The 63,057-nt window shown below is 44.9% G+C and overlaps 1 protein-coding gene across 2 annotated transcripts; it reads left to right on the top strand.

Moving 5' to 3' along the window:
- Positions 1-2,487: 2,487 nt before the first annotated feature.
- On the top strand, positions 2,488-36,552 carry DCP2 (decapping mRNA 2). 2 transcript variants are annotated; one of them, XM_044291196.1, is made up of 11 exons: positions 2,488-2,692; positions 8,674-8,825; positions 13,438-13,565; positions 14,998-15,096; positions 19,895-20,047; positions 20,265-20,377; positions 22,062-22,169; positions 24,975-25,041; positions 26,143-26,262; positions 26,471-26,522; positions 34,799-36,552. In XM_044291196.1, exons 1-11 carry the CDS (start codon positions 2,640-2,642, stop codon positions 34,954-34,956), a joined length of 1,203 nt encoding a protein of 400 aa, XP_044147131.1. In that variant the 5' UTR covers positions 2,488-2,639; the 3' UTR covers positions 34,957-36,552. The 2 variants fall into 2 exon arrangements, with proteins under 2 accessions (XP_044147131.1, XP_044147134.1); XM_044291199.1 differs by lacking the exon at positions 26,143-26,262.
- The last annotated feature ends 26,505 nt before the right edge of the window (positions 36,553-63,057 follow it).

Here is a 63,057-nt window from a genome sequence, read left to right as displayed (position 1 = left end):
AAAGTGATTTGTAGTACGCAAACCATGGATGTGCAAAATACGGATACCATCTGTGTGCATTCCGCAGTTTTCTCACTCCCATCACTAGAACTGGCTACCGTATTCTTCTCTGCAAAATGGACAAGAATAGGACATGTTCTATAACTTGTAGAACAGCAACACGGATTTAGTGTCACCCACGTGCTATTGTTTCTTTTTTCATAGTCCATGTGCGATCTGCAAAAAATGCGTTACGGACACGGAATAAATATAAAGTCACGCGCGTGAGGCCTATAGCAGAAAGGCGAAGGTGAAGTACTGCCCTGGGGGGCTAGGTTCACCCTTGGTGCTCAAAGAACCTAGTCAGCATAGAAACAGAATGTAGGAATTTCTTAATAAACACACATCAGATTGCTGTAAGACGGAGGTCCTTGCACCTGCCCTAAGTTCAAGGCAGAGTTTTCCCCACCAGTGTGCTGCTGCTTGGACTATGGGAAAGACTATCTAGGGTCAGTTCACATATCTAGTAATTTTTTTCTTGAGTAAATTTGAATGAAATCTGTGTAAACATTGAGCTGAAGATTGTATACATTGGGGCTCATTTATCAAGACCGGCATACAGAAGTGATATGTGCCTCAGGAGGATGTCTTTAATTCACGACAAGGTGCACGCCTCATCATAAATGAAGTGCATACTCCGGCAGTCCGTGCGCCCAGACAAAATATACGCCAGCCTTGGTCACACCCAGCCCCCTTTTTGGAACGTGGCGAGGGCAGCTGTGCCTAAATATAGGTGCAATGAGATTTAAAAAAAAACTCAGTTTGTGACTTTTTTTCCCACCAGTTTCTCATATAGAGGGTCAGAATAAATGACCCCCATTGCAATGAATGAAATCCGTTTTAGAGAGATACTGTGGCCAGTAGGTGGCAGCACTACACAGAGATGCTGCCTTTTGCTGAGCCCTGCAGTATATGCCCTGCTGCTATCAAGTATGAAGACATGGGAGGAGGAAGGAAATGTAAAGCAGCCCCCCTACATTTGGAAGTGGCTGCATGAGGGCCTCCTATGGACCTTCTGCTTTTGGTGATTGACTATAGGGGGATGTCAGGGATCCCTGGAATCTGCTGTCGCTGAAATTATGTTTCTCTCTCTGCCCCTCTCCTCCTCTCCACAGCCTGTGCCACCATGGTCTTCCCCTTACCTCCCTTGTGGTGACTACCCTTTGTCCCCCCCCCCCCCCCAGAGCCCCGGCAGGCAGTGTTTCCCAATACCCCTTTCTATTCCTTCTTTCTGACCCTTCCCCCAGAGACCAGACCCTTTATTTGCCCCTACCACCTCACAGAGCACAGCCACTTCATGTCTCCCACAAAGACCCTGCCAAACTAGGTCATTGTGGGTTACCATCTTATACTGAACTATGGGCTGACTGCAGCATTTACACTGGACTATGGGCTGACTGCGGCGTTTACAGTGGACTGTGAGCTGACCGCAGCGTTTACACTGGACTGTGGTCCGACTGCAGTGTTTACAGTGGACTGTGGGCTGACTGCGGCGTTTACAGTGGACTGTGGGCTGACTGCGGCATTTACAGTGGACTGACTGTGGCGTTTACAGTGGACTGTGGGCTGACTGCGGCGTTTACAGTGAACTGTGGGCTGACTGCGGCGTTTACAGTGGACTGTGGGCTGACTGCGGCGTTTATAGTGGACTGTGGGCTGACTGCGGCGTTTATAGTGGACTGTGGGCTGACTGTGGCGTTTACAGTGGACTGTGGGCTGACTGCGGCGTTTACACTGAACTGTGGGCTTACTGCGGCATTTACACTGAACTGTGAACTGACGGAGGCGTTTACACCGAACTGTGATCTGATTGCGGCGTTTACAGTGGACTGTGAACTGACTGAGGCATTTACACTGAACTGTGGGCTTACGGCATTTACACTGAACTGTGAACTGACTGTGGCGTTTACACCAGACCGTGGACTAAGTTAGACCTATTGCAGGAGGAGTTAAAGGAGTGTGGCAGCAGACAAGTGCCCCTCCGCCCCCAGCAACTTAAAAAAAATTAAATAATGAGGGGCCCCGACAATTTTGTTGGGCCCAGAGTTCACATCTTTGTTATTTGGATCAGTTATTGTGAGCCAAACTCCGTGATGAGGCCTACTTAGAGGTAAGGTGTAACGTACAGATCTGCACCTGTTCTGTTTTTGACTCACTATAACTGACTACATGTACACCACCTGTAAGAATAACCGACTCTTATCACCTATATTTCGCCTGAAATCGCCTCCAATCCAATCTAATTTATAAACTATCCCAACGACTCCGCCTAGAAGCTCCTCATCCAATCCGTTTACGACTTGTTGCCAAGGGCAGCGACGGGATTTACCGAATGCTGAATTCCTATTGGTGCCACACTTCCCCTTACGTCATCAGGGAGGGCGGGGAGAACATGGCCGTGTTCCGTCGCTGATTGGCGCAGCGCTTCCCGCTGACTGGTGACGCGGTGCGCCCGGCGGCGGAGGTGACGCACTGGGGCTGGTGTCGGAGCTCTAGCTATTATTGTTGTTGTTTCGGTTCTTCCTCTGGCCCCGCCCCTCGTCTCCCGCTGTTTTCAGGCTCCTGGACCGCGCTGTCTCCGGGATGTGCCTGTGTCCAACATGGAAAGCAAGCGAGTGGAGGTTCCCGATGGAGTCCTGGACGACTTGTGCAGGTAACGGCGTGCTCCCCTCTGCCTGTGGTACTACAAGTCTCAGCATAGACCGGCGTCCTGCAGGCCTCAGCCCAGGACGTGTCCGGGTGGTGCGGATGTTAGGGCTGCTCCTCCACACTGCTGGGGGTCATAGCCTTCCAGCCAGTGACACTTTTTCTGACAACTGCGCTATTTTTTGAAATTGTCAGAAAAAATAAATAAACTTTTCATCCAAGTGTGATTGACTTTTTCTGTGATGAAAAAAAAGGCTGCTGATTCTGATGCCCCCTTGTTCTAGAGACTATTCGGGGTCTCGGTCTGACACCCCCAGTAATAACAAGACTTCATTACCGGGGGTGTCAGATCGAGCCCCCCAAAAGTCTCTAAAACAAGGGGGCATCAGAATCCCTGTCATACAACACGTGCCTGTCACTGGGGGACATTTATCAAAACTGCTGTAAAGCACTGGCTTAGTCGTCTGTAGCAACCAATCGGATTCTGCCTTTCATTTTTCAGAGCACCTTTGGAAAATGAAAGGTGGAATCTGATTGGTTGCCACAGCTTTACAGCAGTTTTGATATATCTTCCCCACTGAGCCTTCCTCATGTATACTGATGTAATAAAAATTTGTGTCCCTAGATGGCGTATGTCAGCAACAGGCAACTTGGAAGCCATGCACCTTGTGGTGGCAGGAGGCTTCCCAATGTAGTTCCACCCTTAGGGCTCATTCAGCACGGAAACACGGTCCTGAACGGACTACATCACAGTGATCTATGATAGTCAGTCTCTGATCACTGGTCTATTGTACTGTGCTCCCATCATCCTGTCCGTACTCTGCAGTGGCCCCGCCATCAGATAGGAACCATGTCAGTAAGGGTCAGGGGAGTTGCAGTGAGCACATGGACCGTGTTTCCTGCGCTCTAGCACTTGCATGCTAAAGCGCCTTGGAGACGACCACATAGTCCTGCTCCACCAATAAGTCTGCAGTTTGCTTGAGAACTGTACAGGGTGCGGCGTGTGTGTGTGTGTGTGTGTGTGTGTGTGTGTTTATTTTTATTTTTTTATGACTCCGGTACTTTTCTATTTTTCTATCCTGAGGACAGGACATCAATGTGTGATTGGTGGGGCTCTGACACCCCGACTACACAGCTCTGTCCTGCAGAGCTGCTCACATTGAAGTGAATGGGATCAGTGCGGCAGTAACCAGCTCTATCTACTACGCAGTGGAGGAACAGCTGACTGCGACTAATGTTTGCGATCAGCGGTAATTCCGATCGCGGGCATATAACCCCTTAGATGCTGTGGTGAAATGTGACCGTTACATCTGAGAGTGATAAAAACCGGAAGCAGAGACTGGGGAAAGTGTCCTATGCTAATACCGTAGGAGCCTGTATTAGTCTTGCAGGCTCATTGGGGGTCATTTATCAAACTAGTGTAAAGTAGAACTGGCTTAGTTGCCCATAACAAACAGTCCGATTCCACCTTTTGTTTTGGACAGCTCCTTTGGAAAATGGTTGCTATTGGCAACTAAGCCAGTTCTACATTACACAAGTTTGATAAATGACCCCCATCATTTGTATATCACAGGTGAGCTATAGCAAATTTTGTATACAATAATAGAGCAAATTCCATTGTTCAATACAAGTTGCAAACTGATGATTGTAAGTTGTGGTCCACTTGGGGACCTAAAAAAAAAATGTAAAAAGTTTTGAAAAATACGAAAATTCAAATCGCCCCCCTTTCCCCAAAATAAATGAACAACTAAAAAAAATAACCATGGACACCACCGCGTACGGTAAATAGCGTAACGAGCAAAAATATAAAAAGGTCTGATTCACTTATTTTTTTTTTTTTATCACTTTCCAAAAAATAGAATCAAAAGTGATATAAAAAGTCATACACATGCCATAGATGTAGACATAACATTCAGTATGCTTGGCATCAACATGATGCCAAGCACATAGTTGCTGCAGTTGTGACCTGTTACCCTTATGGAATGTCACTGGGTCAGCTACGTCCAGTTATTGGCTGCAGTGGTCACATGCCGCTCATCAACAGGAGCTGCAGAGATGGCTGGGGAGCAATAGGGCCGGAACCCATTGGAGGGTCAGCCACTCTCTCAAGTCTTTTTAAGTCCTCGTTAACCCCTTTATGGGGGTTGGGTGAGATAACAATATTGATGGCACTACTTTACTATAGGCCATTATTATCAGATTGGTGGGTGTCTGACTCTCTGCTGTTTGAAGGAGCTGCAGTGCTCATTGGAGTGCTGTGGCCTGTACACCAGGACACCATATACTTAGTAGCAGCTGTTCTGTGTACTGCATTGTATTCCCATTCATTTGGCTTCACGTGCCGCTTGTGTACATGTCACTACTGTGCCCAGTAATTGGTTGCAGCAGAACACATTACCCCATCTTTGCTAGAAGTTTACATGCTGGGACTGAAGCATGGTAGGCCCATGAAAACGGAACCAATGGTTCTTGAGTAGGTAAGTATGCTTCACTTGACTAGTCCCATTGGTTGGTGGGGTATTTTAAAAACAATCTATGAATCTGATCAACCTCTTTAAAGGGGTTGTCCATTTTTTACTATTGATAAACTATTCTCAGGATAGATCATCAATATCAGATAGGTGGGGGTCCGACTCCTGGCACCCCCGCCGATCAGCCTTTTGAAGAGAAGGCAGTGCTCATACGAGCACCTGTTTACCTGCTCGGTGCAGCAAAAGCCCTGGTGAGCAGTGTAATTACAAGTATGGTGTCCCTGTGACGAATACTACGCCTTATGCCCGCTTGACGTCACCTACGTCGAGCTCACGAGATGTGGTATGGTCAGGGGTTACCAAAAGCGTGACGTTACGCCCTCCAGAGGAGCAGCTAAGGTCAGCTTGGTACAGTTTACACAGACACCTCTTGTCCACGGCAACAAGCCGAGAGAGCTTTTTCACTGCCGCAGTGAAAATAGCACTTTCTCACCCCGGGAAATCTGCCACCAGCTTCTCAAAACGCGGATGTGGGGATTCGTGATCGAGATAAAAGATAGCACAAGATTAAATTATATATTTAATCGCCTTAGGGGCACACTAGACAGTACACTATACACAGAGAATATATACAGTGGTCTGAGGTTACAGATACAGGGGATATAGGTACAACAGAATTAAGCAGAGCAAAAGTCAGTTACCGGGTGGATGAAAGTTTCTTTGGGTCATAATTGTGGAATAGTCCTTTGCTGCAGTGACATGGGGGCAGTGAGGTCAGCTGGTTCATGGTCTCTCCAAACACATTGGCACGATATGACCCCCTTCAGAAAAGACACGGCCGCTTGCTGGCACAAACCTTGTAACCTGTAGCCGGCCCCTCATCTCCTGGCCTTTTGGGAGTGGTCCCCCCTCCCTGCTAATCCTGGCAGCTCAAGGACCCACAAAACCCTTTAGGGTTCTTGGCTCCAGAACAGAATGTCGTAGGGAGGTGGTTCCGGGCCCAATTGATCCACCTGGGTTCCGGCTACAACTAGAGTCCAAACATGGTGCCTCTATGTGGTTTCTGTGGGGAGTTATGTATATCTCCCTTCCCTGGCATCCCACCATCAAACTAAGACCATGGGCATGTTAATTGTGGCCACCGGGACACGTGAATCAAATGACAATGCATATTCCTCACAGTCCCCATTCACCTCTATGGGACAGCTCTGTAGTATTCATTTGAACAGACAGAGCTGTCCCATAGAAGTGAAAGGGGACGCCATACTTCTCCCCACTGCTGTTGCTGCGCTGATCAGGTAAACGGAGCACAGAAGGCAGTGCCCATTTGTGGAATATGGATTATTATTTACTGTCAGCCATGTTCCCACAGCAACCATCTGCTGAAAGGTAGCAGAGGTAGTGAGCTCCACAGGGGGGCCCTGCTTCAAAGCCCAGCCAACTGGGAGAGAACTTCTTGCAGGCCACCTTTTGTTTACATTTCTCACCTCCAGCCAGAAACTCGGCTAATGGAACAGGAAAAACTTCCCTGCATGGGGTCTAGGCCATTACCCAGTTCAATGAACATTATCAGACATCCTGGAACTGGCGGTTCATAAGGAATTGTGAATCGCCCGTCCATCACAGGCATAAACCAGATACCTATTTGTGTCTCTGTGGCCACGATGAACAGGCCAGTGGTCATAGCTTGGCGGTGGGATGCCAGGGAGGGGGGGGGGGGGGGGGGATACACATATCTCCCCACAGAAACCAAATAACAGTACCATGCTTGGACTCTATTTGTAGCCGGAACCCAAGCGGGTCTGTTGGTCCCAGAACCATCTCCCTGTGACCTTCTGGTCTGGATCTATGAGCCCTAAAGGGTTTTGTGGGTCATTAAGTTGCCACGATCAGCAGGGAGGGGGGGACACTTCCCAGAGGCTGGAAGAGAAGGGGCCGGCTACAGTTTAAAAGGCTTGTTCCAGCATCTCTATCACGAATCCCCACGTTCGTGTTTCGGCATAGTTATACACTACCGCGGGTTGGTTTCTTACCCTATATAATCCTGTTAGCGCACTGAGCTTATATTAAACAAGAAACTGGTGGCAGTATACCCAGGCTGAACGTGCTGTTTCACTGGGCCAGTGAAAAGGCTGTCTCAGTTTGTTGCCTCTCTGTGCCCTCGTGGACAGGAGGTGTCTGTGTAAACTGCACCAAGCGGATCTTACGTACTCCCAGGAGGGTGTAACGTCACGTCTTGGTAGCCAGTGACCATACCGTATCTCGCTGGCTCTACATATTTGATGTCTGACGTCAGTCGAAGTACGGTATTCGTCACAGCTCATATGAGTGATGCCTTCTCTTCAAAATGCTGATTGGCCCGGGAGTCTAACCCCCTCCAATCTGATATTGATGACCTATCCTGAGGATAGGTCATCAGTAGCAAAAAGCAGACAACCCCCTTTAAATCTCTGGTTTTGATGCATCCTGTTTTATTATTGCATTTACTTTCTTTTTCCCCCTCATTAAATTGTATATTTTTATGTCTGTTATTACAGTTTTCACACTGGTTGTCCCCAACTTCCCCAGACTCCTGAATGGCAAGTTTGCTTTGTTAGCCTGACTTTGCAGTTGTTGAGTTTGTTGAAGCTAAAAATGGGTATAAGAAAGAATGTGAAGAACTTTTAAAGAGCATCTGTCAGCAGATGTGTCCCTATGACACTGGCTGACCGGTTACATGTGCACTTGGCAGCTGAAGATATCTGTGTTGGTCCCATGTTCATATGTGCCCGCATTGCTGAGAAAAGTTATGTTTTGTTATATGCAAATTAGCCTTTAGGAGCAACGGGGGCGTTGTCATTACACATAGAGGCTCTGCTTTCTCTGCAACTGCCACACCTCCTGCATTTTGATTGACATGGCGAGGTAGTGAAAATGTCTTCACACCTGGCCCTGTCAAAGTGCAGAGGGTGGCAGTTGCAGAGAGAGCAGAGCCTCTAGGTGTAACGGCAACGCCCCTGTTGCTCCTAGAGGCTCATTTGCATATATTAAAACATATTTTTTCTCAGAGATGCGGGCACATATGACCATAGAACCAACACAGATGCCTTCAGCTGCTAAGCACACATGTAACGGGTCGGCCAGTGTCATAGGTATAAATCTGCTGATAGATGCTCTTTAATATTGGGGTATGTGCAGTGCACATGACAGATTTTCCATGCAGAATTTGGCAGATATTCCACACCAACCCCAGGGTGTATTCCATTTCCCATCATCTTCAATGGGAACCCGTGCCATTGTTCAGGCATAGATTTGAAATCTATGTCATGCAAAATACAGAATTCTTGCAGGCCCCAGGAGAATGAGCCCCCACTGAATGCGGCTAACCATACATGTGGATCCATGTCATGTACAGTTCTGCAATGGTTTTTACTGTCAAAAATATCTTCTGTGTGAATGTACTCTTAGGGGATATTGTTCTTTGGATGTGACATTTTAATCCACCATTTATACCATTAATGACCTATTTCTTTTACAGCCGATTTATCTTACACATTCCCAGTGAGGAACGCGATAACGCCATCAGAGTATGCTTCCAGATTGAACTGGCCCACTGGTTTTACTTGGACTTCTGCATGCAGAACTTTCCAGGCCTGCCTCAGTGTGGGATAAGGGACTTTGCTAAAGCAGATATCCTTTTTCATTGTATGCTCCTTGATCTAGTACAGGGATGGCCAACCCGCGGCCCTCCAGCTGTTGCAAATCTACAATTCCCAGCATGCCTGCACAGCCGACGGCTATTAGGGCATGCTGGGATTTGTAGTTTTGCAACGGCTGGAGGGCCGCGGCTTGAGCCTCCCTGATTTAGTACATCCATTCCTTGTCATTCACTGACCAAAGGAACGTTATGAAGGAAATAGTAAAACTACGTCTTTATTGAAACTTGATTAAAATGTGAACAGGAGGGAAAACTCTTACCTAATATAAAAACCTCCCAAATGACAAACATATGTCCACACCAATACAGGCGGCATATAACACGGCACCAGCTGGTCTAATGCGACTGCGCAAGACCCAGCCTGCCCCGTCACTCAGGTATGCACACAAGTCAATTTGGGAAACCACGTAAGTGGAACCAACTACAACTGTGTGTTGGTCCACGAATACATCCCACAACAGTATGACACTGTCATTTGGGAGGTTGTTATATTGGGTAAGCGTTTTCCCTCCTGTTCACATTTTAATCAAATTTCAATAAGGCTCCATTCTCACGTGCGCAATTCTATCCTGCATTTTGCGGAACAGAATTGCGGACCCATTTATTTCTATGGGGCCACACTTATGTGCTGTCCAGATCCAGAATTGCGGGTCTGCAATTCTGTTCCTGAGAAAAAATAGAACATGTCCTATTCTTGTCCGCAATTGAGGACAAGATTAGGCATTTTCTATTATAGTGCCGGCGATGTGCGGTCCCCAAAATGCGGAACACACATTGCCGGTGTCCGAAAAACCCCCACATATGGAGGTGTGAGTGGACCCTAAAAACGTAGTTTTACTGTTTCCTTCACAATGTTCCTTTGGTCAGTGAATGATATTTGAAAAGGGTGGAACGTAAACCACTAATTATTTGTCAGTGAATTCATCCATTTCTTGTGCCTAGAACGTCCCTTGTGGACAATCAGAGTCACTGTGCTGCATCGTATCTTGACGTCAAAGGGGGACAGACACCATAAAGTTTGAATAGTAAAAAAATGTTTACAGGAAAAACCACAACAGAAACGGTTCAGCATAATCTGCGAGTATTGCTTCTATAGCCACATCTGGCGATACAGTAATGTAGAATTACATACCAGTCATTCATATGAATAGCTGACAGTGTAATGCATGGGTGGGCAGGTTCACTAGTGCTGAGCCACTCAGATTAAATGACCCCTCATGTGGCTGACGCTCTCTTTATGGCATCCATGTGTCTTAAAGGGGTTGTCTGAGTTATTTATTTTGAATTCTTTCTATGTTTCTAACTGGGCAAATGTAACAGCTTTCCAATTCACTCACCTTATCTCCAGTGGCTGGTTTCTCAGATTTCACTGAGGGTCACATGACCTGTGATGTCAGCTTCTCTCCCTGCTCTGATAATGTTCCTGCACAAGCCTGAGAGATCTGTACAAGAGTGGTCACTGTGCTGGCCACGCCCCCCTGCACTGCCAGCTGCTGCTTATTGCTCTCTCCCAGGATTCTTAACCCCTTCAGCTGCACAGACTCAGGGCTGAAGTGTTTACTGTGTAGCTGCAGGCAGTGAGGAGACGAATGCTGGGCACAGGAATTGAAAGAGAGGTTCTGCAGAGCATTACAGGTAGGGAGAAGATCCTGTGTGTATCAGCAGTGTCATTGTACAGCTAGGACTTGTAGTTCTACACATACAACCTGCTGCCGAGTCTCCCAGCAGGCAGACATGTCACTCAGGGCAGCACTTGTATTCACTCCCTTAGCAGTGTCATTATACAGCTGGGACTTGTAGTTCTACATATACAACCTGCTGCTGAGTCTCCCAGCAGGCAGACATGTCACTCAGGGCAGCACTTGTATTCACTCCCTTAGCAGTGTCATTATACAGCTGGGATTTGTAGTTCTGTACATACAACCTGCTGCTGAGTCTCCCAGCAGGCAGACATGTCACTCAGGGCAGCACTTGTATTCACTCTCTTAGCAGTGTCATTATACAGCTGGGACTTGTAGTTCTGTACATACAACCTGCTGCTGAGTCTCCCAGCAGGCAGACATGTCACTCAGGGCAGCACTTGTATTCACTCCCTTAGCAGTGTCATTATACAGCTGGGACTTGTAGTTCTACATATACAACATGCTGCTGAGTCTCCCAGCAGACAGACATGGAACTCAGCAGGCAGTTCTTGTAGCCACTCCCTTAGCAGAGCTGGGGGAGGGGCAGAGATTGTTTTTATTGCAAGTAAACAAAGGGCCAGAAGAGAACCAGGGAAATTAGGAAATAGATAGTTTTTTGCCTAAAACTTGCTTGGCTTATTTATGTATCGCTGACCACCAGATTTACAGTGCTATATCTTTTTTTTTTTTCCTTAACTCGGACAACCCCTTTAAGTAGGCCTTACAGATAGGGGTTGTCGTTATGAGACAACCCCTTTTTAAGCCTTTAGTGACCAGCCTGTTTTGGGCCTTACTGACCAAGCCTTTTTCTTCCTTTTTTTTCATCGTAGCTTTCCAAGAGCTATAACTTTTATTTTTCCGTCTATATAGCTTTATGAGGGCTTGTTTTTTGCAGGACAAGTTGTAGTTTTAAATGGCACCATTTTGGGGTACACATAACTTATTAACTCTTTCTGGGAGGGAGATGGGGGGGAGAAACAGCAATACTGCCACTTAGTTTTTACATTATAAATTTGACAGCGTTTATTTTTTTGTATAAATAAGGATACTTTCGCACTAGTGTTTTTTTTTTCTTTTCCAGCATTGAGTTCCCTCCTAGGGGCTCTATACCGGAAAAGAACTGATCAGTTTTATCCCCATGCATTCTGAATGGAGAGCAATTCGTTCAGGATGTCTTCAGTTCAGTCATTTTGACTGTTCAGGACGGAGATAATCTGCAGCATGCTGCAGTTTTGTCTCTTGCCCAAAAAACTGAACACATGCTGGATCTGGAATTTTTTATATAGGAATGTATTTATGCCGGCATTCAAAATACTGGAATGCCGGATCCGTCCTTCTGGTCTGCACGTGCACAGACCGAAAATAAAAAAAAAATTACACTGGAAAGACGGATCCAGCATTTCAATGCATTTGTAAGATGGATCAGGATCCTGATCAGTCTTAAAATGCCACCAGTTGGCATTCGTTTTGACGGATCCGGCAGGCAGTTCCAGCAACGGAACTGCCTGCCGGACTCCTCTGCCGCAAGTGTGAAAGTACCCTAACATAATATCTTTAATCTCTGGGTCAGTACGATTACAGTGATACCAAATACTTATATATTTATATATAATTATATGTTTTTTTTTTTCCCGTTTTACAACTTTTTTGCAATAAACCCCTATTTTATTTTATTTTTAAAAGGAAAAAAATGTTTTTGCATTGCCACTTCCCAAGACCCCTAACTTTTTTTCATTTTTTTTTCTTTATATGGAGTTGTGTGAGGGCTTGATTTTTGCAGGTCGACTTGTATTTTTTATTGGTATCATTTTGAAGTAAATGGCGCTTTTTGATCGCTTTTTATTAAGTTTTTTCGGTGGCAGCTAAGAATAACATACACCTTATTGATTGATTTTAAAATGCAATGCATTATCCCTATAGTGCATTGCATTTTAATGTGAGTGCTATTCTTACATATTCCAGGCGGCTGCGACAGAGACACTCATCGGCACCCCGTTCTCGCATTTGCGGGTGCCGATGGAAGACAGAGGGAGTCCGCTTCCTCTGTCAGCACTGTACACGCATACAGGACTCATCTCTGGTTAATTTGCATATGTATCAAATAATTTTTTTATATATTTTTTTTACACAATAAAAGCACACCATGCTATGGGGACTGGGTGTTGCGGATGTGCTAGTGGCCATCTAGCAGCCCATGTCCTCAGCTCTATACACAAAACCCCAGTTACAGGTTCCCTTCCCTTTAAACAGCCCGGATCGGCACTCCTGCCGGTCTGGGCTGTTAGAGCAGGGCTGCGGCTCTTATGTGAGAGCCGGGTCCCCGCTGCACGTAAAAAAGCGCTGGCCCAGCCTAAGACCCCTTACTAACCGCCGTAAAAAGGCGTATGGGTGTTCACTAAGGGGTTAAAGGGGTTGTCTGGGATTGTGATACCGATGGCCCGTCCTCAGGATAAGTCATCAATATCTGACTCCTAGAACCTCTGCTCATCAGCTGTTTGAAGAGTGTCGCGGCCTCCTCATTTCGCACCCAGTGCAGTGCCGTACGTTGTATAGTGCACTGCTTGGTATTGCAGCCCACTTGAATGGGACTGAGTGGCACCTAGGCTATGTGACTGGTGAACAAGATGTCATTTATGTAAGAAAAGGCCACTAACTCTTACCACCAATTGGCAGGGGTGGGGAGATTCAGATGAGGAGGTTGGTTCAGTGTCGGCAGCGGCTTGAAGGTAACTCCATCCTCTTGTGTCACCTGTAGAAATTATATCATCTATCTTCTGGATGGACACTCGTAATAACTTCAGTGACGGGCACAGTACTGCACTCCTTTAGCCTGACCACCGCTATATTTTGTAGTATTATCGTCTCAATGACTTTCCCGTATTCTCCTTTACAATCCTTGCACTTTTCCAGCATTGCCCGTTTTTACTTCCCAATGGTGAAGATGTACAAAGGGTCTTGGATGAATGGAAGGAATATAAGATGGGAGTACCCACCTATGGTGCCATTATTCTGGATGAGTCACTTGAAAATGTAAGTGATAAGTACTGGCAGGGATATTTAAAGGGATTCTGTCAGCAAGATTACACATATAGACCTGATTACGTTACTGGAGGTCTCCTATAGCATGTCAGAAATATACCAGTATGTAACTCATGAAAGCTATATTAAAAAAACAAATATACAAATAACCTGTGCCCGAGGTGCTGTCCTGTCAGTGGCCATTCCGAGTGAGCCTAGCACCTCCCCTCATCCTCAAGTCCCCTCCTAGCTCTTCCGACTTAATTCTGAGGCCGCACTGTAATCTCGTGCGCGCGTTTACTTGTCGCTGCGCATGCGCCAGCTTTATGCACACTTTATTTCCATGAGGCTGTTGCCAGCACAGTGATGTGAGACCGTACGGGCTCTTAGGTGACAAGTAAACACGCATGCGCAAGATTACAGCGCGGCCTCGGAATGATATCGGAGGAGCTAGGAGAGGACTTGAGTAATCCGCATGCAGAATCCATGTACAGACACTGTGCGGGCACCCCTTTATAAGTGGATACTTTCAAGGTGTGTATTTTTATTTTTTTAATGAACGTTCACAAAACCCAATAATAATGAATATTGCAAAAACATTAAAAATCGGTGTCCCTACAGATTTATAAAAAAATTTATTCAATTACCGTACACTTTAAGGCCATGTTTACATGTAGTGTATTTCAAGCGGACCTTTCATGTTTTTTTAAATTCTAGATAAATACCTCAAGGCCTCATGCACACGACCATTGTGTGCATCCGTGGCCGTTGTGCTGTTTTCCTTTTTTTTTTAACGGACCCATTGACTTTCAATGGGTTTGTAGAAAAAATCGGAAAATGCACCGTTTGGCAGCCGCATCCGTGATCTGTGTTTTCTGGCCATGAAAAAAATGACCTGTCCTATTTTTTTTTTCACGGCGAACGGTTCACGGACCCATTCAAGTCAATGGGTCCGTGAAAAATCACGGATGCACACAAGATTGTCATCCGTGTCCGTTTTTTCCTATCATTTCAATGGCAAACTTGACTTAGATTTATTTTTCATGTCCGTGGATCCTCCAAAAAACAAGGAAGACCCACGGACGAAAAAAACGGTCACGGACCTATGGACCCCGTTTTCTGCGGACCTTAAAAAAAAACGGTCGTGTGCATGAGGGTCTCCTTCTCCCGGGCTGTGCAGCGATCCAATGACAGCGGAGAGAGCGTCACAGCCAGGGAGAAGGTTTCTGAGAAAACCTGGCGTCTCCTCCTCCTTGTACTGCTGCTCAGTATTAACACATTGAGCGGGGGGCACAGTGGAGCATAGGAGCCATATAAAAAATATTTAAAAAAAAACAGGCAGGGTGGTAGCATCAGCGCGGTGTACCGCACAAGTAAAGGTATTTATCTAAAAAAGAAAAACATGAAAAGTCCGCTTTAACTCCCTTTTTATTTATTTTTTCAGGTGCTTCTTGTCCAAGGTTATTTAGCAAAATCTGGTTGGGGTTTTCCAAAGGGAAAAGTGAATAAAGAAGAAGCCCCTCATGACTGCGCTGCAAGAGAGGTGAAGCATTATTCATCCTCATTACCTTATTTCTATTGCCCTCCTTTTTTTCTTTTTTGGGGGGGGGGGGGGTTCTTTTTTTTTGGGGGGGGGGGGGGGTCCTGTAAAGTTGACGCTCCCTCAGGAGCTGAGCAGGAACCACAGAATACTCCAATCATGGACATATAAAGAGGACCTTTCATGGGTCCAGACATTATGTAGGGCACTGTGCAGGGATGTAATATTGCTTACTAGTTTGTCTGGATATTGCCTGCAGTTTTCCCGGCTGGTATGCTAATGAATAGCATCGGTACAGAGGGGAGGAGACTGCCCTGTTTCTCAATGGGTGTGTCCTTCTACCTGGCTGTAGTGCGGTCCCATCGCAGCGGAGAGCGTCACAGCCAGAGAGAAAAAAAAAACCTTGCCTTTTCCGTGGCTGTGACGCTCTCCGCTGTGATTGGACCACGGCACAGCCAGGGAGACACGTGCGGTATCGAGCAGGCACAGAAGCTATGGTCATTTGATCATTGACAAGCTCGGCTGTCGCCAAGAACCGGATTCCTGCCGATTCCACCAGCATTAGGGAAAACTCTGATGCTGGCAGACTAACCTCATAGATGCATCCAAGGGGTTTGCAGAGGGGAAGGTTTTCCTCTCGCCCTATCGGCTCCCCGCTATGCCACTGCTATGGCAGCCTTGGAGCCTGTCAGCTATGGAGGCCTTCGAAGCCCAGCCAACTGTCAGTATAAAACTTACAGTTCTGTGTAGTACAATACAGCATTTTTATTCCATGTTGCATGCACAGTAGATGCACAAAAACACAGCTCTTCAGCGAACACATACCATACACACATCTCTGCCACATCATTATCTAATATATAAAACTGAGTGTATGTGTATGCCCGCTAACGGAATCTACACCGTCGCATTTACAATCGCGAAGTTTGGCACACTTGTGTCTGGGAAGATTTTAGACCGGGTCTCAGCTCTCTAGGACGTACTGTTCCTGAGATATTCCCCAAAAATGTATTGGCCAAAAGAAGCCTGGTCACATGACCCTTATCAGCCAATAGAGGCTCGCAGGCCATTAGTTTCCACATACACACAGTTTTACTCCAGGTTTCCATAACAACCCAACTAGGGCTGCAACGATTAATCGATGTAATCGATTATATTCGATAACTGGATTCGTTGTCGACGAATCCAGTTATCGAATAATCGCCGATTCGTTGCTATTCGGGCGGGCGGGCGCTGCATCTTTATTTTACCTTTTTACAATGACGCTCCCGCTCCTGTAACAGCCAGGCAGAGCGGACGGCGGCGTAACGTCACTCAATCACGTGACGCGCCTGCTCCGCCTCCTTCATTCATGAAGTGGGCGGAGCAGGCGCGTCACGTGATTGAGTGACGTTACGCCGCCGTCCGCTCTGCCTGGCTGTTACAGGAGCGGGAGCGTCATTATAAAAAGGTAAAATAAAGATGCAAGCGCCGGGGCTGTTAGGGGGAAGGGGGGTCTGTGTATAGCACTGCTATGGGGAGGGGGGAGGATCTGTCTATAGCACTGCTATGGGGAGGAGGGGGGGTCTGTGTATGGCACTGCTATGGGAAGGGGGGTCTGTGCACTGTTATGAGGAAAGGGATCTGTGCACTGTTATGCCCATAACAGTGCACATATCCCCCTCTCCATAACTACGCCGTCCACAGATCCCCCATAATAGCGTCGTCCACAGATCCCCCATAAACGCCGTCCACAGATCCCCCATAATAGTGTCGTCCACAGATCCCCCATAATAGTGTCGTCCACAGATCCCCCATAAACGCCGTCCACAGATCCCCCATAAGTGTCGTCCACAGATCCCCCCCATAAGTGTCGTCCACAGATCCCCCCAATAAGTGTCGTCCACAGATCCCCCCCATAAGTGTCGTCCACAGATCCCCCCATAAGTGTCGTCCACAGATCCCCCCATAAGTGTCGTCCACAGATCCCCCCATAAGTGTCGTCCACCAGATCCCCCCATAAGTGTCGTCCACAGATCCCCCCATAAGTGTCGTCCACAGATCCCCCCATAAGGGTCGTCCAACAGATCCCCCCATAAGTGTCGTCCACAGATCCCCCCATAAGTGTCGTCCACAGATCCCCCCATAAGTGTCGTCCACAGATCCCCGTGTCGTCCACAGATCCCCCCATAAGTGTCGTCCACAGATCCCCCATAAGTGTCGTCCACAGATCCCCCCATAAGTGCGTCCACAGATCCCCCCATAAGTGTCGTCCACAGATCCCCCATAAGTGTCGTCCACAGATCCCCCATAAGTGTCGTCCACAGATCCCCCATAAGTTCCGTCCACAGATCCCCCATAAGTGTCGTCCACAGATCCCCCCATAAGTGTCGTCCACAGATCCCCATAAGTGGTTCCCCCCATAAGTGTCGTCCACAGATCCCCCATAAGTGTCGTCCACAGATTCCCCCCATAAGTGTCGTCCACAGATCCCCCCATAAGTGTCGTCCACAGATCCCCCCATAAGTGTCGTCCACAGATCCCCCCATAAGTGTCGTCCACAGATCCCCCCATAAGTGTCGTCCACAGATCCCCCATAAGTGTCGTCCACAGATCCCCCATAAGTGTCGTCCACAGATCCCCCATAAGTGTCGTCCACAGATCCCCCCATAAGTGTCGTCCACAGATCCCCCATAAGTGTCGTCCACAGATCCCCCATAAGTGTCGTCCACAATTTGTTTTAATATGGCCTTTGAACATAATTTTTCAAGTAAGATCATATAAACCTCTGTTTTGTAATTTTGTCGTTTTTCCCGATTAATCGATTAATCGTAGAAATTAATCGGCAACTAATCGATTATTCAAATAATCGTTAGCTGCAGCCCTAAACCCAACCATTTTTCTTCACTGCTGTAGGTCAGCTTTAAAGGGGCAGGGTGCTGTGGATGACACTATTAAAGGGAACCTGTCACCGGGATTTTGTGTATAGAGCTGAGGACATGGGTTGCTAGATGGCCGCTAGAACATCCGCAATACCCAGTCCCCATAGCTCTGTGTGCTTTTATTGTGTAAAAAAACAGATTTGATACATATGCAAATTAACCTGAGATGAGTCCTGTCCCTGACTCATCTCACATACAGGACTCATCTCAGGTTAATTTGCATATGTATCAAATCTTATTTTTTTCAACAATAACAGCACACAGAGCTACGGGGACTGGGTATTGCGGATGTGCTAGCGGCCATCTAGCAACCCATGTCCTCAGCTCTATACACAAAATCCAGGTGACCGGTTCCCTTTAAGGAGGCAGAGTGCTGTGGAGGTCACAGTTTAGGGCCACCCTCAAAAGACGGACTTACCCTGCCCCCAGGTCCCACTAAGCCACACCCTCGATCTTGTTAGACCACGCCCCTCCCACTCCGCAGCCAACGGGGATTGAAAAAAAATTAAGGTAAAAATCAGCTACTGTCTGAAAGTGAGCTGTTCAAAAGGATATCCCTGTGTCTGTCCAGGCCCTGTGCCGGACGGAGGACAGGGAGTCTGAAAGCCGAACTGTCCGGCCTAAAACAGGACCTCTGGCCACACTAGTGGCAGGCTGCTGTGGAGGTCAGTGTTAAGGGGCAGATTGCTGTTAAGGGGACTGGGTGTTGTGGAAGTCACTTTTAAAGAGATGGGGTAATGTGGCGGTCACTTTTAAAGGGGCGGGCTGCTGTGGAGGTCACTTTTAAGGGGACACCATCTTCTGTGGAGGTCACCATCTTCTAACTGCATAGGTGATGTCGCATGCAGCAGCCAGCACCTGCCTGCTTCATACACGGTGGGTGCTGGCTGTGTAATACAGCAGAAAACCGGCCGCAATGATGGGGAGTAGGGTGGGCCGTTCGCTCCTAGGTAAAAAGGGTGCAAAGGAGCAAGTCCTGCTTCGCAGCACCGTATAAGACAAATTAATCCAGCTCAAACCAGGGTCTGCTCCAAGGGAATCCTGTCTTGTCTGCGATGTGTCTGGTCAGTCAGCGATGCATCTTTCGGCAGTAGGCCCAAAGATCTCATCTTCTGTGCAACCGCCTTTGGGGAGTTGCACACGTGCAGAGCGCCATTTTGTGATATCAAAAGCTTTACTGGGAATCCCCACCAATAGCAAATTTGCTTCTCTCTTAGTAGTCTTGTTATGGGAGCGAATTCCCTTCTTTTAGCCAAAGTTGCCGCTGACAGGTCAGGGAACACTGCTGTGCCTGTAAATAGGTCTGAAGGTTGGGAGTTCTTCCTTAGAGCGCTCAGAAAAGCTTCTTTAACATGAAAAAAATGAACCCGTAGTCCATCGCTAGTAGTAGGGTCTAATTCTGCTGGCTTGGGGATCCGATGGATTCTGTCTATAGTCATGTCCAACTCCGACAGGCCTGGTACGGCATCCCTAAGGAGGTTTTTAAGAACGGAGCCTAGTTCATCTGCACCCACCGATTGAGGCGCCCCTCTAAGGCGTATATTATTGCGCCGATTACGGTCTTCCATGTCGTGCAGTTTGGCTGCTAGCTTTCCAACCTCCTCCTTGAGGGCTTCGTTCGCGTCTATTAGTGAGTAGTGGGAAGCAGTCGGTTCCGCCATCTTGCCTTCTAGGTGAGATGTGTATTTAAAGATATATGCAGCGACTCCAGCATGCTTATCAGTCAGTCTTCTGTGAGCATATGAGGGCCTCCGGATGTCTGTGTTGGTTCTGCAATAGTCCCCACCGGGGAGGAAGCTGGAGAGACCGAGCAAGATGGTGATGGCATCAGCTTCGGGCTCCCACTCGGACCTAATGCTCATTTGTTAATTAACTTTCAGGTACTTGAAGAGACTGGCTTTGATATAAAAAATCGTATGTGCAATAATGATTACATTGAGCTGAAGATCAATGATCAGTTAGCCCGCCTTTATATCATTCCTGGCGTTCCAAAGGACACAAAGTTTAATCCAAAAACAAGAAAAGAAATCAGAGTAAGTATACCTACCTCTCAGTGTTCGCTTATATTATTAACTTCCCATCCCTCATGAAGGTATATATCCTGTGTCATGTAGGAGGAAGAATGTCCTCCTACATGATCTCTCATTCTTCATTTCTTTTATTATTAGTCTGCTGGATGGGAAATGTATTAGTTAAACTAAATATCAAATGCAACATCTCATGTTTTTTTTTTTTTTTTTTATGTCTTAGAACATTGAGTGGTTTCCCATTGAAAACCTGCCCTGCCATAAAAATGATATGACACCCAAGTCAAAACTAGGACTGGCTCCAAATAAGTTTTTCATGGTCATACCTTTTATAAGGTAAGTAAAGTGACAAAGAAATACAATGATAAAGAGTGTTTATGACCTGCCAGAAGAGGACTGTAGATGACACTGCCACGGATCTTGAGAACGAGGGGTCATGTGCATTGTTCTCAGTGGAGAGGTGGCAGTGCATAGTCTCCCATTTAAAGCATGAATACATCCTCCTACATGTCTCTGTCCTTCATGATTGGAGGTAGTGTTCAGATGTTTGTTTATGGTTCCAAATATAAATTTATTAGGTTATCCCACCATTACATGTCATTAGATGCCATATTAATTTTATTGATCGTAAAAAACATAAAGCATATTATCCATTTACATTCTGTTAAAAAAATGATTCAGTGAAGAGTTATGACAATTACTTATGCAATGTGGCGCCACCTGGTGGCCACAGTGAATAGCAATGGGCACGTCCATCTGCTGCTGGTCACACATGCTCGCTCACTTTCTCAGCCAGGTCACTCCATGGTCGTTCTATGTTCACTACAGTGCAGTCAATGGAAATAGCTTACTGCAGAGAAGAAAGCTGCTTCTGTTAGCTCTCCTGCAGTGCGCAGAGGATCCTGTGCAGAGACCTGGCTGTGGAAGAGTGATTGAGCACGTGTGACCAGTATTGAGGAAACCACTCTGGTCTCTGCTAATGCTGGGAGTCTCTCCTCTCCATACATGTGTCGCAGTAACCTAGCGCAGCAATATCAACAAAGACTTCTTGATTCATATGGAACATTGCTTATTGTAGACGATTCCACCTGTATCCAATTGAACAGACAATACATGCATGGGTTCCTGTGTGGTTCATGGAAAACATGTCCAAGAGGGTTTGCCTGAAATATTGCTGCCACTTGTGGGCCTGTGCCAGACTCTCCTTATACAGAGTTCCTGTTGCCCAACTATTTTTTTATTTTTTTTTGCTTCTTGTGGGACTATCTTGGTCTTGAACCACACTGTATGTATTGTCTATATTGTTCAAATGGACACTTTTGGAGTTTTCTACAAGAAGAAATGTTGTATGCGAGTCATATCTTTTTACTAGATGTTTATTTTTTAACAGCATGTAAATGGAAGATATGCTTCATTTTTCATAATCTACAAAATTAATATGACAGGTAATGGTGGGACAACCCATTTTAATATACACAAGAGTGTTTACTAGAGATGAGCAAATCGATTAATTTATTAGAGTGAGGGGGTGTCCCCACTGCTTGATTGACAGGGCCAGACCCGGAAGTGCAGCAGTGCACTTACAGTTGCTGCTCCGATTGGCCCTGTCAGTGAGGCTGCGGAGGGGAACTCTGATCGAATCGGTTCATATGAATCGATTAGTTCCTCTCTACTCTTTACCTAATTTAAACTGGCCGTACACATTAGATAATTGTTGGTTTGTCCTCCTGATAATTGAGGGCTGACCAAATGTCTGCCAACATCTGCTGTTGAGAATAAAACAAGGATCGTCAAGTTGGCTTTTAGCATGCCAGTCTTTTCTTCCACCTGAGAAAAGCAGCAACCGATACGTCTGGCAGTCACTTCTCCCCTACTGCCTATGGCAGTAAACATGCACACTGAGCACAGTGCAAATCAAGACATTTTAGGTAAGAAAAATTAGGTTTCTGTTCTAGTGACTACTTTTATTCTTGAAATGATGATCTTCATTATTGGTATTCTTTCTGCCTCTTATTCTTAGACCATTGCGGGATTGGCTTCAGAAGAGAGTGGGCGACTCCTCAGATAGTGATAATGGATTGCCCTCTGCTGGAAGTACACCATCAAAACCTACTGGAGAGAAATCCAGGTAAGATGGCATTCCTGCATGGACTATAGAGAATGCAATCAATCTAGTTCTACAATTTACTGATTGAGTACAAACAAGTTTACTAGCATTCCATACATTATAGGAGGTGTGCAAGAATGGTGTGGGGATGGGGGGGGGGGGGGGGGGGTCAAACACTCCCACTTGGCTGGACCTGTAAAGGTAAGCTTACTTTCCTTCTTCTCCCAGCCTGCGATGCTTCACTGGGCTCCCTCATTGCAAACATCCAGTTTGACGACGCCTGCCTCATATCACTGGCTGTGGTGGTCACCGGATCCCCTTGCATCATGTGATCATTTGCCATGATATTGAAGGGAGCTGGTCACCGCCATGGCCAGTGATTGGCTGCAGACGGCTTTAAACTGCATGTTTTCAGCAAGAAAGCACTGCAGGCCGGGAGGAGAGGATGCAGAAAGCCAGTGCCTTTGCAGGACCAGCCAAATTGGGGGCGGGTGACGCCCCCCCCTATTCTTGCACAACCCCTTTAAACTGAGAGCCAAAACTGAGCCAGACAGATCCGTCCTGACACACAATGTAGGTCAATGGGGACGGATCTATTTTATCGGACACAATAGAAAACTGATCCGTCTCCCATTGACTTTCAATGGAGTTCATGACAGATCCATCTTGGCTATGTTACAGATAATACAAACAGATCCGTTCATGACGGATGCAGGCGGTTGTATTATTGTAACGGGTCCGTTTTTGCAGGACGCATCCGCCCAAAACGCAAGTGTGAAAGAAGCCTTAATCTTCTCTTTATGGACAAAATGTCTTTACTGAGTCCTGTATACATCATAGCCATACAGATACCACTACCCTATTGATTCTGTAGGGAACGTGGAAGCCCGCCACCTTGCAGCTCCAGTTCTGTAAATGTGTGTAATGAAACCTCTGTTTAATCCACTCAAACAAGATGGCCACTATGCAGATTATATGATGACGCAGAAAATTTGTCACAGGAAATCAGGTATCAGGTCTATATAAAGGGATATGAATTATTTTTGGAGATTTAAGCAGGTTATCCCATGATAGATGTAAAAAAATAAAATAAAATCTGACATCAAATAGTACATGGCAGTCTCTTTCTAACAAAGCTAGAACCAGCCCTGTACCTCACATGGAACCACAGGTCTCCCCATTGATTGCTGCTATTGCTAGATTTATTTCAGGCTGACAGCTCAGGGGCTGGGTCCTCTCTCAGGGAACATGTCCTTTCTGCTGCAGCTTTTTCCCTGTAACTGCCCCAGCTTCTAAGAGAAGATATGGTGGTGACTGATGAAGACTTAAACTGAGCGCGTGCGACCCTCTCAGTGAGGTGGACAGGGAAATGAGGTATTGAACAAACCGCAGTTGGTGCTATACAGATGCATTTTATTGAAGAGCTCAGTGGTCAAGTGTTACTTTGAAAAATGTAGAATATTTTTCGTGGCACAACTCCTTTTAAAGGGGTTATCCCATAATTAATGTAGAAAATGAAAATCATCCATAATATAGTACATGACAATACCTTTCTAACACCAGCCCTGTACCTCCCATGGGTGCAGAGATCTCCCCATTCAATGCTCCAATTGCCTTGCTAGATTTGTCAGGCTGGCGGCTCAGGGTCTTTTCTGGGGGGCGCTATACAGATACATTTTACTGAATAGCTTAGTGGCAATACTAACATTTTTATTACATGGAATTACAAAAGTATTCCGATCCAGGTGCTTTTTGACAACCCTTTTAGGCTACTTTCACACTAGCGTTCGGGCGGATCCGTTCTGAACGGATCCGCTCATAATAATGCAGACGGAGGCTCCGTTCAGAACGGATCCGTCTGCATTATATTAGCAAAAAAAAGCTAAGTGTGAAAATAGCCTGGGACGGATCCGTCCAGACTTTCAATGTAAAGTCAATGGGGGACGGATCCGCTTGAAGATTGAGCCACATTGTGACATCTTCAAACGGATCCGTCCCCATTGACTTACATTGTAAGTCTGGACGGATCCGCACGCCTCCGCACGGCCAGGCGGACACCCGAACGCTGCAAGCAACGTTCAGCTGTCCGCCTGTCCGTGCGGAGGCTGAACGCCGCCAGACTGATGCAGTCTGAGCGGATCCGCTCCATTCAGACTGCATCAGGGCTGGACGGCTGCGTTCGGGTCCGCTCGTGAGCCCCTTCAAACGGAGCTCACGAGCGGACACCCGAACGCTAGTGTGAAAGTAGCCTAACTTATGCTATATTGTGGAACTGAGCTCCTTTCCCATATTCATCTACCTTTAGTCAAAGGGATTCTCAAAGATTTTAAAAAATTTGGCGGGGAGCAGGGGGGCTGTGTAAAACTCAGAAATACTCCATTTTAAAATTTCTTGCTGGTCCTGTGCTGCCACTTCAATCCCCATTGGGACTGTAGTGATCACGCCACATTCACTGTTCCTGTGAACACTTCGCTGGCACGAATGGCAAAGTCAAGTCCAGCGACATTCCTAGCGGTAGCACAGGATATTTCAAACGTGTTTTACCATTTTATTTTACACAGTCCCATGTCCCATATTAAATGAATGGCACAACATAGAGCCATAAGAATAGACGCTCCAGAATTATTACATGGGGGGTGCAAGTAGTTACTAAAAGCGACAAAACGGATAAATCTCCCCTTCAGTCTCTTAGGTCTATACTAATTAATGGCTTTGTCCAAAGCAGTAAATAATGTCACGTGTAGATACCATGATGTATGTAATGCCAGGGCCTGTCTAGTGCAATTCATGTGCTCACTGATCTTTTTAACACTTGCTTCCTTGTAGACCCAGGATGCGCTGTATACCTCAGTTTTCGGAGCTTTCTCCAGGAGAGCAGTTGACAAAGCCTAAGGTACAGTAATAACCACAGTCATCTATTGTGCATTGACTTGTATATTTTAATATTGATTATTGTGTGTGTGCCTCCGGCAGTCCATGCGCCTGATAGAAATCTCTGCCAGGTCGTAGCTGGCGTTCGTTTAAGTCATCATTTACTCCAGTTTCTAGCATCACCCATGCTATGTCTCCTTTTCGTAAACGGGTGAGGGTGGTGTAAAAACACGAGGTGAGACTAAATTTAGTTGCAACTGTGTTTACGACAGAAAAAAAAAGGCATAGAGGATGATAAATCCTCCCCAATGTTCTTTTGAATGGTCCAACCCTTTTAAACATAGGCCATCACCGTCTGATCAATGGGGCCTGACAACCCAACGTTCTGCAGTAGCGCCATCAGTTGTGTGGTGGATGGAGCTGGTTACTGCAGCGCTCCTCCCACTGAAGTGAATGGTAGCAGTGCTGCAGTAACTATCTCTGTCCACTGCACAAGGGATGGAGCTTTGTAGTTCTGGAGCTACTGCAGAACAGCAGACTAGGGGATGGACGGACCCTCGCTGATCAGATATTGATGGCCTATTCTGAGGATACGCCATGACTTATAAATGGTTGCCTCCCTTTGACATATATGTTAGTAAAAAAAAAAAAGATACAAAAACACATAACGCCACGTTCTTGTATCCAGCAAAGTCCGGTTAAAAAAAAAAAGTACACTTTATTTTATTTTATTTTTATTTACAATGGAACTCTATGGTGAACGGATGCCACAGTATGGCATCATTTTAACTTGTACGTTTTTTTTGTATTCGTTAAACAGATGGGGAAAAACGCAATGTGAACCCAGTGTTCATTTCCCCTGCAGCGCCACCATAGGGAAAATGACGCATTGCACAGTTTCTGTAAAAATCAGTGTGCTGTTAGTGTAATGCAAAGGCATCCTGGGTTCTCCAGAGCAATAGATGAGGATCCTGAACAGAGGACCCCCGCTGTTAACTGAGAATACTGTAATAGGACATGAGAATGGGGCAAGCCCTTTAAAGCACAGCGCATTGACAGTATCTTACTGATAGAGCCCTTGTGTTCCTGTATGTTGCTGCACTGTGTTTTTTGTCTGTGTTAGAATCAAAATCTTAAGAGCAACGGTAAGAAGCAGCATCAAGATTCGCCAAACCAAAATCAGAAGAAGAAAGCAAATGGCGTCCATAACCCACAAGTAAAGCCACAGCAGAATACTGTTCTGGTAAGCGGTGAGGTTATCGGGTTTTCTTGTAAAATCCCTCCGGCATAGCCTGGTTTGTGCCCGGAGGAGAGCATTAGGATACATGAAGCCTCTTTATATGTTCTACTTGTTATTGAGATCTGTGCGATCTCTGACAGTGACCGGTGTGTATCCCTGGCGCCCATTTATTTGTACACAGGCAATGACGTTTACTTTCTTTTCTTTATAGAAATCTGAGCGAAAACTTAACCCCAGGAGGCTAAATGACACTTTTGATGTGGGTTAGTATCTTTCTTGATTTGTTTCATGTTTTGAATTTCCTCCCCCCCCCCCCCCCCCTAGAAACTGCATACATGTCTGAATATAACAAGCTAATGTTGTAGTTCTCCATTAAAGAGCATCTGTCAGCAGATTTGTCCCTATGACACTGGCCGACCTGTTACATGTGCAGTTGGCAGCTAAAGGGCTCTGTGTTGGTCCCATGTTCATATGTGTCCACATTGCTGAGCAAACTGATTTTAATATATGCAAATGAGCCTCTAGGATCAATGGGGGTGTTGCTGTTACACTTAGGCTTAGCTCTCTCTGCAACTGCTGTGCCCTCTTCACTTTGACAGGGCCAGGCAGTGAAAATGTCCTTACACCTGGCCCTGTCAATCAAAGTGCAGAGGGTGCTGCAGTTGCAGAGAAAGTGGAGCCTTTAGGTGTAACTGCAACGCCCCCGTTCCTCCTAGAAGAGAAGAAAATGATTGGCACTCCGACATGTTGTTTCTGGTCCTCAGTGGTAGGGTAATATCACCGATACAATGATACATCGCCGCACCCGGTGAGCTGTTGAAATGCAGTATATCTTTTTATTAATCCATCCAGTTATATTATTTAGACATGGCCAATGTTTCGGTCATTCCCAGGATCGTTTTAACGGCCTGAATAAGATAAATGGATACATAAGAAAGTCTCGCAGGACAAAATGAATCAGATAAATCAAAATAATATATGACCTACATAGAAATGAGATATATGAAAACATACTAGAGATGTCCTATAAATGTTATCAGAAGTTGCATAATATACCAGACTGAAATCATCCAAAGGTAAGTTATGCACAAAATGACATAATAAATCAGTGTTTGTTATTAATAATGCAAAAGAGAGCAAGGACCTGAGGGTGAATACAGCTAAGCCCCTGGTGGTATATGGAAGTAGGGCTGGCTACCTGTATGGCTTGCAGCATGCATCAGATACCATAAAAGCAGTGTCAGAACAGACAATACTTTATATATAATACAGTTGTGTTCAAAATTATTCAACTCCCACTGAAATTGAGTGTTTTGGCCAGTTTGACATTGATTTTGATCATTTCAGTCATCTTGCTTACAATTAAATCAAAGAGGCACTTGTAAGTCAGACAAATATAACATAACATTTATAATGAAATAACCACAAATGACTTTTCTGTGCTCACATCATTATCAGTTTTATTCAACCCCCAAGTGACATTCAATCTTAGTACTTAGTACAACATCCTTTTCCAGTTATAACAGCTTTTAAACGTGAAGCATAGCTTGACACAAGTGTCTTGCAGCGATCTACGGGTATCTTCGCCCATTCTTTATGGGCAAAAGCCTCCAGTTCAGTCACATTCTTAGGCTTGCGCGCTGCAACTGCTTTCTTTAAGTCCCACCAGAGGTTCTCAATCAGATTTAAGTCTGGTGACTGCGATGGCCACTTCAAAATGTTCCAGCCTTTAATCTGCAACCATGCTCTAGTGGACTTGGAGGTATGCTTGGGATCATTGTCCTGTTGAAAGGTCCAACGTCTCCCAAGCCTCAGGTTTGTGACGGACTGCATCACATTATCATCCAATATCTCCTGGTACTGAAGAGAATTCATGGTACCTTGCACACGCTGAAGCTTCCCTGTACCTGTAGAAGCAAAACAGCCCCAAAGCATGATTGACCCCCTGCCATGCTTCACAGTAGGCAAGGTGTTCTTTTCTTCATAGGCCTTGTTCTTCCTCCTCCAAAAATAGCATTGATCCATGGGCCCAAACTGTTCTAATTTTGTTTCATCAGTCCACAGAACACTATCCCAAAACTTTTGTGGTTTGTCCACATGACTTTTGGCATACTGCAGTCGACTCTTCTTATTCTTTGGAGACAGCAAGGGGGTGCGCCTGGGAGTTCTGGCATGGAGGCCTTCATTACGCAGTGTGCGCCTTATTGTCTGAGCTGAAACTTCAGTACCCACATCTGACAAATCTTTTTTCAGTTCCTCAGCAGTCACACAGGGACTTTTCTCCACTTTGCGCTTCAGGTAGCGCACAGCAGTCGAAGTCAGCATCTTCTTTCTGCCACGACCAGGTAGCGTTTCAACAGTGTCCTTTGCCTTGAATTTGCAAATGATGCTTCCTATGGTGTCTCTTGGTATGTTTAACATCTTTGCAATCTTCTTATAGCCATTGCCCTTCCTGTGAAGAGAAATCACCTCTTCTCTTGTCTTTCTGGACCATTCTCTTGACTTCACCATGTTTGTAAACACACCAGTAAATGTCTAGAAGGAGCTGAGTATCACAGTCCTTTTAAATCTGCCTAATTATGTGTTCTTGCATAGCAAGACCACATAATGTTATCTCACATATATATTATTATTATTATAGCCAAATTTGCCACCCTAACTCCTCCCACAGTTTTTACACTACATAGACAAAAATTTACCAAAACGTGCAGATTGTTCCCGATCGGATTGCTATTACTTTGTGCAGCGATCCCACCCCCGGGGCCCCCGTGGCGGGCCCCGGAAGCCCCCTTTTTTCCCATAGACTTTGACAGGGCACATTTTCAAATCGCTCCCACTCGCCAGGCTTTGACGCTAAAGTCACCAAACTTGGGTCACTTAGTCATGGAGTCAACCCGAAAATTTTGGGCACATTTCGGGGACCCCAAAAAGTGGGCGGGGCCACACAGAACCAATCAAAATCTCCCCATTGACTGTAATGAGACCTTCAAATTGCTACTTCTCCCACATTTTTAGGACTACAAATTCCAAACTTTGCAGACTTGGTCGGCACCCACCCGAGTACCTTGCTTGTGCTTTGTTACTCGATCCCACCCTCCGGGCCCCTGGGACAGGGCCCCCAAAATCCACGTTTTTCCCATTGACTTTGACAGGGACAATTTTCAAATCGCTCCCAGTCGCACAGATTTTAAACTAAAGTCACCAAACTTGGGTCACTTAGTCATGGGGTCAACGCGCAATTTGTTAGAACATTTCGGAGACCTGAAAATGTGGGCGGGGCCACACAGAACCAATCAAATTCTCCCCATTGACTACAATGAGACGTTCAAATTGCTACTCCTCCCACAGATTTAGGAGTATCAATACCGAACTTTGCACTCTTGGTCGGCACATACCCGAGGATCTTGCTTGTGCTTTGTTAACCGATCCCACCCTCCGGGCCCCTGGGGCGGGCCCCCGAAAACCTCTTTTTTTCTCCCATAGAGTTTTATTGGAAAAATGCAAACGTTTGTCACTCATACAGCTTCGGAGTGAAACTCACCAAACTTGGGTCACTTAGTCATGGGGTCAACCTGAAAGTTTCTGTCACATTTTGGGGACATTAAAAAGTGGGCGGAGCTACAAACAACCAATCAGATTTTCCCTATTGTCTTCATTGAGAAAATTTTAAATTGCTGCCATTTCAACATTGTTAATGGCAGGGTTGTTAAACTTAATATATTCGGTTAATAGGTGACTAGAATTCAAATGTTTTAAAGTGGGCGGAGTCTACACCGACCAATCAAATTTCAGCCATTTATTTCAATGGCGAAATTTAAAACTGCCGCTGATCTTACACTGTTAATGGCAGGATCCCCAAACTTGGTACAGTTGGACAATTTAGGATTAGGATTAAAATTCAGAAAAGTGGGCGGGGCCAAAAACAACCAATCAGATTTCTTTGATTGATTTCAATGGGAAAATTGAAAAATGCAGAAAATTGAAAAATGCTGCCATTATTGATGTCAGGGGCTTTAAATCTCAGAAATCAGGTCATAGATTACTTCGGTTTCAAAAATTGAAAAAGTGGGCGGAGCCAACAACAACAAATCAGATTTTCCCTATTCACTTCAATGATAAACCTTTAAATTGCTGTCATTCTCACAGTATTTAAGCCAGAATACCCAAACTTGGCACCGTAGGTCATTGGGTGACTGGATTCAAAAATGTATAAAAAGTGGGCGGAGTCTACAATGGCCAATCAAATTTTAGTCATTTATTTTAATGGGGAAATTTAAAACTGCCGCTGATCTTACACTGTTACTGGCAGGGTCCCCAAACTTGGTACAGTTGGACATTTTAGGATTAGGATTGAAATTTAGAAAAGTGGGCGGAGCCAAAAACAACCAATCAGATTTCTTTGATTGATTTCAATGGGGAATTTGACATATGCAGAAAATTGAAAAATGCTGCCATTATTGATGTCAGGGGCTTCAAATCTCAGAAATCAGGTCATAGATTACTTTGGCTTCAAAAATTGAAAAAGTGGGAGGAGCCAACAACAACAAATCAGATTTTTCCTATTGACTTCAATGAGAAACCTTTAAATTGCTGTCATTCTCACAATATTTAAGCCAGAATACCCAAACTTGGCACCGTAGGTCATTGGGTGACTGGGGAAAAAAAAAAAATTGGAAAGTGGGCGGGGTCTACAACGGCCAATCAAATTTCAGACATTTGTTTAAATGAGAAAAATTCAAACTGCCGCTGCTCTTAGACTGTTAATGGCAGGGTTCTGAAACTTGGCGCAGTTGGTCACTGGAGGACTGTGCCAATATATATCTCATTTTGGGGACGCTAAAAAGTGGGCGGAGCCACAAACAACCAATCAGATTCTCCCTATTGACTTCAATAAGAAACTTTTAAACAGCTGTCATTCTCACAGTATTTAAGCCACAGCACCCAAACTCGGCAGGGTGGGTCAGTGTGAGACAAAGGTAAAAATTTATAAAAGTGGGCGGAGTCTACACTCCACCCAGTTACTCCGCCCACTCCAGTTGTAAGCTACTGGTGGAGGCAAGAACACATCACACAATTTCCCCAGAAATTGTACCTTTTCTAGTTGGTGCTTATTATGCTTGATTGCTGCTCCTTGACATCCACAGGTGTTTTCAATACCTGATCGAAAACACTTGAATGAACCTCTGTTCTTAAGAGTGGTAGTCTTTAAGGGGTTGAATAATTGTGTCAATGAAGAAATCACAAAAAAAACATTTAATACTGTATTACAAAAACAATTGATGTCATTTTAGTTGCATTTGGTTCTTTAGAAAGTCCTTGTAAGATTTCATTCTGAACACAATTACAAATGTACACTAAATTCCCTAAAACCCTTTACAGCATTGGGGGTTGAATAATTTTTAACACAACTGTATGTATATATAATATATTCTCGACATGCCAGGGCACAGTAAAGTTTTCTATCAGTACATACCAGTAAGTCGGAAGATAAGAATGCAGTGATGCTGGATGGTAGCGTTCATGGATATCAGAACGCATGTTCCTCTTTTTAATATTTAGAACAAACCACGGCAACAGTACCCGTGCTGGTGTCCTACGTAGTGAGCTGATTGTAGTGACTGGCAAAGAGTTCACTTGTGCAGTGGAAAAGTGGGCTTTTAATGGTGTGTATCTGCGCAATAGAAATACATAGGCCTCTTTCACACGAAGGATATGGATTGGCTCAGGGTGCATTCAGTGAAACTCGAACCATTTTGCAAGCAAAATCAGTCCGTTTTGTCTGCGATTCTATTCAGCTTTTTCCGTGCAATGCGTTTTGATGCGTTTTTCATGTGCATGAAAAAAAAACTGAAGGTTTACAAACAACATCTCTTAGCAACCATCAGTAAAAAGCGCATCGCATCTGGATTGTGTCCAGATGCAATGCGTTATTCACTGAAGCGCCATTCTCTTCTATGGGACCAGGGCTGTGTGAAAAACGCAGGATATAGAACATGCTGCGATTCTCATGCAACGCAGAACTAATGTGTGATAAAAATGCTCACGTACACAGACTCCTTAAAATGAATGAGTCAGGATTCAGTGCGGGTGCAATGCGTTCACTTCACACATCGCACCCACGCGGAAAACTCACTCGTGTGAAAGGGGCCTTATACAGCCGCTGTTATTCCTGTTGTAATCCATCAATAAATACATGGATACCGTGTTATTCCTATGTATCTATTACACAATTGGTCCTAGGGGTCATTTGCATATATGAAAACCTTTCTCAGCAATGCGGGCACATGAACATGAGACCAACACAGATGTCTTCAGCTGCCAAGTGCACATGTAACAGGTCAGCCAGTGTCATAGGTACAAGAAGGTTCACATTAAAGTCCCATAGTGGGCATTAAAACGTAAGACTTCAGGAACCCCTGCCATTGTTATCTGCTGGTTTCCACATGACTACACTTCCTGCTCTTGTGCTCATCAGGATGCAAGTCTTATGGCAAGCCTTCTTTATTTTCAGGAGATTTCATTAGTTACAATGAGAAAAAAAAAAAAAATGAATACATGGGTTATTGAACTATTTCTATTAAAGGGCTTGTCCAACCTTGGGTGCCTTTCTGCCAGACTCTGGGACGGAAGCATACTTGCCTGCTCCCCGCAGCTGGATTCTGTCCCCTTTGGTACATTGTTGTCATTAATGAACTCGGTTACTGTTTGTAAAATTCTTGTTTTGATCGGGTTCACATGTGTCGCTTTTACCATAAGACCCCCATCCAAACAAATTTTTGGAGCGAGGACTGGAGCTTGTTGATGGCAGCAAAGAACACCCAGTGGCGGGGAGCAGATAAGTGCTTCCCTCCGCAGGTCTCGTGAGGTTGAAGAGGGTGGGGGTCTGGCAGAAAAGCCCCCAAAGCCGGACATCCCTTTTAAGACCATCATTGTAGTAACAAAAAGATATGTTATAATGCATCAGGATAAAATAATCTTCAGAGGCAAAATTAATACGGTTATACCGAGTGCAGGGCAGAGCTTGACTTTCATCTTTGCTGGGTTCTGCCCTGCTCTATGGATGTGGAATGCCCATGATCACAGTTGTTACAGGGGCCAGGCTGTCAGTCAACACTGGTTTTCCCTGGTGATCTCGTTGGCACAGCCCCTGCAATCCCAATGATGTATGTCGTATTGCAACTAGGGTCTAATATCTTTGGTGGTTTTATGTAGAATAATGTGCACCTTACTATATGTTGTGAGATTGAGGAGATCTGACACCATGTTTCATAGAGGTTATTCAGTTTGGAGATGACATCTAATATATATATATTTTTTAATAATCCATTCCATACCTCCTCTACTGCAGAACTCAGGGAACTTGCCTGTGGCCAGTGCTTATATATTTTTTTAATCAGATCATTTTTATTGAGTTTTGTCATAATGAATTAACAACACCATGCAAAACCATGCATATCCCATAGACAAACAAATAATGATGATGTAAAATAGTATCCCCAAACCCCCCCACCCCCACCGTGCGGCATCCAACAAGAAAGAATGTGATTTGGCCTGTATTGTCCTTATTACAATTACTGACATACCGTATACCTCCCACCCCAGATTCAGAGTATGGAAAAAATTGCATCCTTCTGAACCTTTCTAACACGCACGGATTAAGGGTACTTTCACACTTGCGGTGATCTTACAATATGCATGGAAGAGGAAAGCATTTGTAGACTGATCCGTATCCGTCTTACAAATGCATTGCAAGAACAGATCCGTCTCTGTTTGTCATCTGGAGAAATCCTGGTTATATATATTTTTTTTTATCTGCAACCATGCTCTAGTGGAAGGACGGTCCAGCATTGTGGTATTTTGCACGCCGGATCCGGTCCTAATACATTCCTATGTATTGCATTCAGGCAAGTGTTCAGTTTTTTTTGGCCGGAGATAAAACCGCAGCACGCTGCGGTATTATCTCCGTCCTGAAAAGTCAAAAAGACTGAACTGAAGACATCCTGATGCATCCTGAACGGATTGCTCTCCATTCAGAATGCATGGGGATAAAACTGATCAGTTATTTTCCGGTATTGAGCCCCTAGGACGGAACTCAATGCCGGAAAAGAATAACGCTAGTGTGAAAGTACCCCAAGCGTTCTGGAGTCTTAGGCTAGTCAACCCGTGGTAGTCTATCCATGTATGCCATTGAGCGATTTTTTTTTTTTTTTTTTTTTTTTTTTTTTTTTATGTGTACCCCTTTTTAATAAAGATTCCTTTTTACGACCAGATCAAACTCTTAGGGACTCGTATATTTAATTTCCTTATCATGTGCCAGAGGTTGGCACAGGAGAATACACTCCCGGCAGGAGTGATCTGTAGCAGATGGCTTCTGCTGGAAGAGAGATGAGATGCCCATCTGTGTACAGTTGGTGTGTTCTGACCTACATTGAAATGTATGCCCTATAGAAAATGCTGTTTATGTGAGAAGGGAGCACACTGCATGCTCCCTTCATTTATTTAAATGTATATGTTTTATTTTTTGGTATTTTCCCCCCAGACTCTGTATTTGGTGCTGGTCTCCACTCTGAAGGACAGGGCTATGACCACGCTGTTGATGAAGCTTGCAATGGGACCCTGGAGTACCCTTTCTCTTCCAAAGCCTTCCTGGGATTTCGGTTTGACAGGGATGCTATCATGAAATCCTTGGATTTCTGACCCAACCAGCAACTGCACAAGGATCATGAATGCTGCGGCGTTGCAGCCAAGAGCATGTTTTAATCAAGCCTTACCTTCCTCAGGTTTTTTCAAGAATGTGCAGGGATTTACTGGGGGTTAGGAGAAGCTCTGTCCTATGGACATTCTGTGTAATTGTATCTGGTGGAGGGGAGGGTCTTTCCTTCTTGCACTGTTTTTTGCAATATGAGTTTTTTTATTTTACACACGAGTACCTTTTCAGTGTTCAGCTCTCCTACCATACATATTCAGTGGGCATTGCCTAGATGCAGTTTGTCCTTACAAACGGTTCTTGGTCTTCAACTCCCTGAGATAGATGTGACACTTGGTTTACGCTATGGCTCTTACGTGGTGTAGCTTGAATGTAATATGACTGCGTCGTCGGTGGTGATTTCAGCCTCGCTGCTCACCACTTGTTGAGGTCTGTATTGTTGTTGCCTTGTACAATATGCACTGCACATTACCAGACATTAACCTCTTCACGCTTGAAGTGGGCTCATAATAATCAGGGTGGAAAGGTCTTTATAACTGTGTTCTTCAATGTCAGTCTGTATAAATGCAGAATGCGTTAGCAGCGACCATCTACTGTAGCATGCCTATAGTAACAGTAAGTATACAAACCCTATGACTGGGTAGGACAGATTGGATAAGTCTTCACTTTAATGTGACAAGACACAAACTTTCCTTGGGCTTTTTTTTTGTCATTTATCCGCTGCTCGTTCATAAATAGGTCAGCCTGGGATGTGAATTGCCTATTTTGAGGAATGCATTTACTAGGGGGCATATGCCTGTTGTTGGCATTTTGAAGTGTGTTGTATCCCCTCGTTGCTTCGGTGTTATCTCTGGCCTTTGCCTGACTGTGAGCCGCTGCTCTCCCTTACCACTTATCATGTTTTGTGAAACCATTTGCGACCTTGTTTCCCTCATTACTGCTGGCAAAATAATTGTCTCGTTATACTACTATGGCAGATCGAAAGGCAGAAATAGACAACTCACTGGGGTGGCAGGACCACTTTTCATTGTGAACACTTGCAGATAAGGATGACATTCTATGACGAGTACGGCTGTATGTCATCGTCCCTTTAAAAGGGAAGTGCTGCACTGACATGCCATGTGCTATCCGCTAATAAAGATCGTGTCTTTTGAGGCTCACTAGGAGCGCTGCTATAGATACTTGTAATCTAATAGGTTATTCTGCTTATATATATAGCACAGTGCTATGTGCAGTCATTGTAGATCTGATAACTTTCGGGGGGGGGGGGGGGGGGGTGATTTCTTATTAATCGCAGGTCTACATATGGTGCCTATTATGAGTAATATATGCAAAAGCAAGCCAGTTGTGGTAGGTGCATGGCCTAGATGGGCATGTAGGCATCACATGAATGTGTCTCCCACTCCCTAGTTAATTTTGTAAAATCTTTAATGGCCCAGCAAGATGGTTATGGCCCATGTAAGAATTAAGCTTAAAGGGATTGTCTCGCTTCAGCAAATGGCATTTATTATGTAGAGAAAGTTAATACAAGGCACTTACTAATGTATTGTGATTATCCATATTGCCTCCTTTGCTAGCTGGATTCATTTTTCCATCACATTATATACTGCTCATTTCCATGGTTACGACCACCCTGCAGTCCGGCAGCATTGGTCGCACTTGCACACTATAGAAAAAAGTGCTGAAATGTGGACACTCCCAGCCACCAGAGAGGCCTGAGTTTCTTCCTGTAGTTTGCAAGCATGACCACTGCTGCTGGATTACAGGGTGGTCGTACCCATGGAAACGAGACATGTATAATGTGATGGAAAAATGACAATACATTAATAAGTGGCTTATGTTAACCTTCTCTACATTATAAATGCCAACTCCTGGTGGAGTTGGAGAAAGATTCCTAGGACACAACCTCCTGGATGCCTCCCGTTGATCCGAGTGACCATTAATATAATCTCCTTTTAAATATTGAATGAATATTACAAGTTTGAGCTTGTTTGCTCATTGCATAATTTATTTTCATAGTTCTGTTTTAATTGGGTTCTTAAAGGGGTTGTTTGTCCCATGACAACATCTGGCAGTACTTTAGAATTAAATGGAGCGGTGGACACGCATGTGTGTCTGCCGCTCCATTCAAATTGGGAACACAGGCCTCCTCCCCATTCTAGTGATTTGGTTGGTGTCCCAGCTGATCGGACATGATCGGATAGGGGGAAAACTTTTTTTAAATTAACTGTTTAGTCTTGAAGTTTAAAAAAAATGATCTTATAATATTAACCCCAGTCTACATTGTGTCTTCTTGGTTTCTGGGTGTTAATCAAGCTGTTTTCATTCTGGTTGCTGGCACTATGTACGGTGTATATGGAATCATGTAAGCACAATTACTCCTAGCACAGATGAATATCGGATGCACTAGATTACTTGTGAGGATTAGTAACTATGGATATATACCAGGGATGGCCAACCTGAGGCTCTCCAGCTGTTGCAAAAGTACAACTCCCATCATGCCTGGACAGTCTACAGCTATCAGCCTACTGTAGGGCATGGTGGGAGTTGTAGTGTTAGAACAGCTGGTGAGCGCAGGTTGGCCATGCTTGATATATACCTTAATAAAAGGGCACTAGATGGTTAGTATTCTTTCAGCTTATTGTAGGCTGAAGCCTTTGTTCTGATGACATTTTAGTGGCATTAGATATCGCACCAAATTATATTCCACTTACTCTAAGGAACATAAGCCGCCATTTTTTATGCTCCCAAATTAATTAAAGAATGACTAAACTGAGGAAATAGTCTTGATTACATTTTTTTTTATTTTTTTACCTTTTATCATTTTGTGTATGCAACTCCTATACAGAATTATGTGTCCATAGTTACAGACTGCAAACAAAACCTGTCCCGCAGTCATGTAGGCTAATAAGTGAAATAACTGAATACTGCAGAATTAGGCTACATGCACACGACTGTATATGTTTTGTGGTCCGCAAATTGCGGATCTGCAAAAAAAAAAGTAGACGTCCGTATGGTATCCAGTTTATTTTTATTTTTTGCAGATCAGTTTTTTTCCGTGGATCCATTGTAATAATGCCTAAACTTGTCCGCAAACTAGAAAAAAAATAGGACATGCACAATTTTTTTTTTTTGTGGAGCTACGGAACGGACATACTGATGCGGACAGCACACAGTGTGCTGTCTGCATTTTTTGCGGACCCATTGAAATGAATGGGTCCACATCCTATCCACAAAAAAAACCTGAACGGAAACTAACAAGGTTCGTGTGCATATGTAGCCTTAGACTGAACACGGTGGGCCTAATTTATCACGACAGAAAATCCAACGACAGTACAGTTTTTTTTTTTTTTTTCCCCCCCTAGAGCGCTGAAGGCTGAACTGTGGTTGCCATGGGCAGCAAGGTTGTTTTCTGTTACAGTATTGATAAATAAGCTCCAGTGTTTGTCACGTGTAACCATGGTGACGCATAGCTGTGCACAGAAGCTGTATACGTAGTGTGTCAGGATATTTTTAATCTTTTGTGTGCACATGACTAATACTCATTAAGTAGCCACTGGGGCCCACGTAAGGCTGTATGTAGTGTCCTGGCAGTAATATTAAGAAATATTTTTGCCTCCATAAGCACTGCTTTATCTTACATATCTTCAGGTCTGAGAACCTCCGTGTGTGAATTCTATTAGCAGCTTTGTACTAAGTTTATTGGCTCCCAGAGTGAAAACCTCTACATTTTACTGGTTACACTGGGAAACCGTGCACTGCAGAATTGAGGTTTAGAACCCACCTTAAGTAATGTAACTCAAGAGACTATTGGTCTGCAGTGCTATATCCTAGTGGTTGTAGTGGAAATCAGATTCTTTTGAACATCATTTACCTTTTTAGCATCTCTTTGATGCGCTGTATGTATGGTGTAGACGTTCCTTTTGCCCACATGCCTGCCAGGCTGACTATATCTCACATTACCCTGGTTCTACTTGGTGCATTTCAGATGGTAAACTCTGGCCAGAATGTTTCTGGATGCAAAGTTGAATATGATGTCACTGTGAAAAGGTGTCCAGATTGTGTCACATAACTGGCTTGTGGTCACTTTCCAATCGGTTCAGTGCTAACTCTTATAGCATTGAACTTTCATTTGCAATGTTCTTGTATTGATTAAAGTTTTTTTGGAACTCAAGTATTGACTGACTGAGCCTTAAGATAGATCATCACATTGATCGGGGTCTGACTCCCGACACCCTTGCTGGTCTTCTGTTTGCAGGAGGTGCAATGTCATGACTACATAGTCCGGTCCGCCGTGTAGGAGCCATACCTGTTCATTGCAGCTCCTGCAAACAGCTGATTGGTGGGGTGCTGGGAGGTAGACCCTCATAAATCTGATAATCTAGCCTGAGTACAGGTCAACAATACTTGGAGGACCTTTCACCATAAAATGCAATGCATTCTGAAAGCACCATGTCATAGAGCAGGAGGAGCTAAGCAGCTTAATATATATTTTTGTGGGAAAAGATTTGGTAAAAATGTTAATTTATACATTCTATCTTTCAATTTTTGCAGCCCTGTAAACACCTTTTGGGTACAAAGAGCAGGAGTTATCAGTGACGGCCATTCCTTATACACACAGTGCTATCTCCCTCCTGTACCGATGCTGTTCACAGGGCTGCAAAAAAGCAAAGATATACATTTATAAATCACAGGTTTTAGGGAATTTTTTTCCTACAAAACTATATATCAATCTGCACGACTTCTCCTGCTCTAGAATAAGGTGCTTTCAGATTGCATTGCATTTTGTGGTGACAGGTCCTCTTTAAGTCCCAGAGAGCACTTTTAAAGGGCACTTGTCAGTAGATTTGTACCTATTGGCTGACACTGGCTGACGTGTTACATGTGAGCCTGGCAGCTGAAGACATCTGTGTCGGTCCCATGTTCCTATGTGCCCGCATTGCTGAGAAAAATTAGGTTTTAATATATGCAAATGAGCCTCTAGAAGCAACGGGGGCGTTGCCGTTACACCTAGAGGCTCTGCTCTCTCTGCAACTGCCGCACCCTCTGCACTTTGACAGGACCAGGTGATGACATTTTCACTGCCTGGTCCTGTCAATCAAAGTGCAGAGAGCGCAGCAGTTGCAGAGAAAGCGATGAGCAATGGCAACTCCCCCATTGCTCCTAGAGACTCATTTGCATATAACAAAACATTTTTCTCAGCAATGTGGGCACATGTGAACACGGGACCAACACAGATGCCTTCAGCTGCCACGTGCACATGTAACAAGTCAGTCAGAGTCATAGGTACAAATCTGCTGACAGATGCTCTTTTAATAGCAGTAATCTGCACTGAAGCCAATGTCTGTACCGCCCCTGTATTTTACTTTTATTTTGCACCTTTCAATCAAATGATGTGATCTGTCCTGTGCTGGCAGCTGTAAGTATCTAGATGGCTTCTCTTTTAATATTGTTGGATAGCGATACTGTGAATTTCTTATACCCCACAGACTGAAAATTTCCTCTGTGTACATTTCTATATGAACACTTTTACCATAAAGCTGCTCCGCACAGGATCCAGCAGTGCATCACAAGTGTTCATAGAAGATTACTCAAACAGGCTTTATTTTTTATTTTATCTTTTTATATATAAATTTCGGAGAGCGAAAACCATCTCGAACATTAGGTTCATTTTGGTCATGTTAAATTACTATGAACAATAATGCCAAGCAGCTCTTGCACTCTTCGGCTATGTCCACATAGTTAAAATCCATAGCAACAAAATCAGTAGCAGCATCAGTATCTGAAAACGGGATGTTTTTTTTGTGGTGGTTTTAGTGGAGTTTTTATAAGGCCTCTTTCAGACGAGCATGTCCCAATGCGGAATTCACTCTCCATGTGTGAGTGTGATTTTCCGTTATGGACACTGCTTGTTTCACAGGCTCGCACGGCATTATAATGATTTGTAATGCTGTGTGTCTCTGCATGACCTTACTGCTACAGAATTAGGGCTCATGCACACGTGTTTTGCGGTCTGTTTATCACGGATCCGTTCCGTATCTGAGGTTTTTTTTTCCTTTTTCTCAGATTTAAGTCCTCTTCCATTCCGTTATTCCACAAAACATATCCGTATGGTTTCCGTATGCGATCCGTTTAATAAGTTACGGTTTCCGTTCCGAAAAAAAATCACCAAACACATGAGCAATATGGGCTGGGCATAGCATTTCTACAGTATGGATCTGCAAAATACAGATTAAAATATGTGCGTTCTGTATTTTTTGCAGACCCATTGACTTGAATGAGGCCTCGGACCGTGATTTGCGGACAATAATATGACATACACTACTTTTTTTGCGGAACGAAAATATGGAAACGGAATGCACACTGAGTACCTTCCATTGTTTTTGCAGACCCATTGAAGTGAATGGTTCCGTTTACGGTCCGCAAAAGAACGGAAGCGGAAAGAAAATACGTTCGTATGCATGAGCCCTAATACTGACTTATAGAGGTCATGCAGAGACACTCAGCATTCTAAATCATTAGAATGCTGTGCGCTCCTGAAATGGGCAGTGTCCATAACTGGAAATCACACTGAGCCCGATTTTCTGCGCAGGACACACTCGTCTGAAAGAGGCCTAAGTTCTTGAGTGAGGTTTTTCTGTATCTCCATTAACTTATTAATGGAATCCACAATCAAATCTGCTTCTAAGAAAATGTCCCCTTTCAAGCAGTTTTCAAATCGGCTACTGAAAAAAGGTACCATTTGTACAAGGTTTGCACATGGTTGAAATAAAAAAAAAAAAAAAAATATATATATATATATATATATATTTACATTGAAGTCAATGGAAAACTGTTAATGGAGTTATGAATGTAGATTTAGCAGCAAAAAATGCTGCTGAATCGGTGGCATATTTTAGATACATGAACATAGCCTTAGTATCAATGAAGCTTAATGACTTATTGGTCAGAGGCAAATAAAAGTATGAGACACCTACACGGATAATGCCATTGATTGCCCATTGTGGTTTAACACTCTTCTATGCCACTTCACTGTATTTGTCTTTTTGGAAGCTTTATACAAGTGGCATCAGCCCTCTGAGGTTTTACGTGCTCAGACTTAGGTTTTATTGCGATTGATTTGTCTTCTTGTATTGTCTGTCTAGAAATAACATATTACTAAACAGCAATAAACCAAATTTGAAAAACCCTCTTATTTTTTTACTGGTCAGATACGTTCACTTAACCCATCTTCGATCTTAAGGTGTGTATACAATGTACTACAGTAACCTGTTCCCCATTACTCCCAGTAGGACCATCCCAACTCATTTACTGACTTAAAGCCCACCTCTTTGATCTGCTCTGTACTGGCAGGATGTTGTATATGAGCAGCTTATTGACAGCTGCTGTATAAAACTTCCCGTCCCAACATTGATCAGAGATGCTGTGTGCTCAGTCATCTACTGTGACTACTTTAGCTAGACTCCCTCAAGTAGGGCTACTGAGGACTCATGCACATGTCTGTAAGTGTTTTGAGATTCGCAAAACATGGAACCCAGGACACGTGCTGTTTGCATCTTCTGTGGCCCCATTAAAATAAAAGGGTCTGCATCTGAGCCGCAAATAATGCAGATTGAATGCATTCAAACAGACGGCCATGTGCATGAGCCTTTAGGTGTCTACTGGGAAAGCTGTCTTGTCCATCCAACAGATCTGCAATAATAGACAAGTTGTGAAGACTAGGCTAGTCAAAGCATCTCCAAAGCAGCAGGCCTTGTGAGGTGTTCTCGTAGACACTGGTTAACATCTGCCAAAAGTGGGCCAAAGAGGGATAACCCGTGGACTAGGTTCATGGTCACTCAAGGTTCATTGATGGGCCTGGTCAGCATAAGCCAGCCCATCAAGTTACATCACACAGGAGAGCTACTATACCACCAGTTATTGACACCAATGACGCTGTCTATGAAAGAAAGTTAGAGAGCTGAATCATTGCATTGACACAAAGCAGAACTTGACAAATCAATAGATGAGTGTGGCACTCACATCTTAAAATCAGTAAAGTACAAAGACCATTATGTGCATTTTACCCACACCCACCTACAGAATATGCCTATCCTGCATATACCTAGCACCTATTCCACCTGTAGCATGAGTGTCGCAAAACATCTAGCCTATGAGAGATAAATTCTGGAAAATCTATGAAGTCCATCTATGATGTCCACATCGCCAAGAAGGCCAAAGAACGATGATGAGCTTCAGCTATCGACTCCTCCATTCTCCTCATATGTTGGACCTCTGGAGCCCACTCACAAACAGAGGGCACCTCCACCGATCTCCAGTGCAGAGGAATCGCCATTCTGGCTGCTTTGAGCAGGTAGCTGAATATGCCCTTTTAACCTGGAATCATAGACACGTACATTGAATTGTGTTGGAAAGACTTTTCTCTGAGAAGCTACCATAGATATGCAGGATGCCATCCAAAAAGAACATAATACTGGAACATTCCCTCTGAATGTGCAGCATAGTGTCTCATTCTAGTCTACATCTCCAAATGCATCTAACAACCTTCTGAGAGGCATGGATTTCTAATATTAAATGTTTTCCCTTAGTCCTAACAGCAGCATAATAATGGGTTATTTATGTCCCTATGTACTAGTAGGACAAATGGAGTTTTTAATTACGTTAATCACTACTTCAGTAAAGCACCCTGAGCCTAAGTAAAGCCCCTCCCACCTTGTGTATGTTATAAAGATGTAACATAGGGTGGGAATTTGCTGTTAGGAATAAGGGAAAACAGATTAATGTTAGAAATCTATTCTTCCCTTATGTTCTACCAGCAGCACAATAATGGGGATTTAACAAGAAGTAACCCCATTGGGAGGGCACTCTTGTGGAGGAACTCAAAATTGACCATCTCTGAGAACCCAGAATTCAATGCACAGTGCGAGCTTCAAGCTGCAGGCCAAATCTGATTCAGCAGGATCAGCCTTTAATCATCCCATAATAGGTGGATCACAGTTATTTTATTTTGGGAGCTACAGGGCTGCTGACATCTGTGCAGCTTTGTCTGCTAATACAGCTCAGCCGTATGTCGCTATTAGGGATGAGCGAATTTCATATTTTGAAGTTCGTGTGCGGGTTTGTGCTGTGGTATTTACTGAATTGCATTATGGATTCCGTTACCACGGACCATAACGCAATTCCATGATGGAATGCCTTTAGAGGCATTCTGTTATTCATTTGTCATAATAGAAGTCTATGGCCCGCATAATGGATCCGTCCCTTTTACGTTATGCTGGAGTTCTCTCCTGCATAACGTAAACCAGACGGATCTGTAATGCAGGCCATAGACGTCTATTATGACGGAATGAATAACAGAATGCCTCTAAAGGCATTCCATCATGGAATTGCGTTATGGTCCATAACGGAATCCATAATGCAATTCAGTAAATACCACAACACGAACCTGCACACGAACTACAAAATATGAAATTCGCTCAACCTTAGTTGCTATGGTAGTCACTAGTGAAGGGCCCTAATGGTGGCCCTAACTACCCAGGGTAAGTTTTACCCAAGCACTTAAGTCTTTGTTTCTTCCAGAAATTAAGTAATAAATTATCAGAGTTCTTGATCTCTTTACTCCAGGCTAAATAGATCTCAACCATCCAGAAAGATCTAGGGAATGGAGATTACATTCCTCATTAGGCCTCCTGCACACAACCGTAGGTGTCCCGTTGCCGCGTTGATGACCCGGGCACCGCTCCGTGTGTGTTCTGCATTACCGATGTGGACCCATTCACTTCAATGGGTCCGTAACTCCAGAGATGCGGAATGGAAGCATGGAACGGAAGCACTACAGAGTGCTTTCGTCCTGTACTTCTGTTCCGCAAAAAGATAGAACATGTCCTACCATTTTGTGGAACGGCCGGATTGCAGACCCATTAAAGTGAATGGGTCTGCTGCGGCTGCCCCACAGTCGGTGTTCGTGCATTGTGGGCCGCAGCATGGCCCACGGGGCGCACACTTTTTTTTAAGGTCCGCAGAAACGGGATCCGTAGTTCCGTCCGTTTTTCCTTCCGTGGGTCTTCCTTGATTTTTGGAAGATCCACGGACATGAAGGAAAAAGTCGTTTTGGTGTCCGCCTGGCCGTGCGGAGCCAAACGGATCCGTCTTGACTTACAATGCAAGTCAATGGGGACGGATCCATTTTGACGTCGACACAATATGGTGCAATTGCACCTGAGGGGTTTATTGTGTGGATCACAGCCCCCTATAAAAGATCGGGTGCTGCCAGGCAGCAGGAGGCAGTCATGTACACAGTTCGTAGTATATTCTAACTAGAAGTGTCCCCATCACTATGGGAACGCCTCTGTGTTAGAATATACTGTCGGATCTGAGTTTTCACGAAATGAAAACTCAGCTCTGAAAAAGCTTTTATGCAGACAGATCTTTGGATCCGTCTGTATGACAGTAGCCAACGGACACGGATGCCAATCTTGTGTGCATCCATGTTTTTTCACTGACCCATTGACTTGAACGGGTCCGTGAACCGTTGTCAGTCAAAAAAATAGGACAGGTCATATTTTTTTGACGGACAGGATACACAGATCACGGAGGCGGATGACAAACAGTGCATTTTCTGAGTTTTCAACGGACCCATTGAAAGTCAATGGATCCTCAGAAAATCATGAAAAACGGAACAACGGCCACGGGTGCACACAACGTTCGTGTGCAGGAGGCCTTAGAGGAAAGCTTGGGACAGACCCTTGAAGGAGATGATCTGATTACAGTTTACCAAAGAACAATCTTTGGGCAATAACTCTAGAAAATGTTTTCTGGAATTATCTACTCTGTAACATCCACTTAACTCTTGTGTAAGCCTTTTTGGTGGATTTAGACCTGGCTGTGACAAGGATTTCATGACTATGTCAGCGAAGCCTCTAGGCCAGTGATGGCTAACCTTGGCACTCCAACTGTGGTAAAACTACAACTCCCAAGATGCCCCCCTTGCTTGGTTGCTCTCAGAACTCTATATAAATAAATGAAGCATGTTGGGAGTCGTAGTTTCAGCGCAGCTGAAGTGCCAAGTTTAGCCATCACTGCTCTAGGCCATGGATCAGCAACCTTTGGCACTCCAGCTGTTGTGAAACTACAATTCCCAGCATGCTCCATTCATTTCTATGGGAGCTCCTAGAAGAGCAGAGCAAGTATGCATGCTGGCAGTGTAGTTTCACAACAGCAAAAGTGCCAGAGGTTGCATACCCCCTGCTCTAGGCTGTAATAGAGGCTGTCCGGTTGAATCTATTCAGGTTTTGGAGTTGAGTGCTCTAGACACACCGATCTGCACTGAGGGAAGTCTCAAGTTACTCTGGTTCTCAATACACCAAAAGGTCACGTGTTCCCAACTCATTCAGAGGAGTCAAAAGTGTGAGACAAGGTCTTCATGACTGCATCAGAAAGGCCTCTAAATAGTAATAGAGGCTAGTCAACCTTCAGGCTGTCCAAAGAATGCATCTTGCCCACTTTAAGAACATGATGTGAATGAGGCACGGATTTTAAATCCCAAATAAGCACCCACCCAAGCCACAAGGCTAGGGAATAAATAGCCACGAAGGGCCCTTGGCTGAGTTGCATCCTATCCATTAATTAAATCCATGGGGCACAGAGCAGCCCAATATAGGCTATATACGTAGCCTTGTGATACAGTTTTACATCTGGAAACCCTGCTCTCCCCCAAATATCTGTGTTTAGATGGCATACTTTTACTCAACGTTGGTCTGCTGGTGCCCTAAACAAAACTAGTGAGAGCCCAGTGTAATGTCCTAAAAAAAAGTCTGGAAGGCAAATAGGTACAGTTTGAAAGAGGAATAAAAATCTAGGAAGCATATCCATCTTTACCATGCTCATATGTCCAGATGACCAGAGGGACCTATACTGTTGCAAATCTTCCAGGGTTTGGTGTAGTGGAAGATAGTTAAGTGACTGTTAGAGATGCAGCTTTGCCAGGATCTAGATGCCAAGATAAATGATGCTTTCTTCCTGCCCACAGCACCCCACCCCCTTGACAGTGACCTCCACAGGGGCCCGCCTGTTTAACAGTGACCTCTACAGCACCCCGCCCCTTAACACTAGCTTCCATTGCAGACTTTCCCCTTAACTGTGACCTCTACTGTTCCCGGTCCCCTTAACAGAAACCTCCACAGCGCCCGCCCCTTTAACAGTGACTGCCACAGTATCCCTCTCCCTTAACAGTGACCTCACAGTCCCCTGCCCCCTTAACAGTAACATCCACAGTAACCTGTCTCCCTAACAGTGATTTCCACAAAAACCCGCCCCCTTACAGTGACCTCCATAGCAGCTGCCCCATAACAGTGACCTCCACAGTTCCCTGCCCCCTTAACAGTAATCTCCACTGAGCTTGCCACTTTAACAGTGACATCCACAGCGGCCCGCCCTTTAATTCTGACCTCCACAGTACCCTGTCTTGTTAACAATTTCCACAATAATCTGCCCCCTTAACAGAGCTCCGTTCCCTTAAAATGTGATCTCCACAACACCTTGCCCCCTTAACAGCGAACTCTACAGCGCTCCGCTCCTTAAGGCCTCATGCACACGACCGTTGTGTGCATCCCTGGCCGTTGTGCCGTTTTCGTTTTTTTTTTTTTCACTGACCCATTGACTTTCAATGGGTCCGTGGAAAAATCGGAAAATGCACCGTTTTGCAGCCGAGACCGTGATCCGTGTATCCTGGCCGTCAAAAAAATAAGACCTGTCCTATTTTTTTGACGGACAACGGTTCACGGACCCATTCAAGTCAATGGGTCCGTGAAAGAACACGGATGCACACAAGATTGGCATCCGTGTCCGTGATCCGTGGCCGTAGGTTACTTTCATACAGACGGATCCGAAGACCCATCTGCATAAAAGCTTTTTCAGAGCTGAGTTTTCACTTGTGAAAACTCAGATCCGACAGTATATTCTAACATAGAGGCGTTCCCATGGTGATGGCACGCTTCTAGTTAGAATATACAACGAACTGTGTACATGACTGCCCCCTGCTGCCTAGCAGCACCCGATCTCTTACAGGGGGCTGTGATCTGTACAATTAACCCCTCAGGTGCTGCACCTGAAGGGGTTAATTGTGCGTATCATAGCCCCCTGTAAGAGATCCGGGGCTGCCAGGCAGCAGGGGGCAAGACCCCCCTGCCTCCCCAGTTTGAACATCATTGGTGGCCAGTGCGGCCCTCCCTCCCTCTATAGTAATAAGAACAATGGTGGCCAGTGTGCGGCCTCCCCCGGCCCTCCCTCTATAGTAATAAGAACAATAGTGGCCAGTGTGCGGCGGCCTCCCCTCTCCCCCCCCCCCCCCCCGATCATTGGTGGCAGCAGAGTTCCGATCGGAGTCCCAGTTTAATCGCTGGGGCTCCGATCGGTAACCATGGCAACCAGGACGCTACTGCAGTCCTGGTTGCCATGGTTACTTAGCAATAGAAGCATCATACTTACCTGCTGGCTGCTGCGATGTCTGTGTCCGGCCGGGAGCTCCTCCTACTGCTAAGTGACAGTTCATTTAGCAATGCGCCGCACAGACCTGTCACTTACCAGTAGGAGGAGCTCCCAGCCGGACACAGACATCGCAGCAGCCAGCAGGTAAGTATGATGCTTCTACTATTGCTAAGTAACCATGGCAACCAGGACTGCAGTAGCGTCCTGGTTGCCATGGTTACCGATCGGAGCCCCAGCGATTAAACTGGGACTCCGATCGGAACTCCGCTGCCACCAATGATCGGGGGGGGGGGGGAGAGGGGAGGCCGCACACTGGCCACCATTGTTCTTATTACTATACAGGGAGGGAGAGGGGGGGGGGCGGGGGGAGGCCGCACACTGGCCACCATTGTTCTTATTACAATAGAGGGAGGGAGGGGGGTGCACATTGGCCGCCAATGTTCTTATTACAATAGAGGGTGGGGGGGGCACACTGTGCCACCAATATTATTAATACAATAGAGGGAGGGAGGGGGGGGCCGCACTGGCCACCAATAATATTCAAACTGGGGAGGGAGGGGGGTCTGCCCCCTGCTGCCTGGCAGCCCTGATCTCTTACAGGGGCCTATGATACGCAGAATTAACCCCTTCAGGTGCGGCACCTGAGGGGTTAATTGTGCTGATCACGGCCCCCTGTAAGAGATCGGGTGCTGCCAGGCAGCAGGGGGCAGTCATGTACGCAGTTTGTAGTATATTCTAACTAGAAGCGTCCCCATCACCATGGGAACGCCTCTGTGTTAGAATATACTGTCGGATATGAGTTTTCACGATGTAACTCATATCCGACAGTATATTCTAACATAGAGGCGTTCCCATGGTGATGGGAACGCTTCAAGTTAAAATATACCATCGGATTGGAGAAAACTATGATCCGATGGTATAAAAGGGACTCCTGACTTTACATTGAAAGTCAATGGTGACGGATCTGTTTGCAATTGCACCATATTGTGTCAACGTCAAACGGATCCGTCCCCATTAACTTGCATTGTAATTCAGGACGGATCCGTTTGGCTCCGCACGGCCAGGCGGACACCAAAACAACTTTTTTTTCATGTCCGTGGATCCTCCAAAAATCAAGGAAGACCCACGGACGAAAAAAACGGTCATGGATCACGGACCTAAGGACCCCGTTTTTGCGGACAGTAAAAGAAAAACGGTTGTGTGCATGAGGCCTAACTGTGACCTCCACCGTTCCCTGCCCCCTTAGCAGTGACCTCCGCAGCCGTCTGCCCCTTTAACAGTGACCTCCACAGCAGCCGACCCTTTATTAATGACCTCCACAGTACATCTCCTTAACAGCGATTTCCACAACACCCCGCCCCCAGTAGCCTCTACAGCAATCTGCCCTTAAATAATGCTTTCCTCCTGCCCACAGCACCCCACCACCTTAACTGTGACCTCTACAGCAGAGATTATGAGTAAGAATGGCTAAGGTTCGAAACATGTTAACCTGCGGTGGTGGGTGGAGGTGTCTACTGAAACTGATGTTTTAACCACTTCAGCCCCGCTAGCTGAAACCCCCTTCATGACCAGAGCACTTTTTACACTTCGGCACTACACTACTTTCACCGTTTATCGCTCGGTCATGCAACTTACCACCCAAATGAATTTTACCTCCTTTTCTTCTCACTAATAGAGCTTTCATTGGGTGGTATTTTATTGCTGCAGACATTTTTACTTTTTTTGTTATTAATCGAAATGTAACGATTTATTTGCAAAAAAATGACATTTTTCACTTTCAGCTGTAAAATTTTGCAAAAAAAACGACATCCATATATAAATTTTTCGCTAACTTTATAGTTCTACATGTCTTTGATAAAAAAAAAATGTTTGGGCAAAAAAAAAAAAATGGTTTGGGTAAAAGTTATAGCGTTTACAAACTATGGTACAAAAATGTAAATTTCCGCTTTTTGAAGCAGCTCTGACTTTCTGAGCACCTGTCATGATTCCTGAGGTTCTACAATGCCCAAACAGTAGAAAACCCCCACAAATGACCCCATTTCGGAAAGTAGACACCCTAAGGTATTCGCTGATGGGCATAGTGAGTTCATAGAACTTTTTATTTTTTGTCACAAGTTAGCGGAAAATGATGATGATTTTTTATTTTTATTTTTTTCTTACAAAGTCTCATATTCCACTAACTTGCGACAAAAAATAAAAAATTCTAGGAACTCGCCATGCCCCTCACGGAATACCTTGGGGTGTCTTCTTTCCAAAATGGGTTGACTTGTGGGGTAGTTATACTGCCCTGGCAATTTAGGGGCCCAAATGTGTGAGAAGAACTTTGCAATCAAAATGTGTAAAAAATGACCGGTGAAATCCGAAAGGTGCACTTTGGAATATGTGCCCCTTTGCCCACCTTGGCTGCAAAAAAGTGTCACACATCTGGTATCGCCGTACTCAGGAGAAGTTGGGGAATGTATTTTGGGGTGCCATTTTACATATAACCATGCTGGGTGAGAGAAATATCTTGGCAAAAGATAACTTTTCCCATTTTTTTATACAAAGTTGGCATTTGACCAAGATATTTTTCTCACCCAGCATGGGTATATGTAAAATGACACCCCAAAACACATTCCCTAACTTCTCCTGAGTACGGCGATACCACATGTGTGACACTTTTTTGCAGCCTAGATGCGCAAAGGGGCCCAAATTCCTTTTAGGAGGGCATTTTTAGACATTTGGATCCCAGACTTCTTCTCACACTTTCGGGCCCCTAAAAAGCCAGGGCAGTATAAATACCCCACATGTGACCCCACTTTGGAAAGAAGACACCCCAAGGTATTCAATGAGGGGCCTGGCGAGTTCCTAGAAATTTTTTTTTTTTTTGCATAAGTTAGCGGATATTGATTTTTTTTGTTTTTTTTTCTCACAAAGTCTCACTTTCCGCTAACTTAGGACAAAAATTTCAATCTTTCATGGACTCAATATGCCCCTCACGGAATACCTTGGGGTGTCTTCTTTCCGAAATGGGGTCACATGTGGGGTATTTATACTGCCCTGGCTTTTTAGGGGCCCTAAAGCGTGAGAAGTCTGGAATATAAATGTCTAAAAATGTTTACGCATTTGGATTCCGTGAGGGGTATGGTGAGTTCATGTGAGATTTTATTTTTTGACACAAGTTAGTGGAATATGAGACTTAGTAAGAAAAAACAAAAACAAACAAAAAATTTCCGCTAACTTGGGCCAAAAAAATGTCTGAATGGAGCCTTACGGGGGGTGATCAATGACAGGGGGGTGATCACCCATATAGACTCCCTGATCACCCCCCTGTCATTGATCACCCCCCTGGTAAGGCTCCATTCAGACGTCCGCATGATTTTTACGGATCCATGGATCGGATCCACAAAACACATGCGGACGTCTGAATGGAGCCTTACAGGGGGGTGATCAATGACAGGGGGTGATCAGGGTGATCACCCCCCTGTCACTGATCACCTTCCCTGTAAGGCTCCATTCAGACGTCCGCATAATTTTTACGGATCCATGGATACATGGATCGTATCCACAAAACACATGCGGACGTCTGAATGGAGCCTTACAGGGGGGTGATCAGGGAGTGTATATGGGTGATCACCCGCCTGTCATTGATCACCCCCCTGTAAGGCTCCATTCAGACGTCCGCATGTGTTTTGCGGATCCGATCCATGTATCCATGAATCCGTAAAAATCATGCGGACGTCTGAATGGAGCCTTACAGGGGGGTGATCATTGACAGGGGGGTGATCAATGACAGGGGGTGATCAGGGAGTGTATATGGGTGATCACCCCCCTGTAAGGCTCCATTCAGACGTCCGTATGCGTTTTGCGGATCCGATCCATGTATCCATGGATCCGTAAAAATCATACGGACGTCTGAACGGAGCCTGACAGGGGGGTGATCAATGACAGGGGGGTGATCAGGGAGTTTATATGGGGTGATCAGGGGTTCATAAAGGGTTAATAAGTGACGGGGGGGGGGGGGGGTGTGTAGTGTAGTGTAGTGTAGTGTTTGGTGCGACTTTACTGACCTACCTGTGTCCTCTGGTGGTCGATCCTAACAAAAGGGACCACCAGAGGACCAGGTAGGAGGTATATTAGACGCTGTTATGAAAACAGCGTCTAATATACCTGTTAGGGGTTAAAAAATTCGGATCTCCAGCCTGCCAGCGAGCGATCGCCGCTGGCAGGCTGGAGATCCACTCGCTTACCTTCCGTTCCTGTGAGCGCGCGTTCACAGGAAATCTCGCGTCTCGCGAGATGGCGCGTATATGCGTCCAGGAGGAGTAAAGCAACCACCTCCCGGACGCATATCTGCGTTAGGCGGTCGGGAGGTGGTTAATGAAACCTACAGTAAATAAAAACAGAGCTACTTTTGGACGAATTGGATGCTGGAACCCCCTTCTTTCTTTTTTGCTACATTGAAGGACGAGTCCAGTCTGTTCCTTGCACCACGTGGATGCGGTGAACTAGAAATATTTTGTTGTATGACCTCTACAGCACCCTGCCCCTTAACACTGACCTCCATAGCGGATTACCGTCCCCTTAACTGTGTCCTCCACGGCACTCTGCTCCCTTAAGTGTCATCCACAGCGCCCTGCCCCTTTAAAGCTGACCTACGGGTGTAAAACTGTGTTTATGTGGAGACTAAGGGCCTGCAAGCTTCTATTGGCTGATAAGGATCATGTGACGGTGTATGGCAGTTGGGATATGAGGAGAAAGACCTGCAGGCTTCTATTGGCTAATGTAGGTCATGTGATGGTGCCATATTTGCATTTTTTGGGGAATATCTCATGAACGGTATGTGCTAGAGAGCTGAGACACGGTCTAACCTTACCGGACACCTGATGTACCTGTGTGCCGAATTTTGTGATTGTAAATGCGACGGTGTAGATTCCTTTAGCGGACATACACACACACACACACATACACTCAGCTTTGTATATTAGATGTTACGATGAGCGAGAGATGGGGCAGCATTGGTGCGTACCATTTTGAATCATAAAGGGTTCCGCTACAAATACATTAGCTTTTACCCTTGCCATTCGGCAGGAATATAGGGCCATCAGCTGACCAATAAACCTAGGGCCTAAACCCAATTGGCAAAGGTAAGGGGGAAAACTCCAATGTACCTATAGCAGACATATGGGATATTTCTTACATTGGAAAAATTATATAATGGTTAAGAGTTCAATGCATAGTGTCCCAAGCTTCCATTCCAGCAACAAAGCCAATTTGATCTCTGTGTATAACATGACTCAATCGGTTAGTTAACTGTATGTAAAATATCTTAATGTCGCAGTTAACAAAATGGGGGGATAGTTGCATGTGGCAGTATCCTTGTTGGGTTTTGGCAGAACCACCACATTAATCTCCATAGGCTGGTGCAAAAAAATGACACGAGGCAGAGACACTATTAAAATAGTTTTGGAGGAAGTGACCGAGTTGAAGCTTAAAGGATTTAAAGAAGAAAGCTGTGAAACTGTCGGGGCTAGAACTTTTCCTTTTCATGAGCGAGGATAGAACCATCAAGATTTCCTCCTTCAAGATTTTTAAATCCACTCACAAATCTGGGGTCAACCTAGGGAGGGCAGTTTCCTCAACATAGTCAGTTATCTTAGTGTCCAGACCTGGGATTGGTATGTCTGCATACTGTCCCCTGAGATTATGTAGCGAAGCGCAATAGGATTGAAACATTTACTAGCTGTCTGGAACGTAGCACAGTTGTAGCTACATTTAGAGAGGAGGGAGAAACAGAAGATCTGCCAGAGGAGCAATCAATAGATGGGTCCATTGTCAAATTAAAGTCCCACCCCGAATATCAACACTCCAACAAAATAATCAATCTTAGGCTATATGCACACGACCGTTCTGGTTTTTGCAGTCCGCAAACCACGGATCCGCAAAAAATGGAAACCGCCCGTGTGCCTTCCACAATTTGCGGAACGGAATGGGGGCGGCCCATTGGAGAAGTACCTATTCTTGTCCGCAAAACGGACAAGAATAAGACATGCTATATTTTTTTGCAGGGCCACGGAACGGAGCAACGGATGTGGACAGCACACGGAGTGCTGCCCGCATCTTTTGTGACCCCATTGAAGTGAATGGGTCCACACCCGAGCCGCAAATAATGCGGCTCGGATGCGGACCACAACAATGGTCGTGTGCCTTGATATCTATATTTCTGAGATACATGCTCCCAATTGTATACACTTTCCTTCGGATTACCAGCATTCCAAACACGTATCTGCCGTTAGGGCAAGGTATAGCATCAAGCAGAGAGTACAATAATGACTGGTGTAGTGCAGTGCATACTCCTTTAGACCTACAGTAGACTCAGGATTGGAGCTATGTAGCCAATACCTAGACCCAAAAATATGACTGTTCAAAATGTGTTTCTTGTAGAAGCTATATCTGAACTCGCTCTGTGCGTGGAGTACATAATATGCAACCTCTTCTGTGGCACATTAAAGCCCCTTACATTTAAGTAGGCCAGTTTGACTGCAGCACTCGGCAATGAGAAAAAAACATGACCTGACCATGCTTGATGGCGGCTGCTTGAGAGAAGCGCTCCCGCTGCCAAGCTGCCTTTCAGCACCTAAAGCATTCTAATCCCCGTGAGATGGTCAAAATACAGCCGAAGCCTGGAGCAGGCGACACAGTCAGTGCATTATCGGCTCCCACGTCCAGCAAAAAGATGGATAAATTCCTCAGCAAGCGATCTCCCCAGCTCCCCACATGTGTGGACAAGATGGCGCCGGCTGAGAAAGAACTTCACAGCAAGCAAGATGGTGAATCAGATGACGATCCCCTCAGCGCTGACTCCGATTCCTGATACATCCAGGGGGTAAGCGACAATTGTCCCCTGTCAAAGGACTACTTTGATTCTGCGCTACATAGGGCACTGGCCCCGATTGCTGCAGATTTGTCCTCCATAAAGATTGACTTCCACCAAATAGGCAACAGGGTGGAAGCCCTTGAGCAATCGCAGGACTTGCTACACTCATATGTGGCATCCACAGCCAGCAGTCTGGATTCACATAGGGCTGCCCTTAACACTGCTCTCCTAATGATTGAAGACCAGGAGAATCGGAGCCGTAGAAAAAATATACGGATCCGCAGCCTTCCTGAAGCACAAGATAAAGAAAACCTATTTGCCACTATGCAAGAACTGTTTGCCTATTTATGGGGGTCAGATAGAGCCAAATCCATAGTGGTGGAGTGGGTTCATAGAGCTCTGCGCCCCAAACCTCCTCCTACAGAATGCCCGAGAGATATTATCTGTGGCCTCTTGAGCTTCCATGAGACAGAGGCCATACTTGATAAAGCCAAAAGCTTACCGGAGGTGAAGATAGCGGACACCATTGTCCAACTGTTTCAAGACGTAGCACCCTGCACCCTCCAGAAGCGGCAGATCCTAAAACCCCTTACAGAAGCGCTTCGATCTGCTAGGATCCCTTATAGGTGGTTATATCCGTTTGGCATTCTGATCACATCAGGGAACAGAAGACTCACCGTTCGTACCCCCGGAGGACTTGCAGGAATTTTGGGGTATTCTCCGGATCCCTCCTATAAACATCCCGTCATGGCTCCCTGTCCAGCAAGATGGCGATCCTCCTCCGATTCCCACTCCGTGGTCCACCGTCTGGAAGCAAAGATCCGGCAAACGAAAACCATCAAGGATGGACGCTAACGATTGAATGCTGTAAATCATTAGAGTGCATAGTTGGATTCATCCTCCTTCTACATCTGTTGTCTCCATAATTATCATGGTTATTTTTAATCATGGCAGGCCTGTCTGTTGTCGCCTCCATAGGCGTCCCTTTATATAGTAATGCTCGGCTGTCACATTTCTGCTGCATTTTACTTTCTCCCTCTCTCTGTACCTATCATTAACTTGCTTGATGTGCCTTATCTTAATCCTTCACTCCTTCCCCTCCTCCCTTTCCCGCTTACTCCTATTCATACCTGCTATTGTGGTCATGTGGGGCTAGATCAATATAATGTTAATAGGTTCTCAACTCATTTGCCTGAATCAGGGGCAGCTTGGGCAGATCAGGCTATGAGGTTGTTGAGACCCACCTCCCCCTTTCGCGCTCTACGGAGCGATTACATATTGCATAATATGTTAATTTATTGCAGTATTTTACTTATGTTCTGGTTACAGTTCTTTTCATATTCCTTCTTTATGTGGACATTGGGCTTTTTTATGAAGATATGTAGCAGGTTTCAGCTATCTTTTTTATTACTGGCTAATATGGCTGACTTAACGCTTAACATTGCTTCGTTAAATGTAAATGGGTGCAATAACCCCGTTAAACGAAGCCGCATGTTTCAAATATTAAACAGAGGGAAAGCTGATATAGTGATGTTACAGGAGGGTCATGTCCCAAATATGACGCGCTCCAACTTCACCAAATGGTTTCATTCCTGCCATACCAGCTCCTCTAGAGGAGTTAGTATTGGGGTTCACAAAAATGTTCCCTTCTCCTCCACCTCCATAGTTGAGGATCCTGAAGGTAGATTTTTATTCCTGTCTGGTAGATTGGGTAACACAGAGGTCACTTTATGCAACTTATATGCCCCCAATAATCAGACAGTGGCTTGGCTCAGGAAAATCTTCAAAGATATATCAGCGGTCGCCAATGGCTTGCTGGTGGTAGGTAGAGACCTTAACCTTTAAACCCACGACTAGATGCTTCTACCGGGAAGTCGGCTATTTCGCATAAAGCATTAGGGGGGCTTCACAGTTGTTTGAGAGGTCTTTTTCTCAATGATGTCTGGAGGTCCATGCATGCTGACTCTAAAGATTATACTTTTTATTCTACCCTGCATAGGTCGTACCAGAGGCTAGACTATTTGTTCCTTCAAGACCGATGCCTGCATCAGGTACGGAAGGTTGATATACACAGCATAACGATCTCTGACCATGCTCTACTTTTTATGTCACTTTCTATCCCTGGGGTTATTTCAAGAGAGTGGACGTGGAGACTCAACCCTACGCTCATAAACACCCCCCTCTCAGCTAGCTTCCCTGACAAAAACGTTACGGGAATACTTTGAGCTAAATGCTTCCTCAGACACCAATCCGGCTTCTATTTGGGAAGCTCATAAATCAGTCATTTGAGGGGAACTTATATCCCTGGGTGCATATGTGAAAAAGAAGAGGCTTGCTGACATCAATTCCCTTCTCTCGAAAATAGCGTTAATAGAATGCTCCCACAAGAAATCGGTTGCTTTGGAAGATCATAAGCTTCTCATATCCCTAAGGAACGACTTAAAAACGCTTCTTAATGCTAAAGCAGCGAATGCTCTTTTTAAACTCCGTCACAAACAATATGCACATGGGGATAAGGGGAATAAAATTATGTCCGCTTTGATCAAAAAAAGGGCAGAACAATCTCATATAACCCAGATTAGGTCAGCCGAAGGCCTTATAGTGAGCAATACCGCGGAGATTGCGGAGGCGTTCACGGCATATTACCGATCCTTATATAATATCCGCCCGCTTGAAACTCCCACGGCGGTGACAGATAGACTCCTCAAGATATCTGATTTCCTGGCGCCTCTTAAATTACCTACCATTAACAAACAAGATCAAGAATCTTTAATTGCCCCGATCACTCTAGAAGAAGTTAGCCGGGTCCTTTCCTCTATTCCTCAAGGGAAGAGCCCGGGACCGGACGGGTTCACAATATCCTATTACAAAAAGTTCCTCCCTGAACTTGGCCCCCATTTGGTTTTGTACTTTAATGCCCTGCTTCTTGGTGCCCCTATGAAAGAACAATCCTTGGAAGCGCACATAGTGGTTCTTCCCTAGGAAGGTAAAGATCACTCCCTACCATCTAGCTACCATCCCATTTCCCTACTAAATGCTGACACAAAACTTTGGGCTAAAATCCTTGCCCACAGAATAAGTCCCCTACTCCAAAAAATAATATCTCCGGAACAAGCGGGGTTTGTGGGTGGAAGGGAGTGCAGGGATGGCACCTTTAGGGTACAGCAGGCCATTGAATATACATGGAGAACTGGCTCTCAACTCACCCTTCTCAGCACTGATGCTGAGAAGGCGTTTGATCGGGTTGATTGGAAATTTATGGAATCAGTGCTGTGCAAATTAGGTTTTCCGCCCCAGTTCGTCAGTGCGGTGCTGTCCCTGTACTCCTCGCCACATGCGTGTATTAGGGTAAACGGTGTCCTCGCCCCTTCATTTCACATAACCAATGGTACAAGGCAGGGGTGCCCCTTGTCCCCTTCCCTTTTTATCCTCTGCTTGGAGACGCTATTGCAGGCGATCAGGCAGGATGACACCATTAAAGGCCTGCAAGTAGGTTCATGTACCCATAAAGTTGCTGCCTTCGCGGATGATACGTTGCTTCTCCTGGCTGACCCTGTGGTAGCGTTTCCAAGCATTCTGTCGCATTTTGACTCTTTTGGCTACCTCTCAAATTTTAAAATAAATCTTTCTAAATGTACGGCCTTGGGGATCAGGGTCACAGCACATGTGGTCTCTAAATTGAAGCGGACGTCCCCCTTTAAATGGGAGACCTCTCATATTAAATATCTGGGTGTAAACATCCCTGCTCGTGCTGATGAGACTTTTCAGCTAAACCATCTTCAGCTACTCTCTGAAGTTAGACAACAGCTAAAAGACTTGGACATTCCATGTGTGTCCTGGTTTGGTAGGAAAAAGATTCTGAAAACCTATATCCTTCCTAAATTTTAATTTCTGTTTCAGACTCTGCCCATGTATATACCAGATTCCAACTTTTTAACCATCCGTAGGATTTTTTCGGGGTTCATTTGGAAGCGAGCGAAGCCTAGACTGGCCTATTCCTTGCTCACACTCCCTAAAAACAAGAGGGGCTTCGGCTTACCCGATTTAAGAACGTACTACAAGCCAACTCAACTGACCCTCCTCATTGAATTAAAGAATCCTAATGTCACTAAATTAGGTTGCCAAATAGCCCGACATATCCTTACACCATCTGAGCAGGCCAAACTTTGGATCATAAAACCTGGTCTTACTAGGGGCGTTGATTTCCCTCTATCACTTAAGGGGGTGTTATGCGCATGGCAAGCAGCGGCCCTTTCATTCAACTTCCCAACTACCCCATCTCCCCTCCTGCCTCTGCGTCTCCTACCTTACTTTTTTAATTTCAACTATTCAGATGTTTTGGGTGTGTGGTCAGCCTTTGGTGCTTCCTTAACGGGTGATATGCTGAAACTTCAAGAACCTCCTTCTCTGCAGGACCTCCAGACTTCACATTTAGCTATTAACTGGACATCCATACATTACCCTCACTTCTCCCTAATATGCCAGAAGTATACACAAGTTGCGCCTAGGAACTTCACCCCTTCTTGGTTTGATGTATTAACTATTTCAGATAGACCGATTAAGAAGATTTTATCCTTTCTCTATCTTAAGCTACTTAGTCTTGGGGCTACCAACAGACCGGCTTTTATACAAAAATGGGAGAAGGATCTGGGCTTAACGCTGTCTGACGAAACGGTATCCATTATTCTCAAGAACTCCCATGGGTTCTCTAGGTGTATAAGAGTGCAGGAGAACTCCTACAAGCTGTTAACTAGGTGGTATCGATCTCCAGATGTCATCCAGAGAATGGATCAAAACTCATCTGGGGTGTGTTGGAGATGTCAGGAGGAGAGGGGAACATTGTACCACATTTGGTGGTCTTGTAGGGATATAACCCCATACTGCTCTGATATCTCTGACGCCATCCTACACACATGCCCTCTTTCGACGCCTATTAATCCCTCCTCAGGGCTTTTGAACATCCCTACCTGTGGTTTTCCTTTACACAGACACTCCCTGTTAGCCCACCTGGTTTCAGCGGCGAAGCTAATAATTCCTATGCACTGGTTGTCCCAACAAGCCCCCTCCATGGAAGAATGGGTACAGAAGGTAAATAAAATTTACAGATTGAAGAACTATCCAGCTGGGAGACACTCTCCCATGATAAATTTGTGGTTATGTGGAAGCCATGGCTGGAATGGTTGGGCAATAACAGTACCTGATTTTAGCACGGATTGAAGCTCTATTGACCTGTGACTTACCTTCTCTACCCTAGCAATTGTTAGCTTTGCCCTCTCTGTCATTGCAGCTCTCCATTAGGGGAGTCTTTTGTATGCTTCTTGCTGATCAGTAATCTAATTTTTGTGCTTATGTCTACGCCGCGCACATGTCTTCTCCTGTTACGTAATGTTAATGTAACTAATTTCTCATTTCTGCTCAAATTGTCCTCATGATTGTTTTAGGGCGTGTTGCCCTGCTTTGTTTACATTTATTATCCTTTGCTTACAATAAACAAAGATTTGAAAGAAAGAAAGAATCGATTTGCTCATCACTAAAATACTCTCATTTCCAGTCATCATAGACTTGACCCTCACTTGGATCTTCTCAAATTTCATTGTCCCCCCATGTCACTGGCTTTTGTGAGGATCTCTGATCTGTTCCAAGGTACTGTAAAAAAAAAAAAAAAAAAACATTTCCCGAACCAGAGTTCAGGAAATGTTTTTTTACAGTACAAATTAATCTATGAAGTTATTACGTGAAGTCTCGTGGGACTTTGCGAAGCAATAACTTTGGCTCATCGGAGCCAATACATCGCTTGCTCCGTACAGTATTAGACTGAAGTTTTATGCGAATCGACTTCGGATGTTTCATCCGAAGTCGATTCGTTAATCCCTAATCAGACTCTCCCCAGACCCAGTATCATTGTCCTGATGACAGCCATGCAATTGAATTCAGAAGGATATCTGCAGACGCCGGCAGGGTACATGAGTACCTGATACTTCCAGCATTAATTACTGCTGAGTACATCAGATCATTATGTACTTGGCCAGAGGCAGAGAGAAGGGCTTGGTCGGCCCCAGGGGCATCAACCCACTAAGGAATTTCCCTGTAGGATCTATGGCCAGTCCACCTCTGCAGATAGGACTACATAAACTCTCTATCCTTCTCATTTCTGCCATTTGGACCCCAACAAGAACAACATGATCCTTTAGTCTCACCAATAGTGAAAGTCCTTGATAACATAAAAAAATTATCTCAATTTACATTTTATCTGCATCCCCAATCCAGTGAAACATTGAAAAAGTACAAAAGGAATACTTCATGTTGCTGAACCAGAGATTGGTGCAGTCAAGAAAATATGTGAGTATACTTTATGATAACTGTCAAAATTACCTTCCATCAATAAGCGGAGGCCCCTTACCCGTGAGGTTTACCTTACATTTTGAGTAGCCATGGCCTAAACAACTCAAAAAGAAAAGTTGTGAAGATGAACCATAGATGAAGTGAGGGCACAAGGGCCAATAAGTGTACACTTCAGTTTTAGTAAATACTTGCATTCTCCATGACAACAATCCTAGAGCATCTTTTCTTATAACTGTGCATTATGTCATTCCTGTTGTCCCTCCTAGAAATGTATTAATAGTCTCAATACTTTTTGGATTATTTGATACTCGGTTCAATACGATACTGGGATTTCCATTTTTTCAATACATAGCTGCGCAACAGCACAGCTTAGTATCAGTCCCTTTCAGAGAACACGGCACGCACAAAGAGCAGTGCCATACCATGGAGGAGGAAGAGCATCCGTCCCTCATCACTGTGATGCGGCTGGCCCGATGGGCAAGTATCAAGAAGGAGGGGGGAGAATAGAAGGGTAGGGGAAAGAAACTCACTGTGGTCCTGGATACTTTAAGTTAAAAGACCTTTGATGATGTCATTGCCATGTGACCAGTAACATCCACGTTTTACTGGTCACACAGTGATGACATCTGAGGTCCTTTAGTTTATCAGTATCCCGGAAGATCTTGCTGCAGGAGGCTTCCTGCAGTTTTATAGGTATGTGCTTTATGCTGTGTGCCTGTATCAATGTGAGGCACATGGTCTTATTACATTAGTACCTTTATGTGCCTCACATTAATAGCAAGTTACCCTATCATGCACTACCTCATATAATGGGCAACATGTGTGTTAATGATTGTGTCTCTTACTATTAATATGTGCCTCCGATTTACCCTTTAACGCATAATGCTGCACATGTATGGCATTTTGTGAAGGGAGTTGTATCATGCAGGCTATTGTGCCAAGCCCTCTCCATAAGTGGCAGGTGCCAGCTGTATAATACAGTAGGCACCCAGCTGCAAGGACGGGAAAGGACTATCATGCAGAAACCGGTCAATTAACCCCTCAGATGCTACATTCAACAGTGATTGCACCTGTGAGGTTAGGCAGAGGAAGTCTGCTCCCTGTGCCTTCTAATCAGAGCGAAATTAAATTGCAGGGCTCTGATCTGTTACCACGACAGCCTGGGCTCTGCTGAAGGTTCCCATTCCTGCCATGCTAAGCTGCCTGCTAAGGTGTGTACAAGGCACAGTTCAGCTGGGAGCACGTCAGAATCCCATTCACCACGATAGAGATCTCTATTAGGGTGAATGGGACAACAAATCAAAAGATCCCAGGTTCTAGCCCCCTAAGGGGGTTAAAAGTTAAGTAATGAAAAAAAAAAAAAAAAAAAAAAAAAAAAAAAAAAAGGTTTAACCCCCCCAAATATAAA

The sequence above is a fragment of the Bufo gargarizans genome, chromosome 1, assembly GCF_014858855.1.
Source record: "Bufo gargarizans isolate SCDJY-AF-19 chromosome 1, ASM1485885v1, whole genome shotgun sequence".
Classification (NCBI taxonomy): Eukaryota; Metazoa; Chordata; class Amphibia; order Anura; family Bufonidae; genus Bufo; species Bufo gargarizans.
Note: the sequence above shows the minus strand (reverse complement) of the source record. Positions and strands in the feature narration are given on the sequence as shown.

What these genes read in the sequence shown, in the direction of transcription:
- DCP2 (XM_044291196.1), top strand. Translation starts at nt 2,640, where the DNA reads ATGGAAAGCAAGCGAGTGGAGGTTCCCGATGGAGTCCTGGACGACTTG. An exon ending in AGCAGTTGACAAAGCCTAAG is followed by an intron (nt 25,042 to 26,142) that starts GTACAGTAATAA and finishes TGTCTGTGTTAG; the next exon opens with AATCAAAATCTTAAGAGCAA. An exon ending in AAATGACACTTTTGATGTGG is followed by an intron (nt 26,523 to 34,798) that starts GTTAGTATCTTT and finishes TTTTCCCCCCAG; the next exon opens with ACTCTGTATTTGGTGCTGGT.